This window comes from Xiphias gladius, chromosome 20, assembly GCF_016859285.1.
Source record: "Xiphias gladius isolate SHS-SW01 ecotype Sanya breed wild chromosome 20, ASM1685928v1, whole genome shotgun sequence".
In the NCBI taxonomy this organism is placed as follows: domain Eukaryota; kingdom Metazoa; phylum Chordata; class Actinopteri; order Istiophoriformes; family Xiphiidae; genus Xiphias; species Xiphias gladius.
The window spans coordinates 12080841-12152929 of NC_053419.1; the positions used below are offsets into that span (position 1 = coordinate 12080841).

Genomic DNA, 72089 nt, shown 5'->3' on the forward strand with positions numbered 1-72089 from the left:
TTAGTAATCGCATTCTAATCACAAAGAATAAATATTACAATCATCTTCTAACGGAAAGAAGACATGAAATAGTGCGCTTGAACGCATCATACTTATATCAAACTCCATATAGAGTCGTGCTCTTATTAAGGAGAGAATTAGTGTCCCTGTATCACCGTAAAGCAATGCTGAGAAGTGGATAGATTTAATAATTGGAGCACAATATTACTCCAATCTGATTTTTAAAAACCATGGGTTTTCTCAGTCCAAGACATTACGAGTGTGAATATTTCTTTGTCCATGTGTGTCAGTCCTGTGAAACACCAGTGACCAGTCCGGGTTGTACCCCGTCTCTCGCCCAGTATGAGCTGCTGTAGGCTCTGGCTGCCTATGACCCTGCAAAGGATAAAAATGGATGTAGATAAAGGATAGGTGGCTGTTTCATATTTCTAAATTGATTTGTGTTTAATAGGATAACCACAATGCAAACCTGGGTATTGCAAATTGCACTTTTGTTTTTGTCTTGCTGGCCATGCTGACCTGAGTCAGGGGATAGATAGATAAATAAATACTACATTTTCACCCCACAGTGCGTTGGTGGATTAAAAATAGTAAAAGGGCGACCCTCAGTGGAAGTTTACAAAGCTGCATCTTCCGTACGATTCCGTTTAGGGAGGCCATTTCTGTACAATGTATAACTGTACTCATCTATGAGTTCATATCAGTGTGCATGGATGTGTATGCAGTTTTCTATCCATAAATCTTCTTATGCGTATGCATAAACTATTGACGTTTAACATAACTTTGCGCCAAAATTAAGTCTTAAGCGTTAAGTCTTAAACATTTGAACATGAGTGTTATGGTCAATTAATAAGATATTGAGGTAACTTTCACGACTTTCAGCGATATATATATATCTATATATAGATATATATATATATATATCTATATATACACATACATATATATATATATATATAAAATATTTCCATGCCCCGTCAGGGACAGCACATCAAAAGTCATCGGATATCCTCTGATGCGTCTCATATGATCCAATAATATTCCTATGCCGGCCGCTTTTGCAGACAGCTTCCGGGTCGGGAGATCGTTCGCCTGTGCTGCACCACAGAGCCGGGACTGTCTGCGAAGGTCAGTCGACTTCTCCGCCGCTATCCTTTCCACTCTCGCTTTCCACCGTGCATTCGTTTCGGTTTGCATTTCTGTGCGCCTTTAGGGAGCCTTTTGAGTCATACGTCGCCCTCATACGCGAAACAGATGTGGATTAGCCGCCAGCTAGCACGCCAGTTAGCTCGTCGTAGCTTCCACCTCCCTCCCCCCCGCTCCGCCCGCACACCCGCTCGTTTTTCTTTTTTTTTGCAATGAGCGGAGACAAAAAGAGAGAAGTGCTGACCTCCTGCATATTGACCGGGTTGATCTCAAACGGCGCCGAGCACCGATCCACCAAACAGCACACTAAATCCAACCGCTTCTACTCTTCGGGCTCTCAGGTTGCTGGATGAAAGCCACTGGTTTAAACGAACATTTGTTTTTTGTTTTGTTTTTGTTTTTTGACTCAGTGGGTCACCGCCAGAGGTTTATGAGAACCGTTAACTCCTGACCCGAGTATAATCTGGCACTTCCAGGACAAAGCCACAAACGTTTAAAACATTATGTTCGTGTTAGCCTTGGGTGTATTTTTTTTTTTTTTTTTCCCAGAGCTAGCTTTAGCACTAAGTCAGCTGAATCTGAGTGCTTCATAATTCTGGTGACGTGTTAGCTTTTTGTGTGTGTGTGTGTGTTTTTTTTTGTTTTGTTTTTTTGTAGGTCTGACATGAAAAACAGTTGTGAACACAAGGCAACACAGGCCGTAATGTGTCACTCCTGTCTGGCGTTCAAATAATGCTGAAAAGGCAGTTAATCGGTTATAATAAATAGAATATATCTGGGTTGTGTTTTCTTAAAAAAAAAACCAAAAAAAAAAAAACCAAGAGGTCAACTTGGACACTCAAAAATTCCGATTTTTAGCATTTTCCCCACAATATCTTGTCTATTAATAGTCCAAACATTTAATAAACTAATAAAATAAATTAAAATTCAATCAACATAAGATAACTGACAACCTACTGTCAAAGTTTCAAAATGCTTACAAACCAGAACTGTGCTTTGTTAGTCTAATGCTTTGAACTTTGATTGTATGACTTTGATTAGGTGTATATATTGATTAGAGCTACAATGATTAGTCGATCAAAAGAAAATTAATTGGCAACCATTTCAATAATAAAATGGTCGTTTTAGTCATCTTTAAGCAAAAATGCCCAAAAAGATTTGCTGGTCCTTGCTTCTCAGTTGCGAGTGTTTGATGCTTTTCTTTGTCACACATGAATGTAAACTGAATTACTTGAGTTTTACATTGTTGGATGGACAAAACAAGACGTTTGAAGATGTCAGCTTGGACTGTGGGAAAGTTTTGCAGGCGTTTTTTCACAATTTTCTCGGATTTTGTCTGGGACAAAAACACCTTAAATCTTAACCTAGAAAACAATCGGCCAATTAATCGATTGTTAGTCGCAGCCCTAATATTGATAAAAGAGAGAAGCAGCAAATTCTTATGTTAGGAAAGCTGGACCCAGCAAATGACCGGCATTTTTACTTCATGAATGACTTAAATGATAAATCAATTATCAAAATTATTGACAATACAGTCTGGCTGTTGACTGATCATTTAACTGACTCATCATTTTAGTTCTAGTTTCAGCACTAATGAGTGTAGTTGTTTGTTATTTTTTTAGTTTTAATTTGGTTTGGACTTTCAAACCGATGTATGTTTTTGACCTTCTAACTAATTCAGGGAACACAGAGCGACAGAGTGGAGTTTATTGCCAGTCACTTCTAGTTTAAACCCTACTACACCAGTCAAACTATTCCAGTCTATCCCAGTTCCATTATCTCCCTTTTAAGTAAACATGCAGTCCCTCGTACTGTTATACTGCCTCAGTAATTCAGTGGTCTGCAGTTTAAAGTGACTGTGGCTGTCCTGGATTTTGTCAATGTACAGATGTGAAAATGACCCATTTTTTTCTTTCCAAAATGATCTTTGCCGAAAATGGGACAAAAATATATGTGTATGTTTGTATGACAGCAAAAACCCTAGGGCAGATTCATAATGTGTATCCAGCAGCCACAATATTTGTTGGAATTAGGTAAACATGCAAGTAGGAATGTTGTCTCAGTGAATGTGACTTGTTGCATAAACAAAGATCATTCGTATGTGCTTGTTCTACCAGTGAACAGGTTTGGACATATTTCTGGGAAAAATGTATTCATTCTTATTTTCACTTTCACACTTTTATCCTCCTGTTGTTCCTCTTTACACATACCCCCCCCCCCCCCCCCCCTCTGTTGGTGCCCTCATTTCTCACCTGTCTCTCATGTCTCTTCCCCAGGAGGGGTGCTGCCTTTCCTGTTGAGCTCCTCCTGGTGTGTGAGTGTTGGGTGTGTGTGCACCATGGCGAGCCTCCTACGTGTCGTGGCGGCTAGCTGCTCGGCCCCTGTGTTCAGCGGGGTTTCCTGTTTGAAGCTGCAGAGCGGCCATACAATCAAATCATCATGCCTTCGCTTTTTCAGGACCCATCAAGCTCTTGGACGATGCGCCAGTCCAGGTAAGATACTATACATACACCGCGATTTTGCAGGAGCAAATGCAATAAGATTAATTTACAGAAAGCATTTAGTGCTACATTCAGTGCAAAAACTGCGTAAAACTGAGATTTTTCTGATTTTAAAAAGGGATCAAACTTTCATTACAAATCATCTCAGTGTTGCAATAAAGTTTGGAATAAAGGAGCTCCACTGACATCACAGGCTCTTGCAGACATTACCATGACACAAGATTCATAACATCTGTTAAATGTTGTGACACTGACACGCTGTCCCAGTCTCACAGGAACAGTCAGATCTTTTCCAGCCATCTTTGAGCAAATAAAACTGTTCCAAACATAGATAGTTTAGTTTTATTCACAGCACGTCTGCAATACCAGACGAGCTATAAAATAGTGAGATTAGCAATAGTTACTGAATTGTACAAGTACTACATGTAAGTGATCAGTACCACTTAGGAGTTACTCTTATTGAGATCATGCGTATTAGATGGCTCTCATTCATATTTTACGCATTGTGTTACATACTATATTCTGTTCAACCATGCAGGTAAGAGCTGGGAGAAGGAAAGATCAGTTCACTGATTAGTAGATCAACATGAAATTAATCCTAAACTATTTTGATAATGAATAAAGTAAACAAGATCATAGTTTGATGGTTTTTAATTCAGGGATACCAGGCTGATTTTCCTCCTGCTGGAAGTTTAAAACAATTGTAACCCATCCGTTGACGTTTATAGATAAATGCCACCTGTAGCTTCTGTTTGCTTTTCTCATGTACCTTTGTATCAGGTGCAGGGCTGCATCATGACAGGTGTCACCTACTCATTACATACACACTGACAGAGGTTATGTTTTCAGTAAAATGGTACTACTCACAATTAAAAAGGACAGACACGTATGCTGTTCATACCATTGTCCTTTGTTGGCCTTGGCAGCTGGTGAAACAAATCTGTCATTGTCATATAATTATAGAGCAATCATTCATTCTTTTTCTTTGCATACTCATTAAGAATTTTACACTGGGATTGTTATGAAGAAGTCAATCCAATGTTTAGGCAAACTAGAGATAAATAAAACCAAACAGGGGACATCCTTTAAGCCCATACAGTAGCTTTCTTCTTTAACTCTTCTTAGAAGTTTATTCTAAAGGTCGGTGTTGCTACCGTCATTTGCTCTGAGCTCCAAGGTCACATTCAGGATAATGCAGCCCTTAGGCATTGCTCTCCATTTTCCATGCCCTCAGTAACCAGGCAGAAGGGGTGTGTGTTGTGTGTGTGTGTGTGTGCGTGTGTGTGTGTGTGTGTGTGTGTGTGTGTGTGTGTGTGTGTGTGTGTGTGTGTGTGTGTGTGTGTGTGTGTGTGTGTGTGTGTGTGTGTGTGCTGTGAAAGCCAGTATCAGCTGGTTGCAGGTGCTTCAGGTCTGTGTGCCGGGTTCACGGTTGTGCCAATGTCCCTCTATCGCTGTGTAGTTGAGTTTTAAAGGGATGCTGGGGACCTGGTTCACAGTGACTAGAGGTTGACATTCCTGCAGTTCAGTTAGCTCCAATAACAGCTGGCAGTGTCTATTCTGGACATACAAGTATCAGCTTACAGTCTCGTAGACAAGTAGAGGAGGGGAACACACCACACGCACTTGCTTATACTTTGGCTCCTACGGAGCCTATAGACGTACATTATAGACTGAGGCAGCATGTTACCCTAAAGGATCACAGCAGGTGGGACCCTAACCCTAAGCGTCCCCTCCTGTGAAACATCCCAGGACCACTGTGAGCCCCTTATGTTAACTCAGAGCTTTACCTTCAGGGCCTAACCTCTAGGAGAATCCACGCTGTTTAAATGTGATTACGCTAAACCAATTTTCATGTGCGTTCGTGGGGCTAAGTTTGTCTTTTGGTGATGTCACTTTATGACAGCCTTATGGGGGGTGTCAGTGCTGAAGGTCCAGTCGGCTAGGGCTTCCCTTGTGGCGCTGGTTTGGGCAAATACCCAGCTTGGAACTGGGCTCAGCCAACGACTGGCACGGGTAATTTCTCGAAAAACTGAACGATTGTCTGAATGTGGAGACTCTTGGTTTATAGACTTTCAAAACTCAAATGGAAATGGACAGCTGGCAACCAGTTCTTATTTTTATTCTATTTTATTATTATTATTAGTTTTTTTGGTTTTCTTGTGTTGTGGAGTTTTTTTGTAAAATGAAAGTTATCAGAGGACAGGTCCCCACAGCAGGGTGAGAAGAAAAGCAGCCTGTCAGAGGCTCTAGTGTTTATATATAGACGATAGACGAGGAGACAGTGGGAAAGAGCTGCAGTGGAATTTTCCATAGGAGCCAACACATCATGTGACCTGCCTGTAGCTTGCACATTAGAAATCAATAAAAGTACTAAAAAAAAAAAAAACAACTATTTTTATTTACAGACAATTTATTCTGTTTTTGTCTTACACATTCTTGCTCTGGCAACTCATTATTCTCCTGTGTTTCTTTCCTTTTCCTCTTGTTCTTACACTTGTTGAAACAGCTGTGCTTTGAATAGCAAAAATCTTGGACAACAAAGCAGTTTTCTGAATCCACAGGGAAAACATTTGTCTGTGTCTTGTTTTCTCATTTTAGAATATAAATGGTCCATGCGACTTTAAATAAAGGCAAGTTTAGCAGTGAATTATGGTATTTCCTTGTTGCCTGTGACGTCCTTCAGATGTTGTGGCCTACCCTGTATTGTTGTAACATGACGCTGACACTGACCCTAAATACTGCATGTACAGTATTTATGGTAGACTCAGTTTTAACTCCACCCACAGCCATTTACTGAGGTGATTTCACCTTGAAGCTGCAATGGTATCTGCATGTGCTATTGGCGTCTTTATACTGATTTTTTTTTTTTTTTTTTTCTTGAATTGTCTCCCACTTCTTATCATAAGCAGCAACTTGTGAAAGAGAGAAACTGTTCAGTCATACAGTAGCTGTTTTGATCCATTCAATCAATAACATAGTTGTATCCTATGTATTGTTTGTGTATATTTCTGTTGTTTTGGATCAGGGTAAGATACACTCTGTGCACACTTCTTTCATCCTCACATCTGTGTTTTTTGTTGTTTTGTAAAATTATGTAAAGAAACATTGTGAAATACTTTGTGAAAAACACTCTGGAACAACCAGATTGTCTCAACGTTGCTTTTGTTTTGTAGCCTGTTGGTTATAAAAACCAGTGCCCTGTAATAATAAGTTTAAACAAGACCAGAAATAACTGTTCATTAGCCTGACGTGAATGACTCTGCCACCCTTAAAGAACAAAATGCGAATAATTGAATTAATATAACAGCTGTCAGTTATCTCACATACTTCTCTATTGTTTCTCTTTGCCTCTCCAGGTATTCCATACAAACAACTCACGGTCGGCGTTCCCAAAGAAATTTTCCAGAATGAACGTCGTGTGGCGCTGTCTCCCGCTGGCGTCCAGGCGCTCATCAAACAGGGCTTCAATGTCGTCGTGGAGTCTGGAGCCGGAGAGCCTTCCAAGTTCGCAGATGAACAGTACACCCAGGCTGGAGCAACAATTAAAGACATTAAAGACGTCTTGGCATCTGATGTGGTGGTTAAGGTAGGATTAAAGTAAGATTTTGTTGTTTGTGCCAGTTTTATTCTTCATGTTGCCCCATCCACTTATGTTCTCACAGCGTTTTAAATTTTTTTAAAATTTATTTTAAATTTTTTGTTTTCCCTGCTCCCAGATCCGTGCTCCCACTTTCAACCCTGCTTTGGGCATCCATGAGGTGGAGATGATGAAGGAAGCAGCCACTTTGATCAGCTTCATCTACCCAGCTCAGAACCCTGAGTTGATGGACATGCTGTCTCAGAAGAAAGCCACCGTCCTGGCTATGGACCAGGTTCCACGAGTCACCATCGCCCAGGGTTATGATGCACTGAGCTCCATGGCGAACATTGCAGGGTATGTACATGGCACCTCTGAAGTGTTGACCGTTTTTATTAGAGGGTTCAACTTGAGAGATTTACTGATATGATTTTTGATTTCTAATGCATGAAAACATAGGGACAGTGTATGTATAATACATAATTGTATCCTCTATACTGATATACTGTTAACACTGTAGTTTACAGGATTCTTAGAATATAAAAAGCAAGCAATGTGGCAGTAGTTGGGACAACTTCAAGCTTAAAACATTTGTAACATTAGCTAGCAAGCTAGTTACCCGACTGGTTGGTTTCTGCTGTTTGTCACCGCTGATATTACTGCACTAGCACTAAGTATTTTTATGTTCATGAAAGTGTATTACAGCTGTCTTCTTAGCTGTCTACCTTTAACAGTAGGCATTGTGTGTTCAAATATTAACAAACAGGATGTTTGGTTGAATATTTTTGTAATGTCTTAATTGGACATGTTTTAAACACGTGAAAGAACAGTTCATACATATTTATATTGTTTGAGTTTCACTATCAATACCTTTTTGTGTTCCTCTGTAATTTTAGGTACAAGGCAGTTGTACTGGCAGCTAACAGCTTTGGTCGCTTTTTCACTGGACAAATCACAGCAGCTGGGAAAGTGCCACCTGCAAAGGTGTGTAGTACGATTGTGTGTGTTTCTGTCAGCATTTGTGTCATTGTCAATGACCGCAAGTGTGATTGTTTTTGCCAGTTTTATTTTTAACAGGCAATGTGACTGTGTCGCCATCCCAAAGTATTTCATGTTTGTTGGTTTTTTTTTTCTTGTTTTTTTTTTTTTGAATAGGTGCTGATCATTGGAGGTGGTGTGGCTGGACTGGCAGCTGCTGGCACTGCCAGGGCTATGGGAGCCATTGTCAGAGGATTTGATACCAGGTTTGTTTCTGAGATATGTTTGAATTAAAAACCAAATGAATACTGATTGTGTTCAATCAGTGTGTTGTTCAACGGCTGATATGGTCAGCTTTGTTAAGTTAGATAGAATTGACAACAGCAGTGGCCGCGTCTGATGTGCTGTACATATTTAAAATGAAAAGCCTGTGTAGAAACTGATCAGTTGACAATCATGAATGGCAATGGTATAATTTCCATGTTGATTTGTAAGTTTCAGAAATATTATCTCACAACTGGATTGCATACGGATAATATACAGTATAAAGGACCTAATTTAAAGTTGTAATCCTTAAATTTTCAGTCCAGGGCAGCAAACACTCCTTGCTAACCACAGTGAAAAACACATTGCGTCTCCTGTGGCTTCTTCACAATAAAGGCCGCGCCATGTTTCGCCAGTTGCAGTATTAAATGTTCAGTTTGCATTAGCAGTAACTTAATAGGGTGTAAAGAGTGTTGATGAGATAAAACTATGCTGGATTACATGCATGACATTAATCGTGTGTGTGTGTGTGTGTGTGTGTGTGTGTGTGTGTGTGTGTGTGTGTGTGTGTGTGTGTGTGTGCGTACTCTGCCACTAACAATGAATATTACTATATAGAGGTAACTTCGGATGGTAAATACAATAAATGGCAGATAAAATTGTGACTATATAGTACGGTAAATGAGATTATGAAAATCTTCATAAACTGTTCTTATAATGTACCTTTCAGGTGTATGAAACTTGAGGCATGTTGCCATCCAGCACATTTTTGTTCTGTGCATGCAGTTTTAAGGACAAACAATATTACTCTTGCATTAACGACCTGAGAATGGAAATTTTTAATATGCATTTTTATGTGTTCTCGTGTTCTATCAGAGATATTTTCCTTCTGCCTGACTAAGAAATCACCTCTGACATCTCATCTCCTCCCCTCTCTCCCAGAGCTGCAGCTTTGGAGCAGTTTAAATCTCTGGGCGCAGAGCCGCTGGAAGTGGATATTAAGGAGTCAGGAGAGGGCCAGGGAGGCTATGCCAAGGAAATGTCTAAAGAGTTCATAGAGGCAGAGATGAAGCTGTTTGCCAAACAGTGTCAGGAAGTGGACATTGTCATCAGCACAGCTCTTATCCCTGGTATGCACAGAAGCACAAACTCACGTAAACACAGACTGTAGATTTCCATGATAGGCTGGGCTCAAACTCAAGGCCATGTAAGCTCCTTTCCCCTGGTTGTGGAATATCTGACATATCACAGAATATGAGACATGTATTCTGGGCAAGTAGTCAAAGAATTTAGAAATAAAAAAAGGATAAGTCATGGAATATTTAACATTAAAAATAACTTTACCGGAATGTACCAGAACATATTTTATAACAGCTTCACATTTGTTCCGTTACTCTGTGGGTTTCAACACTTTTCGTGCATGGCCACATATACACAATAAGCTCAGCTGTTGTGAATGTGAGTCACTTGTTAGGTCATAATGTGGCCTGGAAGTCTCTGAGAGATTTTGTTCACCACAGTCCTACATAGCTTATTAGTCTTCTGATTTGAACCTTAATTTAAAGTAAATGTGACAAGCAAGCGATTCAATTGGTTGTCAGCGCTTACCAGTAGATCCTTGATGTCTGTTTTTCCTTTTAAACATTGCAGGGAGGCGGGCACCTATCCTGATCACCAAACCAATGGTAGAGAGCATGAAAGATGGCTCTGTGGTGGTGGACTTGGCTGCAGAGGCTGGAGGAAACATTGAGACCACAGTACCAGGGGACCTGTCAGTACACAAGGTCAGGGCACGTACCACCGTACTACCTCCACACAAGCTCCCTTCCATAACAAATTTAATAGGTCGTTTGGTTTATGTTGAGCATATTGCACATCATCTGGTCACTGGTCTTCCCTTCCAATTTAGTGTCATCTCACAAAAACCCTTTTTTTTTTTTTTTTTTTTTTTCTTCTTCTTCTTAAGGGAGTTACCCATATCGGCTACACAGACCTGCCCAGCCGTTTGCCAACACAGTCCAGCACTCTGTACTCCAACAACATCACTAAGCTGATGCGGGCGGTCAGCCCCGACAAGGACAGCTTTTACCTGGATGTCAAGGATGTGTTTGACTATGGGACGATGGATCACGTTGTCAGAGGATCTGTTGTCATGCAGGTATGAGGCCTCAGGTGGCCAGCAGTCGAACGAACAGGCATGTCCATGTATGGCTGAGATTTCACACAGGTTTCTCAGGCGATTAAAAAAGGAAAGAAACTGAGGATACATGCAGTCATATAGAAAATCATTCAGAGTGCCTTGTGGGTCTCTGCCACAGTCACTAGATGTCACCCTAAGGACACGTCATTCTCCTCTTGCTCTCACTATTTACAGCACCTGTACAGTTGCCTATGGAGCAATCTCCCCTCAGTGTACCTAACAGGCAGGGGGCGTTTTGTTTTACGGGAACAAACACCTTAATTTAGCCTTTCAAGTGGAATTTTTTTAATCAGTTATAAATTGGTTCTTGATATGTTTAAGGCAACAAAGTTCTTTAATTGCAGCAAATAAAATGACATTATTAATTGAATGACTGACTGAGTTTGATTCTGGCCGGATCTACTCTCCAGAGCTTTATTCTACTTTTCAGTAGTATCGGCATCATTTTATTTTCACTTTTGATAAAACTTTGATTTATTTAATGAATTAATTCTAAGTTGCTATTTTCCACCTGTGGATAATCAGGGAGTTACTGTCAAGTCATTAGGACCGAAGCTTATTTTGTCCATACTTCACCAAATTAATCGTTTTATTCATTAGATGCAGTTCTATATGAAGTATAGCTTTGTTAAATAAGTATTCATGAGCTTTTAATATATCTAAAATGCTTGAGGTTTAGATTTTAAATAATAGGATTGTCAATTAGAAACTGAAAAATAAATCAGCCTGTTGATATTATTGACTGCTATTATCTTATCACAGACATGCTGGTTGTTGCTGATACGCTTGAAACGCATTGCAATCCAGTGTAGCTGCCAGTCCATTCATGTTTTTTTTTTCATTTCATTTAGAAACCAGCTGATACGTTATCAGATAAACTCTTGAATATGAATGTCCGTGTTGCCCTCAAACACCCAGCATTTTTCTGACCCATGTTACAGGGCTAAAGCATCATTACAGACTGTTCGTGAGCCAGTGATGCTCCACCACCACAGCTACCGTAGATTTCGGCTTTATTTCTTCAATGTTTCCATGTTTTTTTTCAGTAAGGTGTACCCATACTGTATCTGAGTAATAAGCATTTGTCAGACTTAAGTCATGGTTTGTAATTCAGTTTTTTTTTGGGGAATTATTTGCTCAAATCAGTCTCAGTCAAGCTGTGCTCAGTTTTTTAAGTAAACAGATAGATTGCAGATAGTAAATTGACCCATATCTGGTCACAGCAATGGCCACACATCTTATAAATGATGCTGGAATTGAGATATTACGTAGTGTACCCACTGATCATTAGTTTGCTTACTTTGATCTTGACAGCGTAGTCTAATGTTTCACAGATTTACAAATGCAGCAGAGGTCATCGCAGACAATCAGGTAATGAGATCAGGGAATAAAAGCAGACTTCAAATCACTTCTTAATAAATGTAATTTGATATTGTTGATATAGCTCTCTTCTCTATAAGGTAAATTAACAATCTGAGCCATAAATATGATGGAGAGGTTAGGAAAGATTAATTGAACTTTACGTTCTGTTTTTTTTTTTTTTTTTGACTCCCTTTCTACCTTTCACATTGCACCATTTTCTATTTATTGTCACTTTCAGAATGGAAAGAACCTGTTCCCTGCTCCTCAGCCTAACAATGTGCCCACTGCAGCTCCTCCTAAACCCAAGTCTGTCCAGGAACTGGAGGCTGATAAGGCTGCACAATTCTCCCCCTTCAGGGCCACACTCACCACTGCTAGCGCGTACACTGGAGGTTAGTTGTTGCCGTTGAAACTTAATGTGCCATTAAATTTAGATTTTCTGGTTAGGTAGAGAAATCAGGATGTTGCTAAATCTGAGCAAGGTGCTCATTTACAAAGCTTATTCTGTTAATTGTCCTCATTGGGTCTTAAGGGAGGTCGAGGTCTGCCTTGAGGTGAAGGATAGGTTAATAATCAGCTTTTAGGTCACTGCTGGAATGTGCACAGGAGGCGAGAAGTGACAGAGGCAGATTACAAGCATACACACACACAAACACAGACACCCTGTTAGTGTCAGGAAGTGTGCATTGTAAAAACAGTGTCACGCTGAGTGTTTGTTTGAAGTAGTGCTGTAGTGAGTGGTTCCCAAGGTGCTAAACAGCGCTGCGTGTCGGTGCACCATATGCAGTTAATGTGGTTCACACATTGTTTAGGTGCTGGAGTAGTTTCCTACTCAACACCACCACACAGCTACTGTTGTTAACTGCTTTTTTTTTTTTTAAGAGTGAGAACTTGGTTAGTGTTGGTTACATGCTTATTAGCCTGGCATGTAATGTCATCATTTTAATATTTTTATATTGACTGTCATGGACATAGACAACTTATATTGCACCAAGTAGTCTGGAAAAGAAAGATTGTTACATGTCACCATGTAATGATCTTTCTTGTATTCAGAAAAATTCCTCTTTGATTGATAACTATTTGTGTGTATTGAAGTGACAGGAAATAAGGGTAACATGGGTGGTCAAATGCCTGCCCCATCTTATAGTCAACCAAATGTGCTTAGAGTTGGATTAATTACCATAACCAGTCCGCATTTATACTATTTAAATTGCTACTGTTGATGTTAACAGGATAGGAAAGTATAACATATTTTTGCTTCTCAAAATTAAATTTATTTTTCTGACTTTCCTGTAGTCTGCTTTTCTGTAAAATATTGGCTAGTTTCATGTCTTCAGGCCTCTAAAAATCATTCAAATGGAACAATCTGAGGAGGTAAAATTAATAAGGTAAAATAAGGTAAAATTATAACAAGAAATAAATATATTTTATTTAGCTATAAAATAGTTGACCAATTTATTTCTCAAATATTTACAATAAAATATTTTCTTTTAATTTTGGTGTCATTTAAGAAAGGCAGACTGTATGGACATGATTTGTATGACAGGCCGAGAATTTGGTAAATGTCAGTATTCTTTTTAATCACTTGTGCGTGCCACTTAAGAACAAATCTATTACTATGAATGGTTGCTCGTCTTCAGTTACATGCAAATTATTTAAACAAAATATGTCCCTGGTTGTTAGCATAACTCCCCTTAACTTTCTTTAACTTTGTCTCTTTCTCTCTGCCAGGTGCTGCCACCCTCCTGGGTCTGGGTCTGTCGGCTCCTAACACCGCTTTCACTCAGATGGTCACCACCTTTGGCCTTGCTGGCATCGTGGGATACCACACAGTGTGGGGGGTCACTCCTGCTCTGCACTCACCCCTCATGTCTGTCACCAATGCCATCTCAGGTTAGTTGTGTTTAGTAGTGCAGGATATTGGCACTGATCTCCTGATTCAATTCGATTTCAATACACAAAGTTCAGAACTGATTTGATTAGTTTCTCAGTGATTCAGTTATATCAGATAAACACCAATGTTGCCTAAAGTGCATCAATTTAACCTGGGAACTTAAATTTCTTAAATTAAATTATTTTGATCAAAGCAATAAAACATTAAAACATAAAAGAGACCTAGCTCAAAGATCAAACGTGCCACATGTCAGTCCAGCGGGTCTCTGCAGCCACACTGCTGCTTTCTGAGGTTTTGTCATTTAGTCCAAATAAAAACTTTAAAGATTGTGCCCTTATTGTCGGCTGCCGCTTAACACAGAGGGGTTAAAAGGTTACAGAGGTGACTGCATGTGTGTGTTCTCATGGCTTTGATCACTTTAAGACCCACACTAAGGGTAGGAAGTAACACACTGTCGATGATCTTTGAGGGTCAGAGAAGTCGTTTTTGCTTGTTTACTCCTTTTCTACTTTTCACTTTTTTTAAACTTTATTAGTGACACTTATACCCTAATTTCACATTCCCATCTTCACACCATTCTGCTTGTTCCTCTGGGTCTATATATCCTTTTATAACTTCTTTTCACTATTTCACTACACAATTGACTATCTGCAGCTCTTGTCAAATTCAATCATTAAATGTCACTTTTAAAATTCTGGACATGTGTTATTACGGGATCAGTTTAAAAACCATAACTCCACAAGGACATTGTTGAATATCAGTAGAATCTGAGATCACAAATTAAGGAAATTAATTTGAATATAGTACATTTGGAGGTTTCCCTCTCTTCATGTTGTCCGTCCTCCATTTGTCCTCATCTTTTCATCTCCCAGGTGTTTTTTCCCTTCATATTTGGTGTGGCCCGATTACCTTTTCTTTTCTTTAAATTTCTGTCACTGACTGACTGTGGTTATGGAAACAGTGAGACCACCAGAATTCTGTTGTTGTGCCAGGCCTCGTAAAGAGGCACACACACGCGCACACACACGCGCACACACACACGCACACAAAATCAGTCAGACATTAGGGAATCATATTGGAATTCAGGGTTTGACTAAGGGACAGTTACATTCTTCATGGGGAGTTTATAGTGTTACAACCAGTAGTGACTCTGACTGATGGGTCATACTAAATTCTTCAGACACTGGTTTCGTATCCAGTGGCTCATTGAAGTAGATCTTTTTATCTGGTGTCTGATATAAATGCTTTAATCTACCCGAGAGCACTGATTCACAATTACACAGGTCATTGGCCCACTCAGTATGTGCGTGCGTGCGTCCACTGATGCCTATTGGCTTTCTTTCTGGCTAATCTGTTTGTTGCGGTAGCGAAACATGCCTTTAATCTCCACCTCAATGGTGTAACTCTACCTTTTTTCCTTCTTTTTTAGACTGAAAACTCTTAGATACTAACTTGGGTTTACCATATCCCACTGTCAATCATAAATGAGCAGGTTCAGCCTTCTGATTGGGCACAATCAGAATATATACATATATATTACTAGTTTATATGTCATTATTTAATGATTAACTCTGATAAACCAATTATTCTTGATTAATGGTGAGTTTATTTTGTGTTATTTTAGTGTTGCTTTCCAGATTAATAAATTTGCATTTAGAGTTGGAATGAATAGAAAATCATATAATTGATTGTTTAGCTCAATATTTGTCAACTAATATCTGTCATTTAACTTGATGTAATCCACAAGGCAATGTGGTTGCTGCTGTAAATACTGTAACTTGATTTTGTTTGTTCAGTCAGAACAGATTTTACATCTTTTCAGTAAATTTAAACCAAACTTTATTTTGCAAGAAGAGGCATAAAGAAAGACAGACATATTTGGCAGTGTAAACCAAACAGGTATGACTCTAAAATTTTCTCTTAAAAGGCTTGATATTTATTGCTTAAGCAAAAAACCATATTCAGGTCCAAATGCAAAAAGAGCATGAAAAGCTCATACACAAGCCCCGAATATCCGTCTTTGCAATGATACTAATCCAACTGGTTGAGATATAGCTGTGAATATACTGTATCTTACAGATAAGAAAAAAAACAATTCCGATAAATATGTGGGGAGTGTGGTGGCCTGGTGGCCAAGGGGTGTAAGGTGCTGACCAATGAACAGCAGCAACACTGGCTCTCGTCTGTTTTGGGACCTCTGTTTCATGTTTTTACCCATTTACCAATTTAATAAAGCCATAAAAAATCCCTAAAACTAAATTGATATAATGAAGGAAGTCCTGGGATAGAATTTGATTTTAAATAAAGAAGATCAATCTGATGTTTGATTGGCTCGAACACGAGATATCAGGACAGAGGAGGCCATGTTTAATCTAGAAATTAAAGCCGAATGTGACAGTAGTGAGCGTAAAAGTAGATATGCACATATAAGTTTTTATCAACGTTGGCTTGAATCTGTGCCAGCAGCAAAAACATCCTAATCAAAGCATATGAAAAAAGTTGATGATTCGTGGCAGCCTGACATACTTTCAGGTATAGCTGTGCCAGAAACCAACTTCAAATGCTCGTGCAGCGTTTTATTGCTTTGAATTCTGTTCTGTCCTATGCTCATGATAACAACATTGCATGTTTCCTGGTGTAGTCGCATCTTTCATAACAGTGGAAATTTCAAATTAACTTGTGTTTAAGTCATAGAAGTTGTGAAAAAATGTTTGGCAGTGTTTTGAAACATGCCTTGTTTAGGAGCTCATATACACATAATTATAAAGCTGACTGTGCTGGAGAAAAAAGGAGACTAGTGAGAAAAGGTCAAACTTCACATTTTCCACATTTGAAAATCCAATCTAACACTATTGACTTGGAACACAAACCCGCTCACACGCATAAACCTACTCTCTACCTGTAATTCAACTTACATTGTATACAAACAAGTCCGTGGGAATGCAGGCTCTGGGGGTGCTCGCTGTTGCATCTTACTGCCTGTAAATCACTACAGGACTGATGTTATCAAGGTTTCCTGAGCCTCTTGGTAAACACACTCACACACACCCTCTCTTTCTTTTTCCTTTTTTTTTTTATCTCTAAAATATCTTTATTTTTACAATCTGGGAAGCAAAAAGAGTGTTTTGAGTTTAAGAAGATAGCTATAAAATGAGTCTAAAGATGTGCTGATTAAACACTTCTAATCAGTGTTTGCAATTTATGACTGAATTAATGGTCTGTTGAGATCCTGTTTGGTTTTGTAACATCTTAACCAAAGTTTTCGATGTCCTGCATAATGTTTTGTGAAAATGTAGGTTCATGAATGCTAAAATATCTGTGTTCTGCAGGTCTGACGGCTGTTGGTGGCCTGTCCCTGATGGGTGGCGGCTACACCCCAACAACTACTGCTGAGACACTGGCTGTGCTTGCCGCCTTCATCTCCTCCGTCAACATTGCTGGTGAGTAACCCGCACGTAGACACCTCACAGTGATCCCTGCCAGTTACCTCAACCTTTAGCCAATCAAATATCGATTTAGGCTGAAGGTTGAAATGTTTTGTATTGATTATACAGTAACATGCCTTCAACCAAGTTTTGCAGCTGCCCTTTCTACCCATTGCTCAGACCAGAGTCAGTGGCGCTGGCTTGGACCACACACATACATTCCTGCTATTACCCTTAATAATTCCCATTATAATGACAGAATGTTCCTGGAGTCATTATAAGTCTCATCACTCTCTAATAGTCCTGGGCCCCCAAGTGTGCCTCCAGGGCTGAGCCAGGAATTAGTTTTAATTTCTCCTATTGCAGCACAGCTAGACACCAGGGGAGACCTTGATGCAAGCAAATGAATAGTTAACGTGTGTAATGGATCAGTTCAGCTCCATGTCTATGCGTGTTTGTTAGTGCTACGCCGAAACTTACTTGAGTTTTATGTGTGAGAGATGCAGGACACCATGAGGCTTTAAGTTCAAGCCGAGGCTGTGGATCCTGCCACAGATCACGAGCCCTTTAGGCTCTGTGGCATTACCACATTTTAGTGTTTTAGATCCCTAAACGAAAGCATGCTAAAATACCACAGCCTTTATAGAAATACCTAGTTTCTTACCCTAATTGTTTAATTTCATTTTTGATGTTCTCCACGGTTTGGTTCCGCACGCACATTTCTAAGCGGTTTACCGCATTACCCATAAACCCCTGGGAGGAGAAAAAAAAACATTCCATGGAAAGGGACAAAACACAACATTGAAATTTAGCTCCAATAAAACAGACCCTGAAATGTGGAAATCCATGGAAAACACCTGGGTCTGCTGAATATCTTGAGCTAACTATGTTAAGTTTCTCATAATCCGAATCGCAGTCGTTGCTACTAGGCCTCATTTCCTTCCATCTTTTTCCTTTTATAGCAGCAAGCCACTTATTTGAATCATTGAACTAAATCTTATCAGTAAAAGACCTCAAGACAGTTCAAGTCAGTTAACTTAATGACCTGTAAAGAATGATGCAGTGGATGCGATCTGTCTGTAGCACATGTATTTCTTTCCAACTGAAATAAATAACATGTTTTTTCTGCTACAGTGGGAAGTATATATCTGCTCTGTAAAATCCCATGTCCTGTGCTCTCCTTTGAGGAAAAAAATCATTACCCTCAAGGGAGAAATTTATATTTAGCATTTCTGACTTTCATGATTGCTCCCACTGTCTGTGCATTAACCAGTTGGGAAGTCATTAGCTCTCCCTCTGCGCAGATTGAGAACCTTTTAGCCTATCAAATCATTTCATTAAAACTTTTAAATTGCAACCAACCAAACATCCACCAAGTGCGCTACTAATACAAGATAGCTTGATAGGACCATTTCTAACATATCCCCAAGGACCTTTTCTTTGTTCCTTTCAATTGTAAAAATATTAACAGTAAATTTAAATAAATGTTGACATTATATTTGACTGCAAAATTGGATGACTACTTGGGATTTCAGATGGAGTTCATCAGACCTCATGACAGTATTGCTGATTCTTGCAAGCTTTCTAAATATAGTGCCAGCAGACCCATTCTGGGGGAAAAAATAACCAAAAGAAATGAGTGGATACTGGCTTTGCGTTGTTTAAATACTTGAACATTCCTCCATATTAATATATTGACTCAGATTGGTCTGCAATAATAGTAGCCAGAGTGTTATTACATGTTTTAACTGGGACAGTCTAAGACTAAAATTACATGAAACTGAAAAGAAACAGGTGCTAGCCTCTGATTCACCCTTGTATGTATGGGTGCATGTGTGTGCACGTGGCTACATTCATGCCAGAGGGAAAAAGGTAGACATACACACGGTAAAGTGATCTCCTGTAAAGCAGTGAGACACTGTCTGGTCCCGGTTTTACGATTTTTATGTTTTCTACTTGAAATATTTAAACTGACATAAAGTAGAGTCATTAAATTCCTAACATAGGTTATTATGCTTGGCAACAGTATTTAGCGATTGGCTATAAAACACCTGTTGTCTAAAAATAGATATTTTTCATATTTCAGGTGCCTCTACTTCCTGCGTTTTGTTCCTTTTTATTTTTTTATCAAGGATTTTTTTGTATATTACTGAACTTTCAGTTTATACATCACCTTTTTAAACCTGATTTTGTGCTACTTTAGGGACAGGTGTATTCACTCTCTGTCTCTCACCCAGGTGGTTTCCTGGTGACTCAGAAGATGTTGGATATGTTCAAGCGTCCCACTGATCCTCCAGAGTATAACTACCTCTATCTGCTTCCTGGTGGTGTCTTCGTCGGAGGCTACGCTGCTGCTCTGCAGTCTGGATACAATATTGAACAGGTGTGAGAGGATGTTTATGCCATGTCCTCGTGTTTAGTTTGAGAGTTAAACTGTGGTTTTCCTACAGAAACCATTTTCTCAGGCCATCAGAACTGGTGCAAAACAGCCCATGACTGGGTAAAAGTTGGCTAATCATCCTCCAAATGTATTTTTTGTTTGCCCAGATGTTTTACAGGACCTTCCAAGTGAATGATTTGGCCTTTTTTCTCATCGTGTGGTCCCTCAGTCCTTGTCTATAACCCCCTTTTTTCCGTTCTCGGTCTCTCTCACCAGATGATTTACTTGGGCTCAGGTCTGTGCTGTGTCGGTGCCCTGGCTGGCCTCTCCAACCAGACCACAGCCCGTCTGGGTAATGCTTTGGGTATGATGGGAGTGGCTGGGGGGATTGCTGCCACTCTTGGTGCCCTCAAACCAAGTCCTGAGCTTCTGGCACAGATGAGTGCAGCCATGGCTGTAGGTGGCACTGCTGGTGAGTCTGTGTATTTTTATGTCAAAAGAAGGAGAAGGCAGACTTGCAGGCAAACTTTAAGACTCGCAGAATTGTGTTGCAGAAGATGGAAAGTGTCTTGAGTTTGTAAATTAGTGGACATGGATTTTGCCGTGTGTGTGTGTTTGTGTGTGTGTACGCACGCACACGCACACATGTAATCTAAACTTGGCCAGATTAAGCAGCAGGTGTGCTGAGCGCAGAGACTCTCTGTGATGTTTACATCAAACACAGCATGACTAACTCCCCATCAGACCCAGGAGGTTTGTCCAAATGGTCAGCACTGTGTATTACTCACTTTCTCTCGCTCACTCACAGCAGTTTAATCATTGCAGTGCTAATTGTTCCAGTAACAAAGCTGAATCTTGGACTAAACTATTCACACAGACAATAATGCCCTTTTCCAAATGCAGCAGTGTTTCCTGCAGGATACACACACACACACACACACACACACACAAACTTGGAATTTCCCCAAACATGCCTCAGCAGAAACACCTGGTCCTTCAGATGGACCCACTTCCCAGCAGTCCTCTGAGCGTGTGCGCACGTGCTTGCATTTAGCATGTTATATGTGTGTGGGTCTGTCAGGGCCATTGAACTTTATTTGTTATCTCTCTAGGCTTGACCATTGCTAAAAGGATCCAGATCACTGACTTGCCCCAGCTGGTGGCCGCCTTCCACAGCCTGGTGGGGCTGGCTGCCGTGCTTACCTGTGTGGCCGAATACATGATCGAGTACCCCCACTTCGCCACAGACCCTGCAGCCAACCTCACCAAGATAGTCGCCTACCTCGGCACCTACATCGGTGGAATAACTTTCAGTGGCTCTTTGGTGGCGTACGGCAAGCTGCAAGGTGAGACACGCACAGTCATATATGCTTAATATTGTTCAGTTGTTGATGTACAGACAGAACTTGCATTAATGTTGTTATGATATTATGAAGCGTATTCATCACACTGTTGATGACACAGCTAGACAAAGAGAAGGCTTAAGCTCCTTTATATATTTGCTAAATAGATGCAATGGTACTTATTTATTTATTGATTTAAATGAACTTCAAAAACTCAAAACAGGATTAGTGGTATATAATTTTTTTTTAAGATTGCTGATGACAGTGTCAGAAAATGAGTTCATCAGGTTCACATGCTGGCACCAGTCCTTGCAGCCACACTGTAATTTCCATGTTTCCTGAAAGTGTTTCATATTGACAAATTATGCATGAGCACGACTTTAAGTTAATGACGAATCTCAAGTGATGGCTGCTGAAGGAGAGCTCTAATGGTAAATGCTACATGAAATCTACCTCCTTGATTTTTCCTGATTTTTGAGAATTTCACAGCTGAATGATAAATAAATGTAAGTGTTTATTTGCAGTTATTAGTGTTTTTTTTCTTTCTTTTTTTTCTTCTTCACATCATTCTCTTTCTCGGCCTTCTCTCCGTGCAGGTATGCTGAACAGTGCTCCCTTGATTCTCCCTGCTCGTCACGCTCTGAACGCCAGTCTTATGGCAGCTAGTGTTGGTGGGATGATCCCCTACATGCTGGATCCCAGCTACACCACAGGCCTCACCTGTCTTGGATCTGTCTCTGCTCTCTCGGCTGTCATGGTACGCCATGTGTTTTCTTATTTCTGAGGTCTGTTTTTGCACTCATTGAGGCTGTTGAAGAGAAAAATTAGACTGGAATTTTTGTACATGCTGACAGACTGAACATGTATGAATGATGTTAAAAGACTTTAATAAACATCAGGAAGGGGAAAAGGCATAAAAGACTCAGAAAAATTTAATGCTGGAGACAGACTAGGATGTAATATGTGAGAAAAGAGACAACAGAATGGAATACTGGGGGAAAAAAGTCAATTAAGAGGCTTCTTGCACAGGAAACACTAGTTGCCCAGAAATTCATTCAGAGTTGAGCAGAGAACTGTTAATAGCCTGGCTGCCATAGTGGCTAACAGGCTTGACTTGGTAAATCTGCCAGGTTACTGCTTGTATTCAATTCATTATATTGGGCTCCACCTTTTGTTCATTCATGCTTAACTCTTGAAAATGTGCCACAGAGTTTGTCAGAGACAAAGATGTCCACGGTCAACAGTTCAATGTAGATATTATCTCCTCAGTAGTAGTAAATAGTACGTCAATGGCAAATCAACTTATATGAGTGAAAAAATGTTTAAGAACAGTATTTCTACAGTAGGTAAATGTAACTGACATGGGCAGAAATAGATTTTTATATAGTTTATACATTTCAAAGACATTAAAAAAGAAAACGTAACAACATTTCCTAACTTTGATCATAATGGATCATCGGTGATTCACCCATCGGTTTTTACTGTGTGATCAGAAGAAAAAAAAACAAGGAAAGGGATTCTGTTGAATTATTTTAAATCAAACAGTCTTTATAGATAATGTAATCTTGATAGGCCTTGATAGTTTTTCCTACTGATGTTGAGTTTTGAGTTTTACAGCTACTGAAAATAGATTATAATCAAATGAATCCAGGCAGAGCAGCCAGAGGCAAATAGCACACACTATTGGAATCATCATAAAGAGAAAAAAAAATATACACTGACGTGTTGCAATTTCAGCATTTCTGATGCTTTGCATATTTACGTGTTTCTGGGAGAGTCGACTGGACTCAGTCCCAGAAAAAATGATCAGTGCGTCCCTAGAGGTTAGATGGATATCATTTCAATTACAGTCAAATATGAATAAGTTTAAAGTAGCTTTAAAACAGATACGATGAATCATCTAGTGAACATGTGTGTGATCCGTCACTTGCACAAGTTCCTTAAAAATACATTATGTCAACAAGGACAATCAATGATGTCCACCTGCGCAAATCAAAAAAATAAATAAATAAATCAGCAAATACACCTGGATCTGGCTGCTGGATCTTCTAACTAGAGTTGGCCCTTGTTAAAAAAAACTGTTCAGATGATAGAGGGACTGAGAACAAGTGAGTTTGATTGTGAAAAATGTTTTTGCAATCTGTTTTCTCTCCAGTGGAAGAGAAATGGTTGGGTGCCTTTTTTTTTTTTTTTTTTTTTTTTTTTTTTTTAAAGGTATCCTATTGAAAATAAGACTATATCACTAAGCTTGCTAGTTCCAGTTGTAATGGAGGGAGAATTTGTTCATAATTTATCATGTTTTTCTTTACTTCTCCTTTACGGATCACTTCTCCTCTTTATAGCTGCCCCTTACATCTGCTGGTAATCACTGTATATAAACAGCTAATCTGATTACAGCAGTAGATGAAGCTCCTCTCCTGTTTTTGTTCGTCTCTCCTTCAGGGTGTAACCTTGACAGCAGCTATTGGAGGTGCTGACATGCCAGTGGTAATCACTGTACTGAACAGCTACTCAGGCTGGGCCCTGTGTGCCGAGGGCTTCTTGCTCAATAACAACCTGCTGACCATCGTTGGAGCTCTCATCGGGTCGTCTGGAGCCATTTTGTCATATATTATGTGTGTGGTGAGTGGAGCGCAGTCTCAGGTTTAAAGAAGAACATGCACTGAAATGTTGCTGCTTTGAGTTTCAGCACCACTGTTTTACATTCTATAGTTCCACATTTAATATGTTGTTGTAGATGAGCATACACTGATTCATATGGTTGTTCCTCTCCTGTCCACCAGGAGGGACTCTAAGTTTACCATTATAGCAAGATAGTATAGTCCCTGTATTTGAGTAAAATCGAAGGTCTCACATGTATTTTCTCTATAGGAAATTTCCCTTCCAAGTTTCATCAGTTTGCCACAATTTGCTGTAAACAATCAACGAAGTGTAAGCAAGGGTTAAGGTAATCATAAAATAGGAAATACAAAATACCTTTTGTCCCCTCTCAGGCCATGAATCGTTCGCTGGCTAATGTGATCCTGGGAGGCTACGGCACGTCTTCCACCGGCACAGGAAAGCCCATGGAGATCACAGGCACACACACCGAGGTTAACGTGGATCAGACGGTCGACATGATTAAAGAGGCCCAGAACATAATCATCACTCCAGGTAAGACGCACACAAATACAAGAACACACACATACATCTGCACACGCTTCAGAGGTCTTGTGAGTGGAAAAACATGGTACTTTGACTTTACCAGTCACTTCTTTTTGTACAGCATTAGCGAGGTGTGTGTTCTGTATGTTTAACCTTTTGTCGACCCATGTTACATCACCATTTTGCTAGGCTAATTGACAAGTCACGGTAGAGCTGCTACGTACGCTCGCACACACACACACACACACACACACACTCAGGTTTCTGTGTGGTCGTCAGTTCATGGTAAACAGACATTCTACAGTGAAGTGTAAATATGCAAGGTCAAGGGGAAATTTGATGGGATGAAGGTATGTTGGGTTTTTGTTGACAATTCAAATACTACATTCAAAATTGGCTCCTCCTTCCTTTTTATGGGTTAGAGCGTGGGGTCCAACCATTGTTCCAGCTACACGGGTTTTCTTCAATTCACACGTTTTTAATATTTGTCTCTAAATATGTGTCTGAACCTCTCACCTGGACTAGTATGACGGTCCTCGGTGCTGCTGTCCTAAAATCATCAATGTGTGGCCCAGTGACAGTTCACTGCTCTCACCAGACTGTTGTGATCCAGTCACAGTTCCAAAGAGTTGTTTTACTCACGTGGGCACGTGTAAACACAGACTAAAGGCATCCAGCCTGCAAATTGGTGATTCCAGTCACAGCGCTGAGTGCCTGTATACAAAAACTAACTCTTCCCAGGAAACTGCTGCAATTTACAAGAACTGCTGAACTGAAGTGGTCACGTGGTTGAGAGAAGAATACAAATTTAAAAAAAAAGAGGTGATCAACAGAGCAACATCCAATGTAGCAGAAAATGGGTTAGCTGACAGCTAAAACCAAAAACAGGCCAAAGAAATTTGGAGTCAGAAAAAGTGGGAGAAATGAAGGAGCGGAAATGAAAAATTGTTTTTTTGGTGTTTTTTTTTTTTTTTTTTTTTGTGCCTTTTCTTAAAATGGTCTACAAACAATACAACACCAAGATGCGACGGGTCATAAAACGCTAGACAATGCGGGACAAAATGAACTAGTGCTAATATGAGGATTAGAATAAGTAGAAAAAAATTATAAGAGTAATATTATAACTTGAGCAGTTTGAAGGACGTCAGTCAGTTAGCCAGGTTTTGATGCGTCAAGGCGTCACGAAGTCTCTAAACCTCGAGAAGAAAGCTGCTCTGCAGTTGCAACGCTTGTATGAAATTTCAATACAAAGTTTGTCTGCTGTACAGAGAACAATAAAATGATCGGTACATGTAATGTTAGTGTGTGAGTAACATTTTGCTAATGACATCAGTTCCAGTACACATACGATCCAAATACCTAATTCTTTGCTCTACTGTAGTAGTCAGCAGTCAGACTAGTGTTGTTACACAGCGCCGGCTCTCAGTCAGTCCCTTTGTTTCCATTTCGACCATTCTCCCTAATTGGAGCCGTCACAGTCACTTTGTAATGATTGACATCTGTGGAAACGGTTAAGACTCTGCCTGATAAACATAAGTGTTTTCCTGGCTTCGTCCTGCCCATCTTTCCATGGTCTGGGTCCACTTGTTTTTCTTATAGGAGAAACTCCAGAGAGGAGAATGGAAGCACAGGGAATGAAAGAATTGTGATGGAGCGGGGGAAAAAAAAACAGTGAAAACCATTAATGTTGAGCTGTACTGCCGACAGTCCAACCATGTTTCTTAAGTTTTTTTTGTCTTCACTGTGTCGAGTTTGAAACTTTTTCATTTTGATTGATGTCTTGTAACTAGAAAGTTTCTGACAAACTTTCTGAAAAAACAAGAAATAATAAAGTTTGTCAGAAACGTTCTCATACAACACACCAGACTGTTGTCATGTTGATGTGTAGATGCAAAAATTACTCAACTGATCTCACATGAGGTGTTCGACCAAATTATTTCTGTTGAAGAGCTCCATGACTGGAGCAAATGAAGGGCAATATTTGACTATAACATATAAGAAGTCACTGTGTGTGTCCATTTCCTCCTACTTCCCTGCCCCCAGCTTCTTTTTCCACTCTTATTGGATAATCATCTCCTTCATCAGACTCCTATCTATGGTGCTCCAACTCTAAAAACATCTTGTTTTTGGATACAGTAACAACAAACATGTTTGAAAACTGTCATAGCATATTGTACAGTTCATGCTGAGGTCAAGATGTGTCTCAGAAGCACTTGTACTGGACAATCTGTTTTGACATCCATGCTGATATGAGAGTTTTGTCTCAGAAGTTTGTCTTAGACAGGAAAATCTTGGCGAAAGTTGTGTCGTCTACACTAGGCTGTAATACCAGCTCATCTTTACCTGTTGTTGTTTTAAAATCTCTTTTAGGTTATGGACTCTGCGCTGCTAAGGCCCAATACCCCATCGCTGAGTTGGTGAAGATGCTTAGAGATGCTGGCAAGAAAGTCAGGTAAAGGGGCGATGAAACTTACTCACTTACATTCAATGAATGTGAATAATCGAAAGAAATTGGAGTAACTAGAGTGACCAAGGTAATCTGAGTTCTGAAAATGATTATAAGACATGCTCATAAAAAGTTATACACAAAAGCTAGATGGATGTACATGTAGATTAGGGAGGGAAGGACATAACGAAAACAATTTTACCAAATACAAGATGCAAAACTGTACCATGGAGGGCATAAAAGAAGAATTGAAGTTTAGGCCTGGATGATAAGATTGGATAGGACAGATAGGAAGAGACCTGTGTGAAAAGAAAGCATGTGAAAAAGGAAATGCGAAAGCGAGGAGAGGAAAGGTACAGCGGAAGCTTGTGTAATTGTCCTGCCTCAGTTGTTTGATCCTGGCTGTTGCAGCTGCTGCTACTTAGAGCATTTGTACTTGATTAGAGGAAAGTGGGTGGTCAGTGAAAAAGAACAAAACCACCTTCACCCTGAATTCTTGCTCTTTCTCTGTTCTTTATTTGAATTCAAATACATTTCCTCAGTTTATCACTAGTTTTCTTATTCTTCATACCTCTTCTTCTCTTCCTCCTGCGTCCTGATGTGCTTCCTGCCATTTCATTCCCTTTCCTTGGACACTACAGTACATCAACAGGATGAAGTTTGGAAGCAGAACACACTTTCTGCATCTTTCCACTGTCCTACGCTCGCGGATTGTATGGAATAACATGAAGTGCAGAAACTGACCTTTTCAATCAGCAGCTAATAGATCCCAGAACCGACAGGTCATCTGCACTCTGTTGCCGTCTAAACTCGCCAAACAAATCGAAGATAAATCTCCAAATGGTGGTCGGTCACACGGTGGAAAGGCTAGAGGAATAAAGAGAGAGCCAGCCACCAGAATTCAGTGGCTGGTGTTAATTTCCTACCCTGATTACATGACAAGGCTAATTGAGTTTGAGAGCGATGTATACCCAGTAACTCACATGCAAAAGTGCTGAGCAAATAATAGATGGTGGAAGAGTGCAATGGGAAGTGTGTGTGACCAGACTATAATCACAAAACGTCTCTCAGCTCCACTTGTTCAAAATATCCATCTTATTGTCTCTTCCTACGACCGACATGAATTTTGATCTCTCCCTCGCTACCTCTGACATCTCCTCTCTCCCTTTTTCATGTCTTTCTCTCGGATGTAATAAGGTCAGGTTAAAGTTAATAGTGGTTAATAACCGGGTCTATAGAGGAGGGAGTGTGTTCAAGTATTCATTGAAAATGACCCTTTTGATTCCTCAGGTTTGGTATTCACCCGGTGGCTGGTCGTATGCCTGGTCAGCTCAACGTGCTGTTGGCTGAAGCTGGTGTCCCATATGATATTGTTCTGGAAATGGAGGAGATTAATGAGGACTTCTCTGGTAAGATCGATCTCTTCTCATCTGCCTACGTACCTGCCATCAATCTGTTAACTGATTCATTGAGAATTGCTGGGACCCAATATGTTCTGCTTTCTGCCTTCAGTCTTTATGCTAAGCCAAACTAGCTTCAGCTAAGTTTGAAATCTCACCCACTGTTCACCTATTAAAAATTATAGCAATGAGTCATACAGAGACACAGTAACAACTACTTTTCTGTTTTTGCCACTAACATGGAAACCACTCGTTGCAGAAACATACCGTAATTCATTTTTCCAGAGATTTCTTGGTAAAAGCCAAATCTGTTGCATATGGTCACGTTAATTTCCATCATGTTAGATTTTCTGCCATTCACTTCTTTTTTGCAGAAAACCTATTTTTTTAAAACTTCCTCCACAGAAATTGACCCCATCATCACCAAATTTTTCATGCACCATCTCTGACTAAATGAGCCATAACTCATAAGCCTTATCTGCAATCCTCAAAAAAAGGATACACATTCTTCCATAACTAAAAGTACTCAAATGATTTGTGGCACTGTTATTTTAGGGTGTGACGCATGTTTGACGAAATGAGCTGTGACATTTTTTACAAAACCGTGACATAATTGAGTTTGAAGATAAACTGAACAAAGTGTCGTTGACTCCCAAACATTACAAACGCAGTGTAGCAAAAAATTGGATGAGGCAGAAAGGATATTACCTAATTTTAAAAAAAATACAGGAAAGTCTGAGGCAAAGGTTGCACTTTAGAAATAAAAAGAGTCAAATGCTGAAGAAAATTAATCCAAATAAATGTTACATGAAATGATGGAGATTACGTTTTTAATTTTACTTTGTTGTGTGTCCAATCAGAGACTGACCTGGTCCTGGTGATCGGTGCCAATGACACAGTGAACTCAGCCTCCCAGGAAGATCCCAACTCCATCATTGCTGGTATGCCTGTGTTGGAGGTCTGGAAGTCTAAGCAGGTGAGACATCTGGTACATGCATGTGTAATAATGAGGTTGTCCCGAAGCCCAGAAAGATAAAGAGCAATGGAAGGTTTTACAACAACGGGACTGCTTTTTATTGCCACAACTAAATGTTGCATTCCACACCCGTAGGTTGGTCTCCATTTGAAGACAAACACAAACCTAAAGAAATGCATGCTCACGTTCACACACATATGTACGTACACCCACGCAGTCACAGACTCTTACAGTTCCAGCTGCGGTCCCATCCTGATCCCATTAGTGGTGCCTGTGTCGCTGTGGAATGACGACATTCAGAGCATCCCACTGGCACCGCTCCGAGATCTGGGATTCATACAGTGCTCCCGCTAGTTTCCACAGACTTTTCTCTGGGGAAATCAAAGAGGATGTTCTACCTCACCACACACACACACTCCTGCAGATGCATACAGAGACACACATTCAGGTGCACAGATAAAAACACACAAAGACACTCAATTTTGGTTTACAAGAGATCACACAAATGCTTTTACATAGTCATTCATAATTGCTCATTGATGCATGCACGAGTCACATGAGAAGACACACTAACATAAACTACCTTAACATTCGCTACTTTTAGACTTTTTTTTTTTTTTTTTTAAATCAAACTCAAAAAAGAGTTTCAAACTCCAAAACAGACCACGAAGGTATTTTACTTAATTGGATATTAAATTGGTTGACGCTCAGTAGTTTAAAAGAAAACAGGTTTGTTAAATATGTTAATACAACAGCTGTTAGTGAGATTTGAGTCAAGATGGAATTCAGGCACATACACAAAAGGCTTTTTTGGAAACATTAGACATCCCAGCTGTAATTCACTCAATTCATTTTATTTCTACATTTAAGATCAACAGTCAGAGGTCGTTAAAGGAGGTGAGAATGGCAGGAATGACTTCTGTTTCTGTTCTTTTGACAAGCTGGGATAGTTTGCATAGATCCTTAATCTCCCCAAACTTATTTTTAAAAGCTTCTGCTTCAGTACTGTCATCTGTAATCCTCCAGTTAGGAACTAATGAGTGCATGTCTGTGCGTGCACTTGTATGTGACCACATCTTCTCCCGTCTAGGTTATTGTGATGAAACGTTCCCTGGGTGTAGGATACGCAGCTGTTGACAACCCCATCTTCTACAAGCCCAACACTGCGATGTTGCTGGGGGACGCCAAAAAGACTTGTGATGCCCTGCAAGCCAAGGTCCGCGAGTCCCAGAGTCAGTGAGGCGGCTCTGCTCCAAACAGAAAACCTCCACAAAGAGCACACGTGGAGTGAGGAAGGCAGAAGACAAATGAGGCAAAGTTTTTCCAAAAGTATTTCCGCATCGAGATCATCTTTTCTGAATGTGACTCAATCAAATTAGCAAAGAGGATCATTAAGAATTTTTTTTGTGGCAAACCCTTCCTATGAGCTGTAGATAAAAGAAATGGCAAAAAAAACAAAAAAAACAGACACGCGTGCAGTAGGAGACAAGCGATGCAGATACTGTAGATTTTTGATGAGTGCTCCCACTGTGGAAATGTACTTAAATACAGATTTATTTTTTTTTCCCTCTTTGACACTCTTATTTCCAGATATTAAAGGAAGGGTGCGTCAACAATGCGCATGTGCTCTGTGTAGTTTCGGGAACACCTGACAGTGTCATCTCCTTGTTGGACACCTATCTTAAGGTAAAACAACAATAAGAAATGTAGATGCATTAAGATTTTAGATATGTTAAACCTCATCGTTAAAATATTTATAGGAAATAGTCAGTCGTTAAAATCTAATTTTAGAAGAATTCGGACTTAATAAGGAAAAAACGCAGAGATATAAAGGTGAACCACCAGGGAAAGAGGTATGAGAGACTTAAGCACTAACATTTTTCCACACTGTAAAGAGTTTCCTCCTCCTTTTTCTCTAGAGTCTGTTTTTGTTATAGTAAGGTAATTAATATTCCCTTTGATAGATCTATTTGGTCCAGTGCTTATGTCAGACACAGTGTGTTCTCCTCTCAATACCTTCCTTCTCTGTACAAGTAAAAGAAAAGAAGCAGAATAGTGCAACATTTTTATAAAGTTCTTTCAGTTCACGTTTTATACTGGATTGGGAGATTTTTGTATTTGATCTACTAATTATCATAAACCTAGAAAATGTCTATGTGATCACGTTTTAGAAGCCATAGCCAGTTACAGAAATCTAATCATGCTATTTGCTTTTTTTCTTTTCACTTGAGTGTATCTTGTGGCCTTCACACATGCCTCCAGTGCAGCAATCACACACAGATCCAAAAACAGTTTAAAAAAATCCATTCAGACCTTGATTATCGAGCATTAACTGCAATAAACCAAATGGATCTGACCTTTTACGTTTGAGACCGCAGCTGTCCTGTTATGCTAGTCAAGACTGTATTCCTACAAACACTCATGTAGCTCTGATAGCTGAATGGATTTTTCATGATGTTTTGGAACCAAGTGTGCCCATTTATCCTGTGTGGTTCAGATATTACGGTGCATGTTATGGTAGGCGTTGGCCTTTGCGGTAAAGAAGGGGTTTTTTTTTTTAAAGTGAATCTGGCTCATCCACTCCAATATGTGTTTCCTCATTATTGCTCTAGAGAGGGAAATGAAGGATCACTGGTTGTCAGGTAGAGCCAGATGTTAACCTGACAGTTGTGTAAAGAGTCTAAAACAGCAATGCAGTTATTTAATTATATTTTGTTGCCACATTTCAGAATACATGAATTGTTGGCTATTATTACCGGAGGATTTCTAAATAGAAATTCTCCTTTTTTCCGCCTTTTTGTTAAAGCCCAACATTTGCCATAAACATAAACTTTTGCCAAACCTTCCCCTTTTACACTCCCCTATTACACACCTGGATAGATTCTGCGACACAAATACCGATGGTTTGGCTGTTCTATAACAGTTCAAGAAAGATCACCGACAAATTGACAGTAGCTCCCGCTCTACACCTACGATTACTCAGCTGAATCAGCCAAACTAAAAACACTAGAAACGCAGTCCATCGAGTTTCATTTTTGGCTAAGGTTGGACTGCTGCCATCCTTTTTATTACTCCACTTTCTCTGAGTATTTAAGATCATGACACAGTAGATGAAATAGTAAGAATCTGTATTGGTACATGGTTTGAGGAATAATAGCCCGTGAGGTCACATGGCAGCAGTCTTTGTTACTTTTAAAATTCATACAGTACTGTAAGAAGTTAGTTATCCTGGGACCTGATACATTCACCATGACAACTATCCTACCTCTCCATAAAATGACCAATAGCTTTTCGTAGGACCTTCATCAGACCAATCACCTTTTACTGAAACTACCACAGGATGTCTAACAGACCAGTCATCTTCCATGCACACACCTTATATCCTAAACCTGACCAATTGCCTTCTGTTTTGTGTTGACGTTTCATTTTTAACCATCAGACCTCAGTTTGTTGCTGGTGAGTTTACTGTATGTTGTGCTAGTGTAGAGCTGCAGATGTCATTAGTTCCCATGAGAGGTTATTGTTCTCACGTGTCAATTAACATAAACAACTGCAGTCTTTAGGGACTATTAGACTGAGAAGCCGGCTGAATATTTGTAGCTTGCCGCCATTTTTGAGGTTTCGATCAGATTAAGGGAGACGGAAAATCTTGATTTTTACCAATATGCCCCCTTGCTATGCCTTTGTCTTTCTTCTTCTTCTTAAGGAGAGTATTTTTGTAAAGAGACATCATATTTGTGCAGTGCAACAATGGGTTTTTGAAGTTGTACAATGTTTCAATGCACCATGTTAAGGATATAAAATGATGAAATGTACTGTGAATGTGTTTTCCCCCCTCTTTTGTTTATCATGGAACATTTTCATCCCTAATAAACCTATATTTACACTAGATGTTGCCTGAAGGTGTCATTTCTTCCCCAACACACTCTTAAAGGTGCAGCTGAATTCCCTAATAGTAAACAAGTTGATCTGCACGGTTTTCCCTGAGGTCTACCGCAGCTTTGATGGTAATCTTACCTGCCCAATTTTGTACGGCGGGGTTGAAAACTCAAATATTTGCTGCAATTACCTGGATGAAGGATCATGCGGGGAAGAGGTTGTATCCACACTGGCACACATACTTCATCTGCGCAGTGCTGCTGTAAAGAGGGTAGACCAAGAAATGTAAACATACTTTGCAAAAAAAAAGTGCAGCTTTAACAAAATCACCTCTTTGACAGGTGAGTTTCCAAAGATGAGGCAACTGACAGGGCTTACAAGATGCCAAAACTGCCGGTTCATCGGCCAGGAAAAATACAAAATTATTTGAAACCGTAAAAAAAGAAACGTAGAAAAAACAATGAAGGGGAGAATAAATCTGTAGGAATTACTGTGGAATACCATGCGGCTGTTTCCAATTTGTTATCACACAGAAATGGAAAATTAAATGCAGCTGAACAAATCTAGACAGCTGTAACTATAACATGATTTTCGAAAAGATATTCAAACTTTTACTTAAAGACAGTCACATGAAAAAGACACTGAAACACAACGGGGAGGCAGTTTTCTTTTTGTCGTCCTGCAACCAGTGTCATGCAACAAACATCTCTTCTCTACAAAAGAATGAAGATATGAAATGAATACAATAGCTCTACCTTGATGAGGGATAGTGAGGAGAAGATGCACAAGCTGGGTAGGAAAGCCACCTCTATAACCTCAAAGTATCCCTGTGCAACAGAATGGGATCGCATGAGTCTGTCATGAGGGCTGGGATAATAACTGAAATGTAAATATCAGTTTGTGTGACATTTTCACCTACAAGCGGCACTTGATTGCTATTCATCAGCAGAGAGCGAACTGGAGGTACTTAAAAGAGGAGTGGTGCCTACAGAGTTGGAGTAGATTAGACCGTAGATAGATTTATGGAGATGGGGATTGCATGTGTGTGCGATGAGGGTGGCTTCATCCTGTAACAAGTAGCACTCAGACAGGCTGTTATCTGCTCTTAGGCTGGAGGAGATCTGAAGAGAAACTGTCACTCCCACAGCAGAGGCGAGATGCAGCGATAGTGATAAAAAAGCGGGTTGAGAAATTACTATCAAGGATTTTATGAGTGTTGTGCATGTATGACTGCTTATTTTGTGTGCATCATCTGTCTGAAACTTATCTTCTTTAATGTGAGTGGAAGTTATTTCCTCATCGGTCTTCATGTAATTTACCTTTTGCAAATATTTCTTTTTGAAGTCTAGAAGAAGATGCATCTGGAGGGCATCAGGTCCTGACAAAGGTCATGTGTGTCTTTTGTGGTGTGTGTGTGTGTGTGTGTGTGTGTGTGTGTCTGAGAGAGAGAGAGAGCATGAAGATTCATGATCTGATAAATGCTGAGGTGACAGCCTCCTCAGCTCAAGCTGGTCTATTGTCACACTGCCAGTATTTATCCAGAGCAGTGGAGGATAGCCAGCATGTTCCAGCCACAATAAGCCTCCATCCTTCCTCCCTACAAGGATAGTCTGTCCTCCCTGGAAAAAAAAACAAAAAAAACAGAGTTTGTTTTGCCTGGCCTTGCATGCAATTTGATGTAGAGGGTATTTAATTATTTATAACGAGAGTGTTTTTTGATGAGTGAATGCTTTTGAAACTGTTTGATGATGAGATGTACTATGTGGATTCTATGTTTGATAAGGTCAGTGAGCATGCATGTACATGTGTGAGAGGAAAACAGGCAGTTGTGAATGAAGTATTCAGATTCTTTTACTTAAGTAAAAGTAGATATATCACAATATAAAGGTAAGTCCTGCTTTCAAAATCTTAATTTAGTAGAAATACAGAAGTGGTATCAGTTATGTATGAAAGTATCAAATGTGAAATTAGTTATTACGAGGGGGGGCACATAATACACAATGAACTTTGGCTTTTGGGATCCCTGAGGGTCTGGGGCCCTGGGGTGGTTGCTTGCTTTGCGCAGTTGGTAACCAAGCTGTACTTTCAGAGTGTGATATTATATTATATTATTGGTTTTTTATAACACATTAACGTGCATCATTTAATGTCATAGTTAGTGGAGCTAAATTCTTTAGTGTATAATACATCACATTTTTTAAACTGATCACATGTTTTGTATGTAAAATCTTAACCTGCAAAATAATATTTACCCTTTGGAACGTAGAACTATAAAGTATCATAAATGGAAATACCGAGCTCCTCACAATTGTACATTTCTTGAATACAGAAAATGTGCATATGGTACATTTTCATGAATAAAACATACTGTAAAATATCTTTTATATATTTCTCAAACACAGTGTAGGTTTTTAACTCTTTGCTAAGGGGATGTGATGTTCCACAAAAGGACAAAACAAACAAACAAACAAACAAAAACCACTGGAAGAAAACCTATGATGAGCTATAACATATTGTACTGGCAGCATAATAACCATCAAACACACTCTACCTTATTGCAGAATGGCGGTTAATTTAAAGCGCCATTCCCCCACCCACTCCTTTACTCGCAGGTGCTGCTACAATGCGCGGGAAATAAGCTAAAGACTCCGCCGCAAACGTGTGCAAACGTCGCGACTGCAGCAGCTCATGTGTAGCGTTTCATAAAAAAGCTAGCCCGGGAGTCCGGAGTCTGCCAAGTCGGGGTTTGTCTCCGTGTAGGGACTTTTGTGGAGGAATGATGTGTTTCCCACAATGGAGTGAGGGGTCATCATGTCAGGCGTGCGCCTCAAACGCCACTTCAAGTCCAAATGCAGTTCACCATCCTGCTTTTGCTAGTAAGGGACTTGCGCCCTCTTTTGAAAAGGACTTCTTTGCTGACTGAGACGCTGAAGACCTGCTTGACTTCACTGAGCTAATTACTGCTGCATGTAAGTTGTGCTAATATTGTGTGTGCCCCGTACACTTGGCCTTAACTGCAAATAATGCTGTTGTGAATAAGGTTTTGTAGTGGCTGAGCATCTTTGTTTTGGCCTTTATTATTAGATTATTGCTGTTGTTTCGGTTGGTTTCCTATTGGCTCAGTGTGGTGGATATTATAGTAACACTACATTTCTATGGCATGTTGGCTTTAGGGATGTACCTGAACTGTTGACTTGTTTTTCACCCTGTCCTTTACATTACATCGCTGCTATATTTTAAGCACTAAAAGTAAAGTGAGGATGCTTTTCAGATATAATACCATGAGTAGTTTTTATTTATCAATTAACTTCATAGTAAGTGCAGTAAACAGAAAAAACCTAAATCAAATCAGTATTTTGATGTGACCACCCTCTGCCTTTTAAACAGCACTATTGTTCTAGGTACACTTGCACATAGTTTTTCAAGGTAGGTAAGAACTTGCAACAGTTCTTCAACAGTGTGAATTTAGTTGGTCTTAGGGTCTTCTGTCTCTTCATGTAATGCCGACCCACTCCACATTGTTGATCAGGTCTCTGTGGGGGCCATATCATCAGTTGCAGGACTTGCTGTCGCTGAAGATGGTTCTTTATGACTCTGGTTGCATATTTGGGGTCGTTGTCATCCTACAGAATTATTTTGAGACCCATCAGAAACGATCGAATTGTATTGTGTGATGGATAAGTATAAACGTCTAAAGTGCGGCACAGTACTGTACATAATTATTTCCCGGTAACATTTTCTTCATCGTAAAGCAAAACATGGCTTTTGTCACACAAAAGATAGGTAGTCACATTATGTCTACACACTAAATATTCAGCTGAGCACTGGAGAAATCTTGAGTTTCAGAAGAAATGTGTTCATCTGTTAGCTTGCTTTACTCCTCCTCATAGTATGGTGGCCTTTTGCTCTGGGGTTTATTGCTGCTACACTCAACTGCACTCATTCCCAGTCTTTAAGTGTACTGTTAGTGATCTGTTGCTACATAGAATTTCAAAAGGAGAGATTGTTCCTATCCATGATTTTTATAAATTTAATAGTAAATAATTATTAATTTAAGCCTATTTATCAGCAGTGCCATAGCCGGATTTTGCATAACAAGCGGATTGCTTGTTTTAAAATGTCTCTATTTCCTACAATGGCTGGAGGTTCTGTATTTAGTAATGGGCCAAGTGCAGGGGGAAAATTTTCTACCCTCACTCTCCAATCTCTGATGTGCTCAGCTTAGTGCATGCTTTTGGGGAGTGATGAGGTCAAAGCCTAGATGCCAAATATCAATTCTGCACATAGTCTGAAAAAATGTTCCTTGTGTGTTGGGTTACAGAACTTACCACAGGCGTTTTAATGCTACAGCAAAATCTTCCCCCACTCGCCACCATAGGAACTAAGCTGTTTCCAGCACTGTTAGTTCAACCGCCACATTTTAAATCAATGCTACACAGACAGGCTTGAGTCTGTGCAATGCACTTCCCCACAGCACTCAAAACCAGTTCTGCAACAAACCCACAGACCCTGGTTAGTAGAGAGAGAGAGAGAGAGAGAGAGAGAGAGCGAAACAGCCCTGTGTACATAAAGTAATCCTTGCTGAAAGGCGTGCAGATGAAACTATGTGTGATTTGGAGAGATTTGTAGATGGTCCCCCTCCACAGATGAAGTAGATCTGTTGTGGGTGTGTCAAAACCAGGCCAGAGGATGTGGCTGTTGTACACGATTAAATTTCACCATCAAGTCTTTATACCAGGATCCACATCTGTCTAACATGTCTTCCACCCAAGTGTCAGAAAAAAAAAACATTAACTACGTACTGTATCTGCATACAGCTTGAACTCACCACAGGAGGCATTATTAAACATTTTGTAATTCTGGTCCCAAATCAGAGAAATATGTTCTCGTGACCACACAGCAGAGGCTCATTAAAGCATATTATTGCTTGTTATATTCATACTCAGCTCAAAACTATGCCTACAATGTATTTTGACCATATTTTAAAAAGGCATCAGGCTAATGTGAATATATATTTGAAGAAATTAAACCTCTGTAATGTCACAACTTAAACAAACACTAAGCATATTATGTCATGGATTCAAATTTGGCAATGTTATGACAGATCAAAGTTAGTCTGATTTTGCTTAAGAAGTCTAAAAATTAATCTACACTGCAACTAGATTCATCATAGCTTTGTCTGTCTGTTTTAGCGTTGTTGTCCTGCTGTCTTGCAGAAGAGGTCTCTGACCTAATTCGAGCATACCTTATTAAAATTAATGTTGAATAAAGATAAATGAAACAGGATGTTTACATTTGCCAAAAAATAAAGCCCTCTTGCTTCTATAAATTTTACTGTCATTAGGTAAACCATTATCTGTTGAGTAAAAGTTCTATGCAGTATCAAATACGAGATCCACCATCCTAATCTATCATTGCAGCATTTGTCTTGTTTTATCTACAGGTGGAGTGATGGTGTATCACCAGTTTCTGGTAAGAAAGGTGAACCTCTTAAGGAGTGGAATCTCTTTCATCCTTGATCTCGGGCATGTTCCCTTCCTTACTGTCTAATCTGATCGTCCTAACAGCTTGTTTGGAGAAGCCTTAAAAGCCCCAGGCCTCTTGGATACATCGTCCCATGGACACACACAAACATACACAACGTGTGCCCCAGACTGTCCCGAAGTCGTTTTGTCTGTGACATCCAGAGATAAATGTAGACACACTAACCTGGCCAGTGAGAAACACAACTGGCCTCTTTACTGTTGAGTTTCATTGCTGCACAGGGCTGGCCAGCATAAACATTGTGGGAGTGTGTCCTTTTTAAGCTGCTTTTATTGTCCAGCTGCTTCTCAACTTCTGGATGTAAATTGTTGAGAGGTTGGGATGGAAGGATGAGAGAGGGGAATAAGGTGGGGGAAAAGAGGTGAGGGGGTGGTTAATGTAGTGGTAAGAAGTGAGGGGATGAGATTTTCTCTGAAGTAAGGCAGGGAATCATTTAGAGTGGTTTCTCTCTATCTTTGTGTGTGTGTGCGCGTGTGTGTGTCTGCATCTGTATGTTTGTGCATATGTGTCATTAAAGCGGAGGCATCAAAAAGTTCAGAGAAACAAAATGTTTATTGAAACATCTTCTCAGACCACTTAGCATCGGTTTGTTATTGTCTTGTGGCTAGGCGAGAGTTGTGGGGCAAAAATGGAAATGCAAAAAGAAACAAATTGTATTTACACTGAATGGTTAGGAAACCCAACCTATGCAAATTAGGGGGGGGGAATCACTTTGCAAGGCTTTGAAGCTGATGTAGCCTCGCTGTGGCTGTCAGACACAAACACTGGGATGGAAATCCTTGGAAATATGTCCGCTATGCAACTGTTGTGCTTTCTAATATGAGATTTGTTTCGTTCACAAGTTGTCACCGTACTAAATCGTCTGTGTTGAGAGGTATTCTTTTTCCCCATGCTTCCCACTTATTCCGACTATAGTCAAGTGTAGCTTTAGACTCATATCTTGAATGAAGGTTCCAATTTAGTGACAGTCAAATTAATAATAGGTAGATGGTGAGAGACAGTTTGTTGGGCAATTCTTTCATTTTATTGCTATGTCCAAACATCCAAACTCATGGCCTCTTAAATTTAGGGCTAGCAAAAGAAGCAATTTTGCACAGTCACCACACCATTGGGTTGAGCCCACCTGTATTGGTTTCTGAATTGCAATTGAATGGTGATGGATTTTATCATCTTTGCTGGCCTCCAGTTTTTAAAATCTTTCTGTGTTTTTAAAATATTGTAACCAACCTTTGTAAATAATTGATCCACCATGTCCTATAAAAGTTCGATCTTAATTTAGTCAGATTGGAACTATCTAGTTAGACCTCTGTAAGACCTCTACCTCATAAGATCTTCTTGAAATTATACATTTGAGACACATCGAAAAACCAGGTATTCTGGCAGTTCGCTCATGTGTGACTTCATAGCATCCCCCATACCTACCCAGAAGTCTATGTTTCATGTTGACAAGCAGTGTGCATACGGATCTTTGCAGTGTGTGTTTTCAACAGCCTATAGAGTGATGTGGGAAGGAAAACAGCTATTGTTGCAGACTAGTCCACATCCTAGAAGCTGTTGTAGTTGTACTAGCTGTCGTAGTCGGTATGTAATGTAGGTATCCTGTATGCTGACTAAGTAAAACAATATCAAGGCCAATTCATGGTTTGTCAAGCCAGTATTTCATGCTGAATGTGGTAATATTTGTCAAACTGCTTCTTTTGTGTTCTGTTTCTTGTGGGAAAACATATTTCTTTTTTATAATTACTGCATAAAGATTTTAAAATTACCCACAAGGCAACACACAGACACCCACAGCCTAGTCTGAGGTTGGGGTCAGACCTTCATTAACTTTTTCAAGTCCCCAGTGTGTGAAATTGGGCCTGTCTGGTTGTAAAATTGATCCTTTCTTGGGTGGTAGTTTGAACAGCTTTGTCTCTGCAGGGGGTTGTGTGTTTGTGTGTTTATACTGTGTGTAGAGAGAGTGGTTCAGTCAATGCTGCCGTGGTCCATCCGGTCCCTTTTGTTCATTTTTTTTTAAACAACCAGTCTCATTGGTCTGTTTGAATGTTTGTTGCTCCTGGATGATCTGACACCAGAGTACCGTACAATCGCATCCTGTATCATAATTATGAGATTTATACCTATTTACACAGACACACACAGACATTCATTGCTGTTCCAGCACTCAGTGGCAATATGCCTTCATTCTAGCAACAAGAGACGGTACATTGTACAGTAAGCTACTTTTCTTCAGTTCAGATATTGGTGTCTTGTGGACTTGTGGTCAAGAAATGACCTCAATCACTTGGCACTAAATATTTACTTTCAAGTCTTTTAAGGCCCCTTTTTTTGCTGGCGGTGGATTAAGTCTAATCCTGCAGGTATTATATGGACTTGGATGGACTAGTCAACAGAATGCTTTTTCAGTTGCAGCGGGGCAGTCCAGGACAGTGCACCCTTAAAATGCAAAGGTTCCTCGAGGCTCCTGTGAGGGTTTCTTAAAATGAAACACTGGTAGAACCGTTTTGGAACTCCTCTGGAAACAAAGGACACACTAAATTTATCTACAATAGTTCGACCACTGTCTGGGCCATGAAAAATGCAGATAAAATCAGTTCTCAGTGACAGTAAAATCTTAGACTGAGTGTTAATGGTACACTTACAATCTCCTTTGCACTTTAAATGCTCCAAAAGTTAATCTCATCAATGCCCTTTAGGCATATTACTATGAATTATATTTCCCATATTGATAACTGCATAATACTCTGAAATTTCTGGGAAGGCTTCTTACATCATACTCTGCTAGATGTGAAACAAATTTTTTTTTTCCTCCATAAAAAAGTATACATCATGTAAAAACCTGAATCTCACCTTGAGAGGGAGGAAAGGAATGTACTGGTTACAAAATTTAATATATAAAATAGAATAAATGACTATTAAATATTGTCCCAGTGGTGGATGAGGAGGAGAGGGGTTCAAGGAATATGGGCCAACTGTTCATTGTTTCAAGAGCTGTCATCAGGCTTTTCTTCAAACAGCCACACATATTACACACAATACTTCCCCATGTCTCATCAGACCCAGCACTATAAAACACAGCCAGCCTTATTTTGTGATATGGTGGCTGCTTGGGTCCGTCATCTGAGGTGTCTTTTATCTAAGGGGGAAACTCCAGAGCTTTCCGTGAGAGTCACCAAAGAAACCACCATAAAAAAGGTGTGGAGTGGAGCTTGAATCCCTTGAGATCTGGCCTTTATGCGGTGTCCTGTATCTGGTTGGTTAGGGAGTTTACAAGTTTACTTCTCTTTTCAAGGTGACGAGACTTTACTCATTTCTGTTGATGACAGAAATATGGTTTAATCAAGAAGAGCTTTCTTTCAAAACCAGAATATTGCTCAAGGTTGACGGAAAGGATTCTTGCAAACACGAGGCAGGGATGAGGGGAAAAGGGCATAACGATGGGAGAGGAGAAAAGATATCTGTCACCTCGCACTCCCACTCTTCTTTCCCTCCCTTGTCCCATCTCGATGGTGATGTAAGTGTTTTCTGACACTTCCTCTGTGGTATCTTTAGGTGGTGTGACCTGTGTATCTGTGTTCGGGTGGCAGAGAGTTGACTAAAAGAACAAAGAAGACAGGAAGAAATTGAGAGACAGAGGCTTGTAAGAAAAGGGATAGTGTGTGTGTGTGTGTGTCTCATGTGTTTTTTTTCTTCTTCTTTCTTCTTCAATGGGATTCAGGTATCAGCTGGAGAACCTCTTCAGTGTCAAGGGGGGCCTCATCAGAACACACACAAAAGAGCGACTGACACAATGAAGGAGGGAATGAAAGGGGGATGGGGTTTCACAGCAGAGGCAGAAAAAGGAAAACATCAGATCTTTCCCCTTCCTTTCTCTTTCTGTCTCAATCACTTTCTGTCTCTTTCTTACTGTTTGTAAAACTACAAAGGGAGAAACACCTGAGCCCCTTATTTGGGCAGCACTATGTCATAGAAGGAATGTGCCACTTGTGAGTGAATGTGTGTGTGTGTGTGTGTGTGTGTGTGTGTGTGTGTGTGTGTGTGTGTGTGTGTGTGTGTGTGTGTGTGTGTGTGTGTTGGGTGTGTGGGTGTGTGTGGGTGGGTGTGTGCGCGCGTGTGCAGGTGTATTTGCGTGTCTGTTCAGGTGTTTTGAATGAGAGGGAAACAGCCGCAACCAGCATACCTCACTTGCCTACCTACCTGAGAGTCTTTGAACGCTCCCCAGCTGTATGGTGGCTCATTCAGTGATCTGTGGCTCACATGAAGTGTTTGATCACACAGTCTGAATGGGTATCTGATGAAACCTGTATGTTAGCCAGGGAGAGGCTGATGCTGATATTTTGGGCTGGTGTTTTACCTCAAATTGGAATATAGGAGGGCCACTAACATGCAACAACAGTCTCTCATCTTGTTGGACGACATACTTCTTGGAAAAAAAAGTTATTATTTTGTTTGTGTGTGTGTGTGTGTGTGTGTGTGTGTGTGTGTGTGTGTGTGTGTGTGTGTGTGTGTGTGTGTGTGTGTGTGTGTGTGTGTGTGTGTGTGTAAATACATAGAGAAATACCATTTCTAAATTACCCCAAGCATCTGTGATAAGGCAATATCGGACGACCGAAATATGTGGCGGGCTTTTGTTTGCAGCCCTGAATGTTCCTGAATCAGTTTGTGTTCCAGATACAGATCTTTTAAGGTGATGAACTTAAAAGGGCGATAGTTAAACTAGCAGATTCCAGCAACAGTTCACTCAGTCAGCTATTGATTCATTCATTCCACTTGACAAGTCGAAATAATTTATCCACCAAACGACTTGCTACTCTGTTGGTCTTTTTGACAGCAAAAGGACACTTTATGTTTTTGGAAACAACAAAATCAGAGTGGTTTCATTATAGATAATAGATCTCTGGCGAAGTCTAAATAGTACAGACACCACTATGCAGAGAGCATATTAACCAGAAAACCATGAAAAATTAAGTTTTGTAGTTTGGCCAACTCTCAAAATTAATGGTAATTAGTTACTACTGAATAAAACTTAAGTTGCTGGTTTCTACTTTTTTACAGCTTGTTAAGAAATGTCTGGTATAATTAAAATCACATTTCTTGTAACTTGATAATTCCTCTGTTGCAAATTGAGATTTCAATATGAAAAGATTAATCTATCAGCTCTAAATTATTCACTATATCTGTGAGGTGATGCATACAGTACATAATTTATGCAGAACATCTCGGCAATTTGGGGCTGACAGAAATTCCTGGCTGTTTCCATGTTTACCACCTTTTTAAACTGTTGTACAGGTTGTAATGTTGGTATTTTTATCAGGGCCCTTTAGGCAGCATTATGATAATGTGCTGGGAATGCTCCAGCGCAAACTTGGCTGAGGGAGAAATAAAAAGACCAGTAAAGTGTGATGAAAATACGCAGTCTAATGCAAAATCAAGCTGAAAAGACCTTTTTTTTCCCTTTCAGTGTTGCTGCATAGACATATCATCAACCCACAGATCGACCAATCCCACCACTGCTGCTACTCCAGATAGCTAGCCTTCCCCGTATATAGTAACTTATATTAAGTAATTTGGGTGGCACTACATCAGTGAAGGGAATGAAAATAGGATCAGGGCTGAGGGGGTGTCCTGATGACCTCTACAGTAATATAATGTGGATGGCTGATGATGGTGTTGATGGTGGCAATTGGACTGATTTATTTATTAATCAATCACATGGATAATTGTTTAACAAAACACTGGTCATTGGTTGGTAAGTGCCTAAGTTTATCTAAGTCTCCTTTCTTTCCATTCTACCCATGTTTCATATACGTTAATCAGCAAAATCTGAAATACCACCTTGGATTTATTGTGTTAAGTGACAATATTAGAAAGCGCTGACAGCAAATATGGTGCTATGAGCTCAGCTCCACACAGACTGAAGAAGTTTAATTTTGGCACGATGGCTGTTTTTTACAGCAACACTCCCTGCAAAGTTTCATTTTAGCCAGCAAATAGAAAATGTATGGGGATGTAAACTGCAACTTCATATGGAAACCATATAAACATAAAGCATGCAGACGAATGCTTCATGAAGAGAGAGATGCATACAAAGCAGTAGAAGCAACAAAGAATGAGATTCAGTTTTGATGATCAAATGGCAAATGCAACAAACTCATCTTAATGCTGGGACGTTCGAGTGGGTTTTTTTTTTTTTCTCACAAGATTGCAGGGCACACAAACGTAATGCAATTGCTGATTAGAAGTACCACAGTAGGCTTCATTATCCTTTATAAAATATCAAGCTGTAGGTTACATAAAGCTGATAAATTATGAAATCAAGAGGTGTTTTTACTTAACTGTTATAATTGTGTTGATGCTACATGTGTACTTGTACAAAACTCTACAAAGTCGTATGTATGTTGTATTATGACAGTAGCAGAAATATGGAATAACCTGGAGACGATAAAAGTATTTAAATCCAAATTCTCAACAACATTAACACTAATAGGCACTAAAAGTTGTGGAACTTAACCAAACTGCAACAGCGAGTCAGCAGAAATCAGGAGTAATATCCACAGGCTAACAAGACTACTACTGTCTGACGTACATGAACAGATTCAGTCAGCCCCCAAGCTCCCAAGTGGTCTTTTTGGCATTCTTTGGCATACAGACTGCAGTCTGACATGTACGGTAAGTGTTGAGGGCAGCGAGTCTGTACGAGACCTGGTATCAGCAGCAGCCAAGTCGAGTAGACAGGTTTGTTTTACTGAATGGTCTCAGTAGTGAGCGCATACGGCTATGCTAAGCTGTGAGGGGAAGAATTGATTCAGTCAGTCAACATCTGCACTGCTTAAAGCAAGCTGAACTTTATCACAGAGTACTCAGTTGGTTTTGTAGTTAAAATGGCAGTGACTTAAAATGGTAGTCTCTCTACGAAGTTTCCTATGAAGCTCTCTGATTTAATTTATAAGCAGTACAACAAAATTATTAAAGATTTTCTATGGGATAAAGAGAAGCCCAGGATCAAAATGAGTAAGATGCTTTTGGACAGGTGCAAAAGAGGATTTGGTTTACCTGATGTCAGGGCAGATAATCTCTTTTGAGACAGGCCAAACCGTCTAAACACTGGGTTAGAAGTTGATCCAGACTTAGATTGGATAACTATAGAATGGGGCCCGACTGCACCATATTGTCCCATTACCATTTTATCCCAACTGGTGGAAAATAAAAATCGAAATTACATACTGTCTTACTCAAGGAGTGTGTCCATAAAGTTTGTAGAATGTCACATTTAAACCAGCACTGTATCTGGTTTATGACATTCTGCAATTCTCTAGGAAAATAAATAAATAAATAAAAATTTTGGAATATCAAAAAAAAAAAACAGAAGAAAGCAGTAGTTTGTTCATTTTAGGCCAGCACTGGCTCAGCTGGCACATCAGCTTTTCCACAACAGAGCACACGAACTAGAACTGCAGACTTCTTTTGATGGGACATTGCCCCCCCCCCCATTAATTTTCACACTACATGGTGGTAACAGACAAGGACTCTTTTAGTCAGTGTGTAAATAAATTTTCTTTGACAGTTAAGACTGACTGCAAACAACAGTAATAACAGAGAGCAATCAATTCCCCGCCAACTAAACAGCCTTGAATAATATATGACAGACTTTGACAAAATGAACAGATTAAAGGCTGAGAAAAATAACAGTGGTTAAATGGGTGCCTGACAAGAAACTGATCAATCACCAGGAGAGATGTGCCTTGCAGATGTTTTCAGAATTGTTTTTCAGATGCACATAGAAGCAAATACAAGTCAGCCTGTCTTTTGGATTATTGTTGGGTAATCAATTCCTGCCTGTGTGCACGCAGGTATGTTTCAAAGTGTGTGTGTGTGTGTGTGTGTGTCTGGGATTAGAGCTGTGTTCGGATGTCTTTATGTTACAGCATCAGTATGAGATGTTCCTCAGCTGTTGCAGATGGAGCATCAAGGTCCTTATGAAGATGAGCTGGGGAGAGCTAAGTTGTACAAAGACCTACAAGACAGACGTTGTTTAATTTATTTCGTTTAATTAAATTTATTATGTAGTTGTTTCCTACTTTTGATTCAATCTTTTGAATCAAAAGTAGGAAAAGAAAAGAAAAGGCTGGCTTCGTTGGTGTGTTTGTGGACAGAGGACACTATGTATACCATATCTGGGTTTGTGGGGGGCTTTAGAAAGATGGAAGGCAGTGATGAGTGTTTAAGAGTTCAGTTAAGATTCTTTCAGATCTGGGTCACATTGGTTGTTTTAATGTACAGATTCAGTTCTGGCTCTAGGGATGGCAATGTCAGCTGGTCAGTTGATTTGTCCACCTCTTTCAGTCCAGACTACAATAACTCCAAAACTGTTGGATGGATTGCCATGGAATTTGGTTCATCCCCTTAACCTTTCCTCTGGTGCCTTCATCAGGTCAAAACTTAAATTTGTCCAGTACTAGTCACATAGATTACTTCCTAACCCAGGAGTTAGCGTCACCATGGTTCCCTCGACAAAAAGCCGGTGGGATTTTTCCATTGGATTTTGGATTTTTGCAGAAAATTAGCGATGTGAGATGTGACAAACCAATCTTCACAAATAACCACTTATGATTTCTGAAGCCTAAATACAATCACCAGAAGTAAAAAGCTAATGTTAGGCTATAAACAAACTACACCATAGTCACATGACTTCGGCATCACTACCAATACGCGTCCAATTTGTAATTTGATTTAGCGCTCTTACCTCTTCTTTAAAAACCTCTCCTCTTAGAAAGTTAGGAATCATTCTCAAGAGCACGAGTATAAACGCAACAAGGCTGTAAAGGCGGACTGACGAGTAGCTTGGTTTTTGTTGCAGCTTTACTTTGTGTTTAGTACTATTTAGCAAATGGTAGCTTAGATCAATGCAGTGTTTTCACTTTATTTTCTAAGCTTTCGGTCAGATTCTAATCGTTAGCAGTATGCACTACTGCTGTGTACACCCTAGTTGTAGATGCTCCACCTCTTGGAAATTGTAGTTTCAAAGTACTGTGAGGTATACAAATGGAAGCCATACTTGTTGTAATATACAAAAAGGGGTGAAACACAGTGAATATAGAAAAACATAAATAAAATCAACAAGCACCTTATATCATACATATACAACTGCATCACATAGTAAATGAGGTTTTGAGAGGAATTAGGCTTAAACCATCATAAATCAATGATCCCCAGATTTATAAGAAAAAAACAAACATCTCAAAACAGAAGTAGAACAAAGAGCTATGGAGGGATTTTAGGCTAGGGCCATCAGGAACCACAGATCGCAAATTCTACACTAGAAATGAGGAACAGAAAATTCTTGGATTACAGCATAACACTAATATCAAAATCCTCGTTAAGGCCTGTGGGCTGAGGTGTATCTGAAGTTTGGCAGCTTAGGTGTTCAGTGCCCTGGAATCATGGAGAGGAGATATGGTGTGAAAATTCATTGAAGCGGCAGGCAACAGGTAGGTAGTGCACATCAATGCGTCAGAATTGTCATCATGTGAATTTTCACACTCCATCTCCTATCTATGATTCCAGGCCGCTAAATGCATAGCTCTAAGTGTGTGGAGAGGAGAGAATTTTCTATCATTTTGGACTCATTGATGCTTCCAGCACCGTGCAGAGAGCCGGTCAGGTGGCGCTGTGGACATCCTGCAATAGCATGCTAACACACTTGCTAACACACCATACCTGCTGAACATGAGCATGTTAACATTGTCATTAGGGGCATGTTAGCATGATGCCATTAGAATTTAGCTGAAAGCCCCGCTGTGCCTAAGTACAGCATTACAGAGCTGCTATTATGGCTGTAGACTTAGTTATGTTGCTTGTTAAATGATGTAACTGATTATCAGAATAGTTGCTTTTCCGTAGATTGATTAATCAATCAACTCATAATTTTAGCTCTATGCAGGTTCTTCTACGTTTAGCATAAGATAGTGGAGATTTCTTTTCAGGTTGGGTACAGTTACCACTCAAGGGATATGTACAGGGGGTTGCCTTAATGTGTCAGTCATGTATACAATTGAGCTTTGCTTTGGATTCAGAGAAAGTCACAAGTAATTCCAGCTTTAACAGATATACTTGGGCCTGATGAATTAGAACCTTAACATTTGTTTTTTGGAAGATGCTGAGAGAACCTGACACTTGAAGCATGTGATTCTGCACCTTACCATATCCAGGATCCTGAAAAGTCATCTCATTATTTTCCAGCCTGCTGGATTCTTTCCCGAGAGGGGAAATATTGTTCTAGCACAATGGGTGTGCATTTGAGTTTGTTTTTGAGTGTGGTTTGTCTCGGTGCCTCCTAAAATATGCACCAAATCATGGAATTCTCTCCAGTGTCTTCCCTGGTGATAGAGTGAACCCAGAGACCACAATTGATTCTTTTTTGTCTTATGATAATTCGTGAGACCAAAGCTACAGTTACACTTGCCTCTTCAGTTTGACTTTCCAGCACAGAAATCAGATTTAGCAAAAATAGCCATTGAATCTTCAAAACCAGAAGCAGAAGTGGTGTGGTCAAGCTTGCCTTAAACACAGTCTGCATGCAAACCACCCACAATGCACATAGCAAGCAATACAAAGACATAGAGAGTAAGTAAAAACGTATGCAGACACAAGTACATACCTTTGGTCACATTAAACACACATAGCCATTTTGAGGCCAAGTATGGATGTAGGGCAATTTAAATTAATTCAGTCAACATGTTGTTATGATTTGAGTGTTTAGTCTGGATGTGTCAATGAGGCAGTCTGTCCAAAAACTATAAACAAAATAGACAGGACTCTGAAATTTTAGTTGATATTTTTTTTGTTGCTATTTTTAGAGACTTGCGAAAGTGTATTTTGTAAATATTGGGACTATCAATAAAGTCTAATAGCTAAGAGGTAAGACTAATATTTTTTATTTGCTGCCAAATAATTTTTCTGTCATGTACTCACATTAGTTCTGGATGTTCATTCCAAATTTTCCACAAAGGGTTTGTGTGTCTGTTAGTGTGCACATCTTTCTATGGTTTTGGTTTGAACCATCATTGTGAGGACATTTTGGCTGGTCCTCACAACTTCAAAGGGCTGTTTGAGGGTTAAGACTTGGTTTTAAAGTTCAGGTCAGAATATGTTTAGGTTAGGGTTAGGGTAAGGGTTGGGGTTAGGCATTTATTAGCGATGGTTACGGTGAGGGGCTAGGGAATGCATTATGTGAACGTGTGTCTTGAAAAATATAGAAAGACCTTTGTATGTGCGTGTGCGTGTGTGTGTTTGTGTGTTAGGATACTTAATCTTTGTTTCTGAGCAGAATTGGCGGTGTGTTTTGAAACGTTATCCCTCACACCCGACCATACACATGAACTGCTCCACATGCCAGCTCATCACCAGGCCTGCAGAATGAGTGTGTTTGTTGTGTATGTGTGTGTGGCTGGGTGCGCACTGATGTGTGGGTGTTCCTTGATTACCCTGTAGTCTATGAAGGTATAAGGTTAACTACCAGTGCAGCATGGGCTGAAAGACTACACAGGAAAGTGCATCATCATCAAAACTGAGCCGATGACTTCATGATGACAGTAATATGAAATACTGACTTCGTACTTTCGTCAGTCTTCATCTGTTTCTGTGTTCGCCTCCAAGTCCGTTGCTGGATGTAATAATAAAAAATACAGAACAAAACAAAAAAAGGTCACGAGCACGTTCTCTCTCAAACAGTCTGGTGGGATTTTGCCAGGCGATGGACAGACATAGGTTTGTAGCAACTACGATGGACAGTTTGGCAATAATTTTAAGTTTGCCTTTGTTTTCCCTTTTCAAATAAGTTTGGCTAAGCTGAGGCTTTGCTTATGATTATCTGAGCACTTATGTTTTGCGCTTTAACCATTTTTTTCTTGTACCACACTTCTCATGATGAATACAATGTTATTCTTACCAATAAGGATTGATGGCCAAAACTACGAAAAAATTGAATAAAGGATGATTCCAGTTAGTAAAAACAAAACAAAAAAATTAGCTTTCCATAGTATTTCCAAGCTTCTGATCATATGCTTGTCTCTGTCTTTAGATTCAGATCCAAAAAAAGCTTAACAAGACTGACAGAATGTTCTGTGAGGGGAAAGAGAGAACAAGCCATTCGAGCACTAGCTGACCGTTGATTTAATATTGAGATCTGAGGATAAATAGACTAATTCTTTAAAAAAAGGCTCCACTAGGAAATGCTTGAGTGTATTACTAACATCAGACTGTGTTACTACATTTCCTCCTTTCATTAAGCAACGTCTGCGTGTTTTTCTGTGTGGATGGAGAGCATGTGTGCGTGAATGTGTACAAGAGTGTGTCCGTCTATGTGTGTGTTTCCCTGAATAGCCGTACGGAGTTCCACTTCTAAAACAAATAGCGCAGAAGGTCACGGTTAACTATGCGCCAAGAGAGACACCACAAAGAAGAGGAGAGAGAGAAATGTCAAATAAACTCGCTAGCCTCCAAAATCTTGTTTATCTATCAGAGTTTACTGGTGACTCACTCTGAATATATTTTTTGTTGCTTGCATGTGTATTTGTTTGCATCAGTGAGTATATGTGTGCGCAAGCACAAGATCACGTTTGCTTGTGTGACACGTGTACATTTGTATGTACATTTACAGGATTTTGTAATTTTCATGCCTTTTTGTGTATGTTGTCAGTGGGTGTCCCCAAATGGAAGTGTTACGAAGTGTACATGTGCAACATATCTGTGGTTAACCTGGGGTGGCCTATCTGCCACTGCTGGTATATATTTCAAAGTGTATGTTTAGTTTTGTTTTCTTGCTTCAGCTACTGCTGCTGCCTGGCGTGTGGTTAAAAAAAGATGGTGTGACTGTTGCATTGTGGGTATTCTCTTGGCCTGAGGAGAACAGTGACGTCACTAAGCCCTCCAAAATCTGTCTGGATGAGCAATGTCTTCCTGAATTTGTCAAATTTTGTTAAATGTCAGTTTATAATAATATAATTTTATGTTGATATATATCTTTATATATCTATATATTAATAATCTGATTTTATTAATATGTTTTTGCATACTGTGAACACGACGATGATACGTCAACTGAAAAAGAAATTCACCATACCAAACCATATTATTCAAGGAGAAATGAGCCTTAGTCTACAACAGTAGTTCGCAACCTGTTTGACTTGTAACCTCTAAAGCTGAATCAATGTCCATTTGCTTATCATCATTATAGTCAGTTCAGTCAAAGAACGATACCCCAAGTACTGCATTATGTTGACAGGTGTCTCTATTATTTTGTCCACCCCATTCTAAACAATGAGGGTAGACTAAATAACAGAACCACCTCTCTTTGTAATACAATACAGTTCAACAGCACCAATAACTACAGCCTCCAAAATGATCATACAGTTGAATCAACACGTCTTTAACAGTTTCAACACAAACTGAACATTGTAACCTTCATGGAGGAGGTTTATTGCAGGACCGTTGTATGTAGGTTTTCCTAATAAACTGACAATTGCGTGTGCAGTACACTGATTGGCCCAGTTCCACATATTTATATTTGGTGTGGTCATCCCAAATGCACGGACACCGGATATTGTTTTGTCCGTCATATCTAATGCATTTCATAATGATAACGATGATGTAGATGATTATGAGGAAAATGTCAGACTGTGGGTTGATGATTGTTTCTTCTACTACTGCATGTTCATGATACATCACTTTTCTACTACTTTTCAGCTTGATTTCCCCCGTCTTTAATTTACATTGTAAAACCTGTTCTCAAAGGTCAAGTGCTTCAGTGTACCAAACATGTTTTGGGACACTTTGGGCCCATTACTCATGTGCATGTGTTTCTGAGTGGCACAGAGTGACTGTGTTAACAAAGGGTGAATCATCCCACCCCTGGCTAGATGTCTCCCCACCAGGGACTATTGTAAATATTTGAGGGGAATTGTTGACATGAAGATAACACTGACTAATGGATATACAAGCCTGGACTCAGGAAAGCACTGATGGGTCTGTGGGAGTGATGGAGAAAAGGATGGGTGGGAGAGAGAGTGGAGGGAAGGAAGGATGGAAATGTAGTAAAGGACAATGAGTAGAGAAATACAGAGGGAAGATGTAGAGGGGAGAGGAGTGACAAAACTGAGGAGAAAGTTGGGGAGAAACAGATGTGTTTGTGTGATGGAAAAGGAGGTGCCAAGGTAAATGCAGGTGGGAGAAACAAAGATGGAAACTCATACACTGAAGACTGAAATTTGGCACTCAGTGGTGCCTATTGTAATTCACAAAAAACCTGAACAAACTTAGAACCAAAATGAATACTGTCGTCTGCCCACCATAGGAAAGTCACATGATCTGATATTCCAAGTATTTAAAAAATTCTTCCAATACGAATGAAATGAAAATTAAAACAAAATAGAATTTGTTCAGTTGTTTCTGTCTCATTTTCCAAAGTCTTGTGTTTTGAATGTGCACCACAGTTTCATTTTGACGAGTGGAAAGGGAGAAGTGAATGGATAGGAGGCGGGAAGGGGAAAACTTTCCATTCCAGCACTGGTGTTTAGTTTGAGATTATATCAATATTGATAAAACCGTCTGTAACGCTGATTTGAGGCAGATTACCTTTACTATTCTGAGAAGTGAATACCAACAGAAAGGCGGTGACTGCTGCTATCTAATACACAACTTAATACCAAGCCTGAAAAAAAGTCTGTCTCCTGGATAAAAAAATACAGTGTCATTCATTTTGATTATAGTGTTAGGGATGTAGCGATGTTTTCAATTTTAAATGATAATGATTACATTGAGTTCTATTAGCAAAAGAAAGGTCAGCCCAGAATTTGGTCTTGAGATTGAGTTAAACACGAACAAATGGTTTCTTCAGTACTTTTAATTCTGTGAACCAGCTTCTGAGAAATGTTTAGATGTTAGTACTGGAGTCAAGTTTCAGGATGGATTCTTCAAAAGCACATCTGACAGCCTGATTATCTATTTCTGCTGCTGTCTACAGACGTTTACACACATATGTCCACACAGTCCATGTTGGACCCCATCCAGCCGATCATAGTACCAGATAATACACTGCTGACAGCAGAGAGGCTCTGGTACTGTAGGATCAATTCAACAATTTCTTTTCAGGGAGGGTTCAGGGAGTTCAGTGAAGCAGCAGGTTGTAGCTCAAAAGTGAAGGGGAACCACCCTGTCATCCTTGAGCTACAATTATTTGCATTTCCTTCAGAGAAGCTGCAAAACTCAGCATAAAACTCATTTACGTCACATACTCTATATACGTTATGATTATTTACCAACTCTGTTTCCTTTGCACTAAGTTGCATTTTGTTATATTCGGGAGAATGAGGCCTTTGCAGGAGAGCTTTACTGAATCCGCAGTCAGTAGAATACATTATTGAGAGGTGCTTATATTTGCTTGCTTCAATACAAGCCCTCCAAGGGCCTGAGCGGAGAGACTCAGCACTTATGAGGATGTTCTTGCTTCCATTTTTCAAACTGAAAAAATATTTTGAAGAATTTGCCTTGCCAGGCACTTGCTAAATGATGCTTGAATTTTACATTTAGAAATGCCTAGTTTAAGAGAGTGCAATGGGGTTTGGCTTTTTTAAGAGACACTTCATCAATGAAATCATTCCCTTGGGTTAATTGATTTATGCAGCTTTCGGCTCAATAGCTTCTACTGGATGTTCTGTGGATTGACATCCCGTAACAAAAATGCAGCCTTTGAGATTTAGGATGGCTTCTCCAAGACCAAACAGCAAAGCGGAGTCATTATGTAGTTGGAAACTGGCACAGAAAGCGCCCTTAAAAGAAGGAAAAAACAGTCTATGCAAAGTCACATTCTCTTTGATCCAAGACTAACATGCGTGACACTTGAGGATGATGGCTCTCTGTTCTGCATCTTTATTCTCTATGGTGCTGTTTCTGTTATGGCCTGTTTGTGTTATTTAATGTCACTGTCTATAACTTGACTATATCCAGGCCTGGATAGAGTATTTGGCTGTCATGTCTATATTATACTGTTAAACACATGCTTCCTTGAAAGTTCCTATCTGTATGTTGCCATACAGTTTTGTCCTGCACCATACATTAATGCTCTTGTATATATCTGCTTTCTGTCTGTTTTGGTTGTCTTGCATCTTGCCTGATTGAAAAAGTAAACTTTCCATCCTTTTCATCCTTTGGCCAATCAATAACAAGATGCAGCATCCCTGTAAGTTTTTTATCAAAATCAGACCAGTGGTCCAACACGTATGACCATTATTTGAGTTTTGCATGTCAGGTCAGTCATTGTGATGTTTGTAAAGAAGGTTTTCAAGCTTTCTGTCTTGGTCTATGTTGTCATATTCATCAATAAAATAACTAATGGTGCCTCAACTACTACAAATTAAACTTAGCCTATTTAAATTGGAATAAAACCATGCCCTTACTCAAACAGGAAAAAAAAACATGCTATATCTTATCAGATTTAGTGCCAAACTAAGTTCAAAACAAGCATGCATTGGCTTTCTGTAACAATGGAAAATACAATCATTCTCCAATGCTCCAACCATGAAAAAGGGCATATTAAGAATTCAGAATATGAGCAGTGCCAAGTTTGAGTCAAATAACCATCATGGCAAAGGGAAACCATAATTCAAGACATGGAATCTCAACAATCCATGAAGAATGTAGAAAAGTAAGACAGTAAAAAATGTAGACAAACAGTCTACAAAGAGAAGGAAAGGAATCTCCAGAGGAGGTATAAAAGGGACTCGCCCCTGCTTTACACCAAAAATTCAACAAATATGTTGGTTTGGCAAACTTTTGAAGATTTTACATTTACTTACAGGTCACTAACAAGCATCAGGGAATTATCCTGATATTTACCCCAACCAACACCCTAACTCAGGGGTTTTCAAAATCTGACACCGTGGGGGAACCTGAGACAAAATCGAAACAACTGCACATTGTTTGTTGCATATATGTAAACTGCATATTTGTTTACATTTTGGCAAATTAGCACCAAATAAAAAGTATACTAAATTAGCAATTAGTAGTAGTTACTGTTTGCAATACATGAATGGATGTAAAGAAAACTATCACTGGATTACTTTGATACTGAAGAAAACTTCAAAATATGATGATGTGATTCTCAGGCAAGTTATAGATTTATAAGGAGCATTCTTTTTCTATGAATTCGCGGAAGCGGATTTATGGAAATTTGCAACGACATAATGATATCCTGTCACACTGAATCTAAAAGTATGTGTATCATGTCTGTTGAGCTCTGACTGTTTAATGACTCAGATAAGGCGTAAGATTTTTTTGACGCAAATTGCAGCAATTGGACGCTAAATGTTTTTCAAGTACCTTAAGTGCCTCCATCAGCTGTGAGTCACAGCCTCTGCTGCCCCGGCGATCGGTGACTGTGGTGATACATGGGCCAAATCAGCAGGCCAAACTACAGTAACTAACTTTGTGTCCACAGAACACCTGTCCTTTTCAACCTCGCTTTACCTCACGTCTCTGTTTTGTACCACATAACAGAGACATCATAGAAAAGAGAACTTTATTTAATTGATTAAATCAATTTTGATTTTATTATGAAGGGGAACCATGAGACACCCAAATACTTTTTGCTCTATTTCCAACCAACCAATGGTTCATGTTAAATGGGTACACAATACAGTTGCTTTTTCAGTTTCAAATAAACACACTTTTGGCATGTCTTACAAATCACAGCACAAGTTTCTGTAAAAGAAAACTTTAGCGTATCATTTATTTCACTATGAAACTTAGAATGTTATAATCCCTCTTGATTTTATCATGCTCCAAATTTGATTAAAATCAAAGCAACATTCACATAGTTCAGAGTGATTCAGAGAGAGACGGGTGAGTCAGTGTGTCACTTGCCGGTTTAATTGAATACAGCATTTGAACTGTTGCCCAACTTGTTGTCAGTAAAGTGCCCATGTCTAGTTAAGTGCGTGTGTTCATGTCTGTGTGTGTGTGCATGCTCATGCATGTGCTACGTTAAGTGTTCCAGGAATCAAAGTGAAATGAGAGGGAAAAAAAGCTTGAGCTCCAAAGGACCTTAACTATGCCCTGGAGGGCAAACACACCCTCATGTCCCCCCATGTACGCACACACATATGCTCACATATACACAGACGCGCACACACACACACACAAACACGCACACGCACGCACGCACGCACACACACACACACACACACAGAGCAAAATAACCTGTAGCCCGTAGGTGAACCCCAGAAAGAGAAGAGAAGAGCGCTGCCAGCTGCCCGTAAAGCCTGACTGAAAAAGTGAATAAAACAAAATGACCCATGCAATAAAGTAGAAGCCATTTTAACTTTCAGAGTACACCTCAATCAAATATTTTACAGGCCGTGCTATTATTTTTTATATTTTTTGACTGTCTTCCCCACCAGTGATGAGATTAATGATCAACTTGCTTTACAGTAGTGCTCTAAAATGGTTAATTTCCTCAGCACAAAGTGCACCATTTTGTGAGTGGAGACAGTCTAGGAGGGTCGTACGAAAACCAAAGACAAATCCATCCAAAAAACATTGAATGATACTGTAGAATCAAACTTCAGAAGCTTTAAACATTTTGGGAATAGTAAGACGTCCCTGTTGCATTGTGAGCAATGATGGACCAAAAATAAAAAAAAATGTCATGAAAATATTTGGTTTTGTAATTAAATGATTCCTTTAATGTGTTGTCCTCCACATCAAAGAATGTGTCAGTGGGTGACATGGAGGTCCTTTGTAGTCTGATACAAGTCACAGTCACAAATGTGTGTTTGAATGTGCATGTGTGCATATACTTCTGTTTGTTGTACATCCATGCCTCTCTTTGTGTGCGTGCGTGCGTGCGTGCGTGTGTGTGTGTGCGTGTGTATCTTGTGGTCAAGGTAGGAGTGTGTGACTCATGCTGTGTACAGCTGTGGTCCAGATGAAGGAGGCCACCTGCTCCCTCCCTTTCCTCCATTTTCTTCTTACCTCCATCATTTACACGTTCTCCCAGACATACAAACAACCTCCAATTAGGCCAACCTTGACTCGCTCTTCGCCTGGACTTTACACACGTGTATGCACACACACCCTGCCACCTCATATTTGGTATGTGCTCATGTTGATGCAGTTTGTGTCTGTATGAGACATAAGAAGAGGGGGGTAAAGAAGAAGAGAAGTAATAATGCATTTGATTCGGTTAATTGGAGGCACTACATTTCACTCAGGTTTTGTTCTTCGAGTTGTTTGACGGAGAACAATCCCAGGACTTCAGAAATGATACCGCCCATACTGAAATCCCAGACATAATTCTCCAGAAATCCTCAACACCACCCCAACTGACACTATTGTGGTTTTTGGCAGGGCCGGTACTTAAATTTGTGATCCAAGTCATATTAGTACAAGCCTGCCAAACAATGGATATCCAACTCGGCAAGGCAGTTGTTTAACTCAACAGCCCGAAGAGACCTTATATTTCCAACAAACCTGGAACAAAAAAGCAAAAATCTGCTGTTTTTTTTTTTGTTTTTTTGTTTTTTTTTAATGGATATTCTTGCATTTCTGGTCAATTTGTCATATATAGAATATTTTGGCTTGTTCCCAGTATTAGAGAGCATTTTTTTTTTTTAGATTTAAAATAAAATTTCAGCTTTCAGTTTAACTGAATTTACCATAAACATACATAAACATTTTACCGTTTTCAACATTATTGCATGTTTACGAAATTTATATGTAAAAGTGAAATTACTTGCGCACTGCCACCTGTGTTACATTTGTGCTCACACACGTTGTGCATTCTACCAAATCAAACCTTTACATGAATATTTTCTCAGTCAGGAGCGACTGAATGCTTGTGGTTTGTGTGTTTGTGTCTCATTCAGTCACGGTGGTCGTTGGTTGGACCACACTAGGTGTGTGTATGTTTCTGTGTGTGCGTGAGTTTGGAGAGATGTGAAGTGTTGGTGTGTGTTGTGGAGGCAAACAGCTTGCGTACTTACTTGTGTTTGTCTGCGTGTGTGTGTGTTGTGTAGGGGAGAACCATATCAACCAGCCATATCAAATCTGAGGATAAATATCAGGCATCGCTTTGCCTAATTTCACCCACTCAACCAGCCAATCAACCTGGGTTCAGTCTCTGTCCGGATTGGTGGACGGGATGTGATCTGAATTACTGTAGGTTATGCTAATTATCCAGCATGCTGTTCTACTTGTGTTTTATCCTAGAATTGGTATTCATAGATCGGTTCTGTATTTTGATCACCTATTCTGTGTTTAGGCTCCAATGCCCTATTAAAGTGAAAAATATTTTACTTGTCCATAACTCTGGCCATTTTGCTCTCTTCCTCGTACACAGTTGGTTTTAATTCAACTAAGCAGATGGTTTGAGTAAAAGCAGCCCATTTTAACGCAGGCATGTTCAAAGACCTAATCTGTAACTGTCTTCCCATCCAATCATCTAAGCCATGCATTACCTCTGGCATAGTGAATGGTCCAAAACTGAAAGTAAAAACGAAAATAAATTAATCAGAAAGATGTATATTGTACCCCGTTGTTCACCATATTGCTGTTATATTTACTCAGTTTCTCTATTTAATCTTCTATACAGTTTTTGCTTAATGTATTTCTGTAGTGGATTCATCGTATATTTTGTAATATCTCTGTGTTTTTTTTCCCTACCAAGTATGTGAAGCAGTCATAAATTTCTTCTATGAAGTAATACAAACCTACATGAAATCATCCATCAGCCATTCCACAAACATCAATAATATTCTTTGGATCATCTGCATAATTATCTTTATGACTTTCATGTATTCAATTAATTTAATAGCTGGAAAGATAAGTTAGAGATTTTTGCTGCCATTAGCTGCAAATATTGGTTATTGTTATGATTACACGCATTTTACACAAGAAATTTTGAAAGCGAGAGATAGAGAAACTCTTATGTTCACAGATCAACGAAAGTCATTGAAAAGTCATTGCAAAAAGGAAAAAAGAAAGTCTGATCTTTTACGCCAGCTCCCGTGAACACAAAGTTTTTATAAAAGCATATCAAACTGTCTAGTCTATAAATGGTATTTCTGTGTTTATCCCTGTTCTCCATTTCAGCCTCCATACATTCCAGTCAAATGAGGCCTCCCATTGGACCCAGTCAGTAATCAGCCCACTGGCTGGCTGCTGCTGTTCTGTAATAATATTCTAATAAGCAGTGACTGCTTCTTTGATGAAGGCCTGCTACTCCTACTACTGATCTACTGAGCTTACTCCTACTTGGGTAATTAAATATAGCTGAAAACAAGGAAATGGACCACCAGCTCTCCTTGTTTCTGCTTTTCCTCCTTCCCTCCCTTTCTTTCACCCACATTTTTGCGCTCGGTCTTCCTCCTTGTTCTTTAAATGTGTGCTTTTATGTGCCTTTTCCTCACGATTCACTGGTTTCTTGTTCTTTCTTCTATCGTCTCTTATTTTTTTGCTTCCTCTCTCATCTCTTTAATTTCTTATTTGTTATTGTTTCTCAAGTCTGATAGAAGCCTAGTGCTAAACTGCTGCTCTGATCTCACTCCTACCCAGGCAATTAAATCAAGAGAGGCAACGGTGGGAACATAGACCACCAGTGGGAGGATGGACAGACAGATTTTTCATTTTTTCATTCCTCCTTTGTTTTCTTTTACAGTTTGTCTGTGATTAACCATTTTATATCATTTTCTCTTGAACGCAGTCATTTTTTAAAATCTGTTATCCTCTCCCTTTTGTCTGGTTCACTGTTTTACCCTCTCTCTCTGTCTGTCTGTCTCTTTCTCCCTTCCCCCTCACTCTCCTGATTGACTTGTGTGGGTGAAACAGGCCAATTTGTTCTCCGAGGGTCTGAAATTACCTGCCTGTCTGTTTGGATGTGGAGAAGCACAGATGATTTCTGCTCTCCCATCAGTGACCACGGGTCATGTCGTTCAAATAAAATCAAAATCACCATTGTTTGTATACCTCTTTACACAAGGTCTTTCCTGGGGCTATTTCCTGAAATGATAAAACAAAAGTTGTTTACATTAGCATGTTGCCCCGAGGACCAAAATGGAGAACTGACAGCATAGATGCCAAAAAAAGAGAAATATTGAATTGTAAATTTTTACTGTACCTGAAAGGGTCAGTCTCTGTTTAATAAAAATCAGTGAAGTGTATTTTTTGTAAATTGTGTGCTTCCTGATTTGGCATGATTTTAACAGCATTTCACATGACTACAGCTTGACTCTTCCACTCAAATGGCAGCAAATGGTATTTAGCTCTCTATAATGTGGAGTGTTACCAAAATGAAATGGAACAAGTAGTTAGGGTATCATTAACGAAGGGATTTGATTGTATTTCTCAAACGTAGTCTTGGCTCACAGACCATGAGTCTCTGGAGAATAGGCCTTTTTCACAGGAGACATTATGACACGACACAGTAGGAAAAGCACAGGTGTAAATAATAAAATTAATAATGACTGAATTCCATTTAGCTGCTTCAGTTTCAGGCTCCTGGTGTTGTGCATACTGAATCAACATCTCAAGTCGTGGCTTACTGGGCCACTTGAATAGAAAAGAGCCATTGTTAATGTTATTAGTAGTATGTGTGCTTTTGACAAATCTAAGTGTCTGCTGTGAAAAAGGCTTATTCAATTCAATTCAATTCAATTTTATTTATATTGCACCAAATCAAAAACAGATGTTATCTCAGGGCACTTTCAATATAGAGCAGGTCTAGACCGTACTCTTTAATGGTATATTTACAGAGACCCAACATTCCCCCAAGAGCAAGCACTTGGCGACAGCGGCAAGAAAAAAAAACTCCCTTTTAACAGGCACGAACCCGGCTCATGGTGAGGGGCAGGGTTAGCTGGATGCCCTAAATCACATGCACAATCAGGTACAGAATGAGTCATTAAATATATTTTACAGAAAGGGATTTTGCCATATAAATGTTAATACAACAATTAATGCAAGGATGCAGGATAAGAAAATCTATTTTTATTTTTATTTTACTGGTTCTTTAATAATCTTTTTGTGGATAAAAGAGGGGCCTGTGCACTTAAGCCCAATGCAAGTTTTTTAGATCATTTACCCTGGAAAATTCAAATTATGGTGCTAACCTTATAGTTTTTACAGAGATACACTCTTTTGGCACACTATAACACCACTTTAAAAACCAATGACATTTTAATTAATTTACTAAGAGTCAAATGATATAGTAGTCTCTCTGGTACTGTGATGGTTACGAGTTGATTAATAGCTCTTCAGATATTGTCTCTTGTGTAAATGTTATCACTTCTACAGTGCAAGGTACCACGAGTAGACCCTAAAACGACCTCATTTAGTGTACACCTGCCCCCCGTTCTTCTGTTGAGAGATGGTTTCAAGATCGCTGTAAGCGTGACAGATGAAGTGCACCTCGGTGGAGGCTTAGGAAGGTGCGAGTGAGTACTTTTGGTCTCATTCCTGGCAGTGTCTGGCCCTTGTTCAGCTCCTGTTTCACTGTTCTGTCAGCCCTCATACTGGGGGTCTGGAATTAAATAAAACAAAACAAACATAGTAAAGATTCCACTGTGTGTGTGTGGTTTTCAAACTTGGCTTTTCAGGCTCACTTTGGCTATTCCTAGATGTAATTTTGCACACGCAAACACTCACACATACAGATACTCAATATCCAGTTGAAATAACATTGCCTCCGTGTTCTAAGAGGTGTATTAATATTGGCACTGCTCTCTCAGATTAGGAAAAAGACAGCAGGTATTTCTAGACAGACATTCTAATTTTACACCTTTGCATTAAAAGTCTTTGGGGTTTTTTTCTAGCCTCTAAAGATCAACAGTTATTGTTTTTTGTGTGGTTTTTAGACCCAGGATTTTGTGGCTACATCTTCCAGTCTCCAGCGTGCATGGCCTTTTGTGCTGATTCTTTGTGTGAGGAATACTTTTCCACCTCACTAGCTGCGCCGCTAGCATGTTTTCGCTGCTCATTCTTTGGATGGAGATTGTGTTTTTTCTTTGTCAGTGTGAACATTATTTCATTTTCCCCCGGTCTGTGGAGACTGTGGTGAGGTGGGGTTGACCTGAACTTCAGTGGAACAGAACATGGCTGTGTGCTTGTGTTTGTAAGTGCATGTGTGTCTATTATGGCTATCATTTGTTATTCAAAACTTGAACTTCCATTCGAACTTGGCAGAAAATTAAATAATCAGTCTCTAATGATCAGATGGAATTTAAAATTCACTCGATATAAAAGGCAAAAGACAATGCACTGGGACTGTAAAATTTGTTGCATGCCCTGTTGTCCATCAGTAAACTATGCTATTGTCCTATTTGATAAAGCAAAATGGAAGAAACTAGTGACCCTTCCTGAACCGATAATAGTGACACCAAACCATCGTCCACCAAGCAATGTGTGGAAGCATTTTCTAAAAAAAACAACACAGATGGAAAAATCATGGATATAGATGAGGCTACGTGCTGCCTTTCTAAACTGCCTTACAGTAACATTACCTCGACAACACACGTTGGCTTGTCACTCACTGATGCCGCAGAGGCACCACAGAACAGAACATCAACTCTCCAGAGTAGTTTTTCTTAGTTGTGTTCAAAGTAATCCGAACAAGTAATGTGAAAGTTATATTTTGTTTGAACTGTGTACAGGCGGAGGAGGGCTCATTATTTTTTTGTTTATGTAAAAGATGTACATCTGATTTTTAAAAATTAGTCATACAAAATTTCTGGTGAAAATCTAATTTTAAAAATAAAGTGCAATGTAAGCACTGTTTCTTCTTGTTTTTTAAGTGTCCTCAGCTGGTGTACAAGGTAGCCCTTTGTTGAAAAAAACCAAAGGAGCTGCCCTAAGCTAAGATTTATACCCCAAAGCCAGTGTATTTGTTGGTGGAAATCCATAAATATGACAATGACGAGCCATAAGTGTGAGTCTGTGTATGAGTGATTATGCGTCTGTGTATGCATCTCCGTGTGCATGTGCGTTTGTCGTCCTCCCTGGCTCAGTGACACCAGGCTGTCTGATCCCTGTTGTATTCCTCAAGCAAACGCCTCCACACATTTCCCCTGACGTCCCAACAAAGTTGGCTGCTAATACAAAGTTCATTAATCCACAGAGCTGCTGCAAACTCAGATTCTTTCACAAGTGACTTGTTATTGTTTTTAAAGCCCTGTTTACTCTGAACAACCCCTCAAACCAGCCCCTCTCTGGGCTGCGACCCAAAAGCTTTATTAGCTAGATGAGTGTTGGGTGGTCAAATCTGAAAGTGTGCCTGTGTGTGCAGAGCATGTGTGTGTATGGAGAGAGTAACTCTAACAGGGAGTTTATAGATTTATGTGCTTGCCTGCTTGTGTGTATCACATGTGTCTGTGTGTGTGTTTGTGTGTGTTTAGACCACTTTTGACCAGCTGCTGTGGTGTGGTTGACTTCACCTCTTAAAATGTTAGCAGGGAGGTGATTATTTCATTATTTGTACATTTTTACGTACGTTTTTCTTTTAAGAGTCTCCAGTGCAAACAAGTATTTATCTCAGTCAGCTGTTTTCACCTGCTGACAGGTGCAACGCAGCAGTACATTAACATAGTTACTGTTATTATTAGTGCTTTTGGTGTTTTTACTCAGTCAGAATAGTAAAAAATATTGAAAAACACGTCTATCGCAGCACAGTTGAGTAACAAAATCTATTTCCAATATGGTTCCTATAGGACCGGTATCCGCCGGACTGAATCGCAACACAGATTTCAGTGCCTCATGTCGGTGCCACTTAAATCCCTGAGCTTTCAATTGAAATATTTGCCCTCTGCTGCTCCGAGACGGACGTTACAGGCCACGGAAGTATCACTTCTCAATGAGAATAACGTGTCTACCCTGACACATTCCTGCTGTCTCGCGGAGATGTCAGATTTTCCCAGTTTGGAGAGTGAGCTCATAGGACAATTTTAGGCAATTTTTTTCTCTCTTGACTCTTGACTAGAGATATTGCATTTGTCCTATGTTTTCTGAAACTTTGTCCTACTTTTAAAGCTCCAATCATCCATCGGAGATGAATTGATGCTTTCAAATTCAAACATAAGGATTTTAAAATTTGGCCATAGATTCCCATATGGTTCATTAATTACTTGTCAACTTCCTTAATTATTTGAGTAACTTTTTTATGCATGGAAATACTAATTCAGGGCTTCATCTCAATCATCTCATACAGTACCAAAATGCCTTAATGGTGCATAATGGAAGAGGATTATTAAGGATTAAAAATTAATTAATTAATTGGGCTTATCCTGATTCTCACATAGTGTGAAAGGTTTAGAAAAATACTGATCATATGTGTTCTGGAAGAGTTTTTCACCTCTTTTTTTTTTAAAGAAAATATAATAAATAAAAATTCAGTATAAGTAATTCTTTTAAAAAAATCTCATTTAAAGGTTCACTGACATGAATGAGATTTTTAGCAAATCCTTCACTCTGGCTCCTGAACAGCGTACTGTAGCTTTTCTTCACTTAGATTTTCAGACAGAGGTTAAACACATTAAAATCAAACTCCCACAGACCTGCTGTGTGTAATGTTGCTCCTTTGACAGATAATGAAAAACTGATTTTACTGGCACCAACAGTACTGAGGGAAATTTTAGGCACAGGCACATTCCCTGGTTCGGAGATGTCAACACAACAGTGAAATAAAGGATGCAAAGTAAAGTTCAAACACAAACATTGGGCCTTCAGTTCTTTCTTAATTTCTCTGGTGTCAAGCTTTTGACGGACATATTGCTCTTCAAGGTGATTACAACAATGATCTTCTGAATAACACATGACATTTTTGTCTAGACTGGCCTTTTTCTTCAGTATGGAGCTTGTCAAAAGAGATTAAACTGACCTTGACTTGCTTCCCTCCAACAGCTGCTGAGGGATGAGACTGTATGCAGTAATTTTTTTTTAAATTTTATCAATATTTCAGTATCAAATATTTGAGAGTGTACAGTTAAAAATATGTTATCTGTAAGTGTTATCTGTAAGCAGTTACACACAGTTGTTGTTTTCAGCTGTTGTAAGTCACTGCAGCTGTGCACATCTTTGTGGCACTTAGCACTTCCTTACTCGACCTCGTCCTCATCTCTCTCACCTTCCCTCTATCTTTCCATCTTCCCCTCATCCTCTGGTTCTCTCCATCGCTCTCTCTTTCTGTTTAGTAGGTAAACATGTTCTGCTTCCTCTCCACATTAATTGTTGTCTGCTGTATCACGCAACCATTCACAGCTGGGACTCATTAGACCTGTGTCTGTTTGTTTGAGTGTGTGTGTGTGTGTGTGTGTTTGTGTTTGTGTTTGTGTGTGTGTGTGTGTGTGTGTGTGTGTGTGTGTGTGTGTGTGTGTGTGTGTGTGTGTGTGTGTGTGTGTGTGTGTGTGTGTTCATGTTCACCAGGCCAGGGTAATTATCTCTGTCTTTGATGAGCAGGTTGGTCCAAGGCGCCGGGCTGAGTGCTGTAAGATGCTTCACACTTGTCCAAAGACGAACAACAAGAAAACTGAAAACCTGAGGAAGAGGGAATGCATGGCTGCTTTGAGGCCGGTGGTACATGTATTTGTTGTAGTGTGAGATGCTCATGAGATTTGTCGCCTGTCGCTTATTTGGCCTCTCTCTTTCCATCTGCACTGCATAATACGTAAAAGGGGTAATGTCTTGCGAAAACCACAGTAGGTGGCCACGCATCTATATCTACTGTATGTAAAATTTTAAGCGATCCATTTTAGAATTGTATCCGTTGAAGGTGACTGCTTGTGTTGCTGTGAATAATGATGATCGAGATTCTCTCTAGGTCCTGCAGAGGTGTCTGAAAATTCATATTCAAACACAAAAATGATGGCAAACAAACAATAAAGGCATGAAAATCGACCTGAGCTGAAACTCAGTAAGTAAATAAATAAATAAAAAGGTTAACACAGCACCTTACACATCACTGATCTGGTTTAACAGTTTAACATTTGAGGTTGGAATTTCCTTTTCAAAATGGCAATTGTTTTCTGTCATTTTCCAATCAAAAACTCTCTGATTACATCTCCTCCAATATGAGGATTTGCCACTTTTCTTTAGAAACATATTGTAAACTGAATATATTTCGATTTTGGGCTATTGATCAGTTGAAACAAGACATCTGACATCACCTTGGCTTTTTTTTTTTTTTTACAATTTTATGACATTTTATTGATCAAATTATTAATTGTTCATAATGAAAATAATTGTTAGTTCCAGCCCTAAAGTACATGTAAAAAATTACAGAAACATAGAACTGGCTAACTCGAGGACAAAATCAGGTCCTTGCCATGTTGCCCTGACCAAATTCAGTCCTCTGAAGAAGCTCTCTCTAACATGAGAATATCACATTGTACTTGATAATTAGTTGTATTTTTATTTAATGATTTAAGTATTGCTCATGTTATCCGACCGTTCTTTTGTCCTCTAAGGTCCAGTCATAATTTTGCAGAGTCAGGAATATTCAGAATTATTCTGACTCCCAACAATCCACTTCCAGTTAAGTCCTTTAGTATTCATGGGGTCTGACCTGAACACATGAAATACAACACATAATATCCATTTTATTTTTCCGAGCAGTTTTGATGCTATCTGTATGTATATTTAATGTATATGAATATGCAGTTGGATATCATTCACATTTGATGTCATGATTTTGGAGCAGGTCAGTTTATACTTTGTGTCTGTACTTGACTATTCTTCTTCTAACAGATATTATTTATGTAACTTAAATAAAGTCTTGTTGTCAGACCCTCCCTTTATTTCCAGTCTTGGCACATGTACAGAGTGAGCCATCACTTGATATCAGATATAAGGTTTCATTTCTATCATTTAAAAACACACAGATGTACTTGGACACGTACATATACACAGGCACACAGATGCATGAGGTGAATCATCATCACCACCAAAATACATATTCTTGGCATCTAACAATTACCATGACATTGGCCAGCTGGTTCTCTACATTACCACTGTAATATTCAGCCAACAAACATCTCTGTTTAACTGTTACAGTCAACTGAAGTGTGTTTGTGTTACTTGGTGCATTAGAGAGGATTTGGATTTCAAAGTTTGAAGATGATCCTTAATCAGGCTCCAGGCCCTCATTATTCACATGGGGATGAATGTGTTGTAAAACCTTTTGATAATTTTACATTGTACTTGCCGCTGCATGTTGGATATCTACAGATTTAAGGTGGAATTTGTGGTCTGTCTGTTAATGTCTGGTTGTATGTTGTATCAATGTTTTGTCTTCTTTGATTCTTCCTTATCTATTCATCAGGCTCCATCTCTCCACTTTCATCCAATGACTTCACAAGGTTATGTGCGCGGGTCTTCCAATCATCCAATGATCATTTTAGCTGAAAAATATTTAAACCACCTTACCTATGTTGTCTCTCTCTGCTGTCATTGCAGTCTATGTTGCCTATGTCAACCTTGAGCACAGGATAGGAATCAAATTTAGACACTGAATCCGTACTGCAGAATTCCTTATAGCAGCGTATAGAACAATCACGCTGGAGTACATAGACAAAGCTGAAACAGTCATTTGACATTCATCTATTAATTCTATTTTCAGCTTTGTTTCCATTCTGTCATGACAACTTTTAGCTTTTGTTCAAACAGGAATTAGGAGCAAGACCACATCAAAACCCTGTTGGGAGTTTCAGTGTGGCAGCGGTGCTTGGACCATTTATTCACCCAGCTTCCTTTAATTATAGGTCAAAGACACCTCAAGGTTTGTGGCCACATACATGTAACAAACCAAAGGGGAAAACTCCCTCAGAGGGTACCTCCCGCATCGTTAATAACACAATCCTACAATTTTTCTCTGGCTGTCTTTGTGCATCGATTTAGGGATCACAGCAGTGATCCATAAATAGTTTTTCTGGAGTATTTTGTTAAAGCACTGCACCAACTCCGGAGGTGGGAGAGACTTGTATAAACTGATTTAACAGACAATATTCTGTCCAGTCTGTGGAGCAATGATATAAAACAGACTACAACATTCACATTTTATGCAGTAGCATGCAGCAGAGACTTCACCAGATATCAGGTTGTGATCAAAGGGATTTCACTACAGCCTCTGAGAGCAAACAAATTCCGTAAGTATCATTACCAGGTGGCAACCCACCTTAATGTAACCCATTGGTTTGTGAACAGCCATTTTGAAGCCCAGAGTCTGGCATTTTTGGCCGTCGCCATCTTGGTTTTTTTGGAGCCAGAAGTGAGCATATTTGGACGAGAGGGTGCAGCTGGGGAGGAGCAAAGGGTAGACCTGACTGAGACTCCAAGGACACTATGCTGCCCACCTATACCAGCAACCTGACTGCACCAGCTCTCGGGTGTGCCATGCTTAGTTGTTAACAAAGTTAGCTTCCATACTTCAAGGTAAACTTTATACCTGTTTAAGTAATCTTGGTAGCTAATTGCATATGCTAACTGTGTAAACACTTGTCTAAAACCATAGACTCACTTTTTTAAACAGTTTTCTTTAGGCCATTAAAGCCCAACTTCAGCAACAGTGAAATGTTTGTGTGTGACAGTTTGTTTGCTGTTGAAGTTGAGTCTTGATGGATGTTTTTTTTTTTAACCCCTGAACATAGCCCACAGTTTCATGCCTTATGGGATGATATGTTTCATCGTTCCCTCTCCTTATCCCTTCCCACTCTTATTCCTGTGACACCCCAGTCTTACCACCCTGTGGTCTTTGACACTCTCTGCCCCCATGTTGGACATAGCTATAACAAATTGTAAATAGTTTTAAACATTAGAGTTCATAGTTCATACATAGTTCTCGATTATTATACTTAATATCAGAGTACTGTTAGAGAAACTTCAGTTATTTTGAGAGAGGTTGTTACTGGGGCAAATTTGGTGCTGCCTTGTCCCTTTCATAGTGACCTAATTAAAGCAAGAAATTGTTAACATGAATAGACTTCAGAAAAGCTTCTTCCCCCAAGCTGTGAACCTGATACATATAAACTGTCTCAAACATAAGGACTCATGATAAATAATGGCTCCTGGACTTTTTGCACCTTACCTCCATTACTTATATAGACAGCTGCATTAGCTTTTCCATTATGCATTATAGAGTGCTGCACTTTGCTCACTTTAATTGTAAAGGCAGCTTTTATTCCTTTACTCAGGCTTTGGACTTTCCTCATAGTGTACAGACTGCTGCACAAAGCGCTGTATCTATATATGAAGTAGTATTTTCGTATTTCATGTCATTCATGTCTACCATTTCTAGTTTAATTTATACTTGTTACTAAAAATATTAATGCAGTTTTTAATGAGCAGTAAAGGTATTTATGAAGCTATTGCCCTAAATGTGTTGATGGTTTTTGAAGTGCATATCTGGTATTAATTTTAACAACAGCAACATGCACAGTATTATAATCATACAAGAACACATTAATGGAGGTTTTTCCATAATTTGTAATTAATTTCCAAATAATGGAGTTTGTGCTTTCCTTATTTGTGTCTTATGTAGTTATCAATTTTAATGACAAATTCACCAAACTGCCCAGTTAGATTAATAACGAGGCATATGGTAATTTTGTAAAAAAAAAACAAAAAAACAAAAACAAGACTGTTCTTTAGTTAATGGAAAATGCACTTAGTGCTTTTAAATCCCATTACGTTCCTTTGAAATTCAATATAACAGAAAACTATGATTACAAATTGCAAAGGCAGAATTATTCATTAAACACAATATTTTTCTACAGAATAACTAGGTATGAATAAAACTTATAAAACTAATATACATGAGCTGTACTACACTGACATTTTGGAAGTCTCCATCAAATGAAAAACATACAAGGACATGCAATATCAATGACTTAACCTAACTTCTTCGAAATCTGTCAAATCCTAAGTACACAGTAGAGAGTTTGTATGCCTAAAACATACTTCCAAAGTGGTAACAGCAGTACACATCTATAACCGAAGTCACATATTGCTCCTGGGTGCACTTCTGGTTCGCTATCTCCAGCTGTTTCCTACTGCAGCCCCTTGTGATGTCAAATCGGGAAATACTTTCACCTGTGAAAGTGGTGACTGTTGATCTATCACTTAATTACGGTTTAATATTTTTAAAACTGTGTTATTAAAAATGTTACCACAAAGGCAAGAAAAATTGAACCTGTGAATACCAAGGAAAAAGAATAATAAACCTCTAAAAAGTTGGCCTGTGCTTTCATCAGAGGAAGCTGAACTGGGTGTGGTTTTCTGGCATCACCGTCACAACCCATTTGAGAATGGAGGATTTTGTCCATGCAGTGTGCCTTCTCTAAAAACAGATGATTGGCACCAAATACGCAACTCCATATATTAGGTCTTCCTTCTGTTGGCACCGGTCTTTCAGTTTTCACAGTGCAGGTTCCTTTTGAATTTACAGGAAGTTTTACCTTACAGTAAAAGACGAACGCTTTAGTGAGGACATGGTGGATCACAATGAATCACATACAGATAACAGCTTGTCAGAATAGGTGCATGAATGTCTGCTTCCGTTTAGGGACTTTTGTATATGGACTTACAGTAATAAATGAACAAAAACTCCTACATGACAAATTTTCTTCTATACATTGAACACACTTAACTTTTTTTTTATATTATCATTTTGTGAGTGGACAGCATTTCTAAAGAGAGATTCAAACATGTACGACTCATCCTAAAATAGTCTTCTGTGCTAACTTGAGGTCCTCGTACTGAATATCAGATGCGCCAAAGTTTATTTTTAAGATTTCCTGTTACGGGCTTTCCATGTACTTTAAGAAAGGCCTGGAGTCACTTCACATTTAGATGAGAGAATTCTTTGAACCAAAAACGAGACAAATAATGAGAAAACTAATTACAACACAGCTGAATCAATAAAATGAAGGCAACTCAAGTGACACCGGTGAATGACTCTCCTGGCCTCGTCCAAAAGGGTTGTATATCATTCCAGGCATGCCCCAAAACCGATCTCCTTTTAAGGCCTAATATCTAATTATTTGTGGAATTATTTTCAGGGGGACTAACATAACACTGATTAGAAGGAGCGAATTTACCTGATGAGACCATAAGGACTTGTGAAAAAAAGGACTGACTTAGTATTTCACGAGAGAAGTTGACGCTCTTTGAATGGGAGTCTATAGGAGCCAGCCCCTAGCAGTCCTCCATGGTATTGCACTTTTCCATTTTTATATGCAGTCTATGATCATTACTGTCTTCAGTATTTTCCTAATCAAAGAAAAATATGTCTACTGTGTGTCGGTGCACAGGCTAGTGTGTGGATGTATACTGTTTCACATTTCATGCCGATTTCAAAATGATTCAGTTTAGTGTAAGTGTAGTCCTGGTCTTAGTGCACTGCAGGGTGCCATCCTGGGAAAATTCTTGGAGTTTATCTGGGCCTCCTACAGGCCAGACCGTGTCATAACTTAACAGTGGAGCATGAAGCTGTCTAATTGTTCATCCCCAAATCTAAGGTGCAGAAATCAGGGTGCAACACTTGCGGCCAGGCAGCTGCTTGCAGGAGGCCAGCTCTGATCTGAACTAATTCTGTTTCAT

The 72089-nt window shown here is 39.4% G+C and overlaps 1 protein-coding gene across 1 annotated transcript; it reads left to right on the forward strand.

Moving 5' to 3' along the window:
* Positions 1 to 1015: 1015 nt before the first annotated feature.
* On the forward strand, positions 1016 to 30545 carry nnt (nicotinamide nucleotide transhydrogenase). Its single transcript, XM_040157226.1, has 22 exons — positions 1016 to 1128; positions 3423 to 3638; positions 7004 to 7233; positions 7364 to 7581; positions 8121 to 8208; positions 8380 to 8468; positions 9409 to 9596; positions 10117 to 10250; positions 10433 to 10624; positions 12267 to 12420; positions 13760 to 13921; positions 17252 to 17362; positions 19585 to 19730; positions 20004 to 20199; positions 20840 to 21073; positions 21667 to 21827; positions 23513 to 23692; positions 24064 to 24223; positions 26585 to 26666; positions 27951 to 28069; positions 28921 to 29036; positions 30127 to 30545. The coding sequence occupies exons 2-22, from the start codon at positions 3485 to 3487 to the stop codon at positions 30274 to 30276; spliced, it is 3264 nt and encodes a 1087-aa protein (XP_040013160.1). The 5' UTR covers positions 1016 to 1128; positions 3423 to 3484; the 3' UTR covers positions 30277 to 30545.
* The last annotated feature ends 41544 nt before the right edge of the window (positions 30546 to 72089 follow it).

Coding starts and splice junctions, on each gene's coding strand:
- nnt (XM_040157226.1), top strand. CDS start 3,485: ATGGCGAGCCTCCTACGTGTCGTGGCGGCTAGCTGCTCGGCCCCTGTG. Junction 10,251..10,432: donor GGGACCTGTCAGTACACAAG/GTCAGGGCACGT, acceptor CTTCTTCTTAAG/GGAGTTACCCATATCGGCTA. Junction 12,421..13,759: donor TGCTAGCGCGTACACTGGAG/GTTAGTTGTTGC, acceptor TCTCTCTGCCAG/GTGCTGCCACCCTCCTGGGT.